General features: G+C 31.1%; 2 protein-coding genes, 1 long non-coding RNA gene and 1 pseudogene across 7 annotated transcripts; 1 reads left to right on the plus strand and 3 right to left on the minus strand.

The window, feature by feature from the left end:
• Positions 1–20,133: 20,133 nt before the first annotated feature.
• On the plus strand, positions 20,134–22,005 carry LOC131658253 (leucine aminopeptidase 1-like; annotated as a pseudogene).
• A 15,556-nt stretch (positions 22,006–37,561) lies between these two features.
• On the minus strand, positions 37,562–42,245 carry LOC131661764 (boron transporter 1-like). 2 transcript variants are annotated; one of them, XM_058931382.1, is made up of 12 exons: positions 41,065–42,245; positions 40,886–40,968; positions 40,615–40,807; positions 40,380–40,518; positions 40,088–40,259; positions 39,828–39,994; positions 39,550–39,723; positions 39,326–39,421; positions 39,108–39,245; positions 38,704–39,023; positions 38,211–38,481; positions 37,562–38,037 (listed from the first exon to the last, which is right to left on the minus strand). In XM_058931382.1, exons 1-12 carry the CDS (start codon positions 41,166–41,168, stop codon positions 37,771–37,773), a joined length of 2,124 nt encoding a protein of 707 aa, XP_058787365.1. In that variant the 5' UTR covers positions 41,169–42,245; the 3' UTR covers positions 37,562–37,770. The 2 variants fall into 2 exon arrangements, with proteins under 2 accessions (XP_058787365.1, XP_058787364.1); XM_058931381.1 differs by having other exon boundaries at positions 40,615–40,968.
• A 12,995-nt stretch (positions 42,246–55,240) lies between these two features.
• On the minus strand, positions 55,241–58,741 carry LOC131661765 (uncharacterized). Of its 4 annotated transcripts, none has more exons than XR_009301247.1 (5): positions 58,470–58,741; positions 57,957–58,355; positions 57,138–57,387; positions 56,359–56,522; positions 55,241–55,698 (listed from the first exon to the last, which is right to left on the minus strand). It is a non-coding gene; the product is annotated as an uncharacterized LOC131661765 (long non-coding RNA). The 4 variants fall into 4 exon arrangements; XR_009301246.1 differs by having other exon boundaries at positions 55,244–55,695; XR_009301248.1 differs by lacking the exon at positions 55,241–55,698 and adding an exon at positions 55,708–56,275.
• Positions 58,742–69,437: 10,696 nt separating this feature from the next.
• Positions 69,438–71,333, minus strand: LOC131658254 (transcription factor MYB98-like). The gene is made up of 3 exons (XM_058927567.1): positions 70,774–71,333; positions 70,565–70,691; positions 69,438–70,028 (listed from the first exon to the last, which is right to left on the minus strand). Exons 1-3 carry the CDS (start codon positions 71,331–71,333, stop codon positions 69,438–69,440), a joined length of 1,278 nt encoding a protein of 425 aa, XP_058783550.1.
• Positions 71,334–72,089: the final 756 nt, after the last annotated feature.

Here is a 72,089-nt window from a genome sequence, read left to right on the forward strand (position 1 = left end):
AATGCTAATAATCTATATACTTACCATATAAACTAATTTCAAAATCTTCATCAAAATTAACGTCTACTAAATGAATTTTGATTATTAACTGATTTATGCATTATTAGCAATATATATATATATATATATATATATATATATATATATATATATATATATATATATATATATATATATATATATATATATATATATATATATATATATATATAGGGAGCGTATCCGGTGAGAACTGATATCTATTGTAAGAAACGAGAACTAATGATATGAGCCATCAAATTTAATTAACGAATAGGATTTATTTGTTTTATATGGAGATCTCCTTATTGAATTTCCTTTCTACTATGTTTAAGATTACAAATTCTATAATAAAAAAATCTTACCATAAATATTTTTCATTTGTTATTCTAATACTTAATATGAATTAAAGCCTAAATTTTTTCTATTTATTTATTTGAAAAAAGTAAATAAAGGATTTACATTTTTAATTTTCCAACATCAACTAAGCGCCACAATTAGTAAAATATTGTTAAATAATATTCTAACTTGCAAATAAATAAATAAACCAAACTAAAATATAGATCATAATTTCATACTATCTAATATTTTTAATCAAATTAAAATATAGATAACAATTTCAAATTCTCTAATATTTTTATTCAAAATAAAATATAGGCAATAAATCAATAATATGATTTTATTTAAAATAGTCAAAATAGTAGAACTTTCAAAAGTAAAAAAAAAAAGTTAAAATATAGTTAATAATTTGTAATGCTTAGATATTTTTATTCAAATGAATATATTGGTGATAAATCAATAATGTGTTTTTATTTTAAAATAGTCACAATAGTAGAACATTCAAAAATAAAAAGTTGATTTTATTTTTCATATATTTATTTATACTATAAAATATAGATCAATATATTTGAACATTCAACTTATTTTCATCAAAATAAATTATAGATCAATATAGTTATAATCATGTAATAAATAAAATTATATGAATTATAAAGTATAAATTAAAGAACTATATTAATTTTAAAGTATAAAAAATATTATAAATAAAGTAAACTTTTTATTTTAAATATTTTACCATTGTGACCGTTTTAAATATAAACACATTATTGATTTATTACCAATATATTTTCATTTGGTTCAAAATATTAGAGAATGTGAAATTATTATATTTTAATTTGCTTGATTTATTTATCTGCAAGTTAGGAGATTTTTTATTTTTACAAGCTTTATTATTGTGACCATTTTAAATAAAAATAAATTAATTATTTATTACTTGTATTTTAATTTGATTAAAACATTCCATAATGTGAAATTATTATTATCTATATTTTAGTTTGATTTATTTATTTATTTGAAAGTTAGGATATTATTTATTTTTATAAATTTCTATATTTCGGAAAATTTTAAATAAATTCTACCATTTTAACAATATTATAATAGTTGAGGTGCATATGGGATGTTGGAAAATTAGAAATTCAAATCCTGTTATTGATTTAATTTTGTCAACAACAAAAAAAAATAGAAAAATAATAGTCTTTAATTTATTCTAAATATATTAGAATAACAAATAGAAAATTATTTATGGTAAGATTATATTATTATAGAATTTGTAAATCTTTAAGCATAGTAGAAAAGAATTCAATAAGGTGATCTATCTATAGAATAAATAAATCTTGAGCGTTAATTAAATCAGACGATTGATATCGTTAGTTCTCGTTTCTCACAATAGTTATCAGTTCTCACCGGATACGCTCCCTAAATATATATATATATATATATATATATATATATATATATATATATATATATATATATATATATATATATATATATATATATATATATATATATATATATATATATATATATATATAAGGAGGGTTATATTTACTCCAAGAGTAAGTGTTAAAGACTTACTCCAAATCTTAACCCTTGATTTTCATTAATCTAACGACTTTAATTGATTGATTACATAGAAAAATATTTCCAAAATAAGTAGATTAAATGATCAATTAAAACCGTTAGATTAATAAAAATCAAAGGTTAAGATTTGGAGTAAGTCTTTAACACTTACTCTTGGAGTAAATATATCCCTCCTCATATATATATATATATATATATATATATATATATATATATATATATATATATATATATATATATATATATATATATATATATATATATATATATATATATATATATATATATATATATATATATATATATATATATATATCATATGAGAATGTCTTTTTTTATATGAAAATGTGAGAATGAATCTGAACCATTGGATTTTAAAATAAATGGTGGAGATTATGTGTGAATATTTTTTTTATCTCTCCTCCCTCATTAAAATAAAAGATTGAAGAGAGATAAAAAAATATTCACACATAATCTCCACCATTTATTTTAAAATTCAATGGTTCAGATTCATTCTCACATTCTCATATAAAAAAAACATTCTCATATGATATGCCATATATATATATATATATATATATATATATATATATATATATATATATATATATATATATATATATATATATATATATATATATATATATATATATATATTTTCGATAACACTATATTACAACGCTCATTTACTTAACCGTAGTAATATCTCATTTTTGACGCGCATGATTATTTTTATTAAAAAACTTTGCATCACAATTCCTAAAAACAATCGAGGTCATAGAATTTGGGTAATAAGTTTCAAATCTCAACCATCAATATTTTTTATTTTTTCAATAAAAATAAGCGTATGTCTCTTAACATTTATTGTTATTTAAAAATTGAAAGTATAATAACTATAGTTGTTACATTCAACCGTAATTATATGTTCCCTATTTCACTATGGTTGTTGATTGCAACCGTTGTGAAATTTTTTTCTACAAAATTAAAACATAACAGGTTCTTTATTTCATTCATAACACATAAGGGTGCCATAGCGAACGAGACAACAACGATAGCAAAATCTCCATCATCTTCATTCATTTATGGGAACAAATATTATTTCTTGGTCTCTTCATCCTCTTCGAAGTACGGTATATTACCTTTTTGTGTTTGTTGCTCATTATTGATTGTTCATTTCTTAGTCTCTCTTACGCGTTTTGGTGTGATTTTCCTTTATATGGTGATTTTATTCTGATTTTTTGTTAGGTTTTATTCAAATTTTATGATGTTTACTTTGTTAGAAAGCTACGTGTTATTGTCACGTGTCATGTTATGACTCTGTGATGTTTTTAAAATTAGAAAGCTAAGTTTGTTTTTTCTTGTTTTGGTGTTATATCTCTATTGTAAATGAAGAAATAAGTGTGGTTATGAATATGCTTTAGGTTTTGGTATTATTTTGTTGTGATGGATATGCATATGCATATACATAACCATATTAGTATGTTGTGTGTGTAGCATTAGTGTGTCATTCACATTAGTCTTTTGATATAAACTTCAGAATTTGTTATGGATCGTAGTTGGATTAAAGTTGATAGATTAGGCCCGGTGTATGAAAAATGAGTTATTGAATTCTTTGAATTTGCCGAACAAAATCTTCCCGACAATAATGGTGTCTTTTGTTGTCTCTATGTTAATTGCGGGAATATAAAAAAAATGGTCAAAGGAAGAAATATTACATCACCTATGTTGTGATGGAATGTGTTAAAATTTTACAACATGGACGTAGCATGGAGAAGTGGATAAAAATTGAAATGTGACGTCACAGATGGATGAAGTTGATGAAAGATATGGATGATCGACTAAAATATAGAGAATCGTCTGATATGAAAGCCCATATTTATGATACTTTATGTAGTGATAAAGATGCCCCTTTATATAAGAGGTGCACAAGTTTTACAAAATTATCTGTGTTGTTAAAATTGTTTAATCTGAAGGCAAAAAGTGGATGGTCGGATAAAAGTTTCACATAATTGCTTGATTCGTTGAAACAAATACTACTGTAGATAACAAGTTGGACAAGACAAAAGAGTGGTGGAATTTAGATGATGATGTATGGTCAAAACCTCTACAAATATTATCATTGGATGAAGATTAAGTGGGGCACGTTGGTATTATCTGTTCCACGTGATTGCAAAAAGGTGTCTGTTGACTCACATTGAGTATTGTGGTAGTACGAAGCTTTATAACATCAGCACTACAAAAAATGACAATTTCCATCATTCCAACTTTGGGATGAATCACTGACCAAGATATACCGCTACCCTTAGCGATAGTAGGAATGAAGCCAAACTGCATGCACTAACATTAGCACCTCAACTTAAAAGCTTTTGTTATCAGTGTGCCTCGTGACTCTTAAAAAGTGATTACTGACCACTGACCTTTGTGATCATTAGATCAAATCCAAACAGAGGAAGGTGGTAATGAGGGAAATGAGAAGACTGCATATTTTGAAGTATCAAATCTAGTTTTATTTCAAATGAGAAATTCGTTTTAACTAAAAAGCACATAAATTTTTAGGGCCACAAAATCAATACCTGTAAAACATAATATGTTAAATTTACACACGACCAAAAGATTGTATATAGTTGAGGTGCTAATGTAAGTGCATCCAGTTTGGCTTCATTTTCACTACCTCTAACGGTAACGCTATATATTGGTCAGTGATTCATCCCAACATGGGAAATTTTTTTAGGAAGGGACATGAGTACGAAAGACAATTTATTATTCAGTGGGTGGTGGAGTGATATTTTTAGGTGTCGTGTGTAAAATTAAGAGATTAAGTTTTACGGGTATTGACTTTGTGAGCCTTAAAAATTTAGGAATTTTCTAGTTAAAATGGAATCGATAATCATGCACTTTGATTGTCGACTCCTCAATCTGACTTTTAGCCCATTAACTTGATATTTTCACCAAATCGGCGACTGTTACGAGTTTTAAAACATCAATAAATAAAGAGAGAGAATTGAGAAATTGGGAACAAAGTTAATTGAGAATAATAATGAGAAAGAAAAAAGGCAACGGCACTTAAAAAGTTGTTAATTAAAAAAGTTAATGTGCTGAAACGAAAAATGGAGAGGTGACAATAATAATAGATAGGTTTCCAATAAGGTCTATCACAATGACCAAGGGGGTTGTTTATTAAAAACTTAATGTTATAAAATATTTTATAACATTATAAAAAATATTTTATGAATTTGTTTGGTGTCAGTTCCAATCAAGATGGTTGAAGTTTGAAAATAAACTAGATGCACCAAACCATATTAAAAAGCTGGAACCGTAGACAATTCCTAGTTATAAAACACGTCGATTTATAAAAAACTAGAATCATACACAATTTTGATTCATAAAACACAGATTAATTTGCATTTGTCGTACATGGAGAGAGATGTGAGTTGATTTATGTGATGTTACTATGTGAAAACAAGAAATAGAGGGAAAAAAAAGGCCATGTTACTATGTGAAAACAAGAAATAGAAAAAATAGGCGAGAGCTTTTATTTCTCTCAGTTATTAATAAACATGTTTACTTTTAAAAAAATTAACCAATCACAAGAAAGTGTGTTGAAATATGGTTTAAGATTTAGGGTTTAACAACATACCATGTTTTCTCTTGACTATAAGTAATTTGACGATGACTTTGGAGGATGGCCTGATCATGACCTGGAAGTTGTCGAAATTTGTAAGATGTTGAAGGAGAATATGTCGAATGAGTTAGACTTAGCAGTTATTTTGTTTTGAATATTTGCTGAGTCAGTTAGTTAGAGTTGGCTTGGTGAATAAGCAAACTCAGCTATAAATAGGGAGGTACCCTATTATTATAAATATAACGAGAAATTGAGAAATAGAAGGTAGAGAGTTACTCTGCAGATTTAACAATTTCTTCTTCTTCTTCCTTTATCCCTCTCCAAAACCCTAATTATCTCATTTTCTTTTATTTTATCATTATTTTGTGCAGCAAAAACATCTTGCAACTAAGGTGTGGTTAAATCACTTAAGTAAAGAGTGAAAAACCAGAGGCGTAATCAATCAGAAAGATTGATTCTTGTTCATCAAGATTGATTCTGATTATCTCTAAGAATCGGGGTTAATTCCAACATCTGGTATCTAGAGCACCGACTATGTGATTCTTGGGAAGCATAATGCGATGAATCATCTGAACATTCATTTTCCAACAAATCTCCCAATTCTGAAAGATAAGAATAATGAGAATTGGTGTAAGCACATGAATGTTGTCTTTTGATATTAAAATCTTTGGGATCTTGTGAAGAATGGAGTAACACCAATCATAGAGATGCTAGGGATGAACAAAAGGCTGCACACAAAGTTTGAGGAGGAAAGATTATAAAGCTCTGTTTATAATCCACCAATGCGTTAATCCAGACAACTTTGAGAAAGTTGTGTAAGTACGAAGAGTGCGCCTAAGAGGGGGTAAATTAGGACTTTGAAAAATTATCCGGTTTTTAGAATACTTGTTCTTATTCTTCTGGTTGGGTGCAAGAGTTTATACATATGTTTCTTTCTTTTCTGGTTTATGATTTGTGATGAAGCGGTAAATGCGGAAAAGTAAAGAACACAATGAAGTATATTGGTTCCCCTCACAATCCGAGAGTACTCCAGTCCCCTTTCAACATGGAAGAGATTTTACTATAGTTTGTGACTTACACAAGACAAACCAAACACCAAGAACAATCCTCTTGGATTTTCACTAAGTACACTAAGATAACAATCCTCTCTTAATGACTCACAACAAGATTTCAACCACCAAGAACAATCCTCTTGGATTTACTAACTTGATTATGAGAACAATCCTCTCACTAATCAACAACCCTTGCTTCCAACAATCCTGGATAGCAAGTCAATAATAACAAAATATATTTGAGTAGAAATGTTGATAAACATATATCCATCACTAGGATTAATCTTCTCTTTCAAGCAAGACAATTTTCTCAATGGTATACAAGTGTTCAATGAAGGATATGAAATTTATGATAATTTTTAATGAAAATTAAGTGTAAAAAGTTTCACTAAAAATTGATATGAAAACACTTGTAATTTTGAAAGATTAAATGAATTTAATTTGTCTTAATTGTAGATGAAAGAGGTGAATTGTAATTTGAAATTTAATGTATTTATAAGAGCATAACACCTTTATGAACTATGGTGAATTCATGAAAAAATGTCAATTTAAAATGAAAAGGTTTCATGAAGAGTGCATGAAAAGGTGTTAAAAAGTTGTTTTTTTTTTTTTAAAATTCGTACAACACTTTTTAAGTCGGTTCAACGGATACCTGACTTAAAAAGTTCGCATCAATTTTGAATTTCAAATAATTATTTAAATTTCAAACAACATCAGGTTTTGTTAAGTCAGTTAAACAGACCCGACTTAACAAGTGCTGACAACATTTTAAAAAAAAGTTTCATTTTATTTTATTTTTTATTTTATGCATTTAAACAAAGATTTTTATGCATGATAATTTGTCTAATTATTTGAACCAACCTAATGCAACATCTATTGATTTATCCTAGTCAATAAATTATGTTTAAAAGTTATTTAACATGGTTCAAACATGAAAAATAATATATTTGAAAGTGATTTAAAATGGTTCAAACATGAGAAATAAATTTTACAATACATGATAAAAAACATTTTATGCATTTGAGTCAAATATTGTTATGCATGATAATTTAAGAATTTTAACATAAATGACTTATGCATGCAAGTGAATTATGAAAAATATTGAGCACTAATTTATCATATGAATTACATGCTTATACCTCAATAAATCAAGATCAATGCTAGTCTTCAAAATATAATTATTGAATTCTTTGATGCTAGCTTTTACACATGATGAATCTTGAGTACTTGATTTGATTAAATGCACTTGAGGCTTTTTCCATACTTTTGCCATGAACATTTGATTATTACTTTGTCTTCATCAAAACAAAATAGATGGAGAGTCTTGACTTCACAAGTTGGTGATGTATACTCAACAAATAAATCATGAGACATCCTGGAAAAATCTTTTGGAGGTGTAGAGAAGGTGAAAGAGGTGGGGTTACAAACTTAAAAAAAGAACGTATGAATTGCTTCAAATGGAAAAAACTGAAAGCGTGGAGGATTTCTTCACTAGGTTCATGAAACTAGTGAATCAAATCAAGATGTATGGAGAAGTGTTGACATCAAGATCAGTTGTTGGAAAGATCTTGAGGTCATTGGCTCCAAAAATTTGATCATATGGTTGTAGCCATAGAAGAATCGAAAAATTTGTCCAGTGAGACAAAACAAGAGCTTCAAGGACACTTGAATCTCATGAGCAAAGGATGACGGAAAGATATATAATTAAGTAGAAAAGTGATGTAGCTATGCAGGCCCAATCAACAAAAGCAAATAAGAGATGTTGTTGATGGTCACAACAAGATATGAAGAAAGATTCAAGGACCAATGGTACTTGGACTCAGGATGCTCATCTCACATGAATGGAAGGAAATATTGGTTTGTCAACATGAGTCCCTCGAGGAATAATAGGGTGAAATTTGCAAATGTCAATACCCTAACACCTGAACATGTTAGTGATGTTCTAATTATGAGGGAAGATGGCAAAAGTTCAATTTATTTTCAATTTATTATACATACCAGGCATGAAAAGTAATTTGCTCAGCATATGTCAACTGATTGAGAAGAATTACAAAGTACTGATCAAAGATAAGATGATGAGAGTTATCGACTCTGGTGGTAGGTTAATCTTGAAGGAACATATGTCTCAGAATAAAACCTTTAAGATTGAACTAATACGATATAGCACAAGTTTCTGGCAACTACATCTATCAGGGATAAACGGATATGGCACTACAGACTTGGCCATCTTAACTTCAAAGACATCAGAGATATGAAGAGAATAAATATGGTTTCAGGATTACCAAAAATCGAAATTTTAAATGAAGTGTGGGAAGAATGTGTGCAGGCAAAGAAACATAAGAATAACTACAATAAAGATGCAAGAAGCAAGTTAAAGGTAATCCTTGAAGTGATATACTCTGATGTGTGTGGTCCTATCCAGGTGGATTCGATAGGAGGTAACAAATACTTTGCCACATTCATAGATGATTTCAGTCGAAAATTATGGACTTGCCTGATCAAGAAGAAAAGTGATGTGATCAAGGTATTCACAAAGTTTAAATCTATAGTGGAAAGACAAAGTGGTTGAAAACCCAAGACTTTGAGAATTAATGGTGGTGGAGAATATGTGTCGAAAGATTTCAATACATTATGTGAGAAAGAAGGGATTATGCGTGAGGTGGTTAGAAAAATATGAAAACAGTGACCTAAATGCGGTTTATGTGTTGTGGAAAAAATGTGCAAAATAGCGACCTAACTTTGGTCTGTGTGATATTTGAAACTTATATGGAAAATTAGGTACAAAAAATTACAAGTTCAAATAGGAAAAACAGCTATTATACGCTTAAAAGCAGAAAACATATTACATTGGGCAAAGTGGAAAACCGATGTAAAAACTATATATTACATCGGGCAAAGTGGAAAACCGATGTAAAAACTATTAATTACATCGAGCGGATATGAAAACCGATATAAAATATGGCGTATATATTTTTTTATAAAAAATTGCATTATTTTTCACATCAGACATTTGAATTCAACCGATGTGGTATGTTAATTTTTCACATCGGACCTTGACCCGATGTAAAATGTCTCTGACTTATTACATCGTCTAGCTTTACATATGTAAAAAATACTTTCTGCATTAGTGTGTATATATATAAATTATTTATTAAATATTAAAACTTTAATATATATATATATATATATATATATATATATATATATATATATATATATATATAATGTGCTATTAAGATTATCAATTTAAAACAATATTTATTTACGTATATCATATAACACTTGGTTAGTAAAAGAAATAAATGCCACAAATTGTAGTTTTTTATGTATGTACATTTAACGGTTGAAACTGTTAGCGATAAAAAATGAATTGCCATCCGTTTGTTCATTCACGTCACATAATGGCAAGAAATAAGTTACTGTGATATTAACCTGTTATTGAAATTGCTCATATACATGTATCAAATAAAAAACTGCTCATAAGCTTGTAAAAAGATAAATGAGTTAAAATAATGTGAGATTGGGAAGTTATGTTGTAAAGAATTTGTAACATTTTCTATCATCTTGTAATTTCTTGATGAAAGTTAATAACATCCAAAGCACATATACTTTATATCACTCATCACCTCTTTTCTCCTTTTGTAGAAGTGGATTATAAGAGTAAGTTACAAGAGATTGTTCAAAGATGTGGCTATGTAGTTCTAGCATACCAAACCATAAATGAAGGCATGCAACACGCTCTGAAGTTCAGGTCCGGTGCGACTGTGGGTGGGATAACTATCACTTCTCAAGGCACCTATGCACGGCGAAAAGACACAGAGCAAATAACTACTAGAATTAACTTTGAGTCTTTCACAGAGAAGATTAAAGGCATCAGGAAATATTTTTGTTTTTGAGGTATAAAGTTGTTAATATTCTCATTCAATAGGGTTTACTTATTTGCTAACTGTTGTTAACTAATTTGAGCATATTTTTGTTGATAATGCATTTTGAAAATTTTGATACTGAAGTCTTGCAAGATACACACACACACACACACACACACACACACACACACACACACACACACACACACACACACACACACACACACACACACACACACACACACACACACACACACACATATATATATATATATATATATATATATATATATATATATATATATATATATATATTGTTTTATGGTTACTTTACATCTGGTTGGTAAATAGTTTAGTAGGTATATATGTCCCCTCCCTTAGTTTTTATGAATCATCGAAACAGTATTGAATAAATTCAAATGTTTGGAATTTCTCTCATACAATTACAATTTTATCCAAAAGAATTTGCTCTGCCAGATGATTAATTCCAGAAAAAATGGGTGGTAGTTTCTTTAAGAAATTGATGGAATAACTTCTAATTTGTTTTGTGTATATGTGTGTGATGAGCAAAATAAATCGTGTATCATGTTGTCCTCAAGTAGTGGGTGTTTTAGTAGTAGTGTAGAAAATAGATAGATTTCTAATTCATTTGAAAATTTCAATATTTGTGTTGAATGGTTAAGTATTAAACTCTAATACATATAACATTGAATTTATTTTGTTCATTGTCTATTGATTCAATATCTAATTTATTGTTCATAGATTTGTTATTTTCTATATTGAATTGATGTTACTTGCAATTAATATCATTATACAGAAATGGACTCTTATACCCTCAAAGGGACCAATGAGACCATAAAGTGTAACAACACTAGCGACTCATTTCACTTCAAAATAAAAATCACAGTTCCTTTATGTTTTCCATATTGATGAACCAACTTCCCATCTCCTGGAGTATCTTTCAAAGCCTAGTATTTGTTTTACTTTCAGCTGGAGATCAAATTCTCATCAAGCATTCTAAAAACATGACCTCCCGTACCTGGGGTTTGGGAAGAAAATCATGTTAGGAACAAGCACAAGTGATACACAGATAGATATCATTGTTGTGTGAGCATTTTTTATTAGTTTCCTTTTTTTATTAGTTTTATATTTGATATGTAGAACTTAATTATTTTAGTTTGTGTTTTTTTAAGGTATTGCAAATGTTGGTTACCTCATAACCCGGATCACAATATGATGAAATGTGACGGGAGCTGCGACAAATGATAAAACTAAATCAAGTGTTCTATTATACAACTTTTGTAATTGCATCCGAATTACTCTTTTCCTTTAATTCATATTAATTTGTAATCACCCTTGTTGCAGTTACCATCCTTCTTGCTTAAAAATGACCGATGATGAAAAATCAAACATAATCCTTTTCTTTGCCTTAATTGTAGGAAATGCATATTATGACTTGTGGTCATTGAGTTAAATGAATATTCAACAATATAAATATTATGGTCATTTATCTCATTGACCATAAGTCATAGTATTCCTTTTCTACAATCAATTCAAAGAAAAGGATTCACTATGTTTAGTTCTTCATCAAACATTTTTAACCTAGAAGGATGGTACATGCAAGAAGGGTGATTTCAAATTAATATGAATTATAGGAAAAGAGTAATTCTGATGCAATTACAAAAGTTGTATAGTAAAACACTCAATTTAGTTTTACCATTTGTCACAGTTTCCATCATATTTCATCATATTGCGATCCGGGTTATGAGACAACCGACATTTGTAATACCTTCAAAAAAACATAAACCAAAATAATTAACTTCTACCGATTAAAAACAAAACTAATAAAAAAGGAAACTAATAAAGAAACTCACACATCAATGGTATCTGTTTGTGCTTTGATACTATCAGTAGCAGAAGCATATATCACCTATAGAAATTCGTAGGACGGACACTCTCAAGCTAACATTCGGTTTTAAAATTATGGACAAAACACTTGCTTATAATGGTTTCAGCACTATGTGTTTTTCTCTTTGTAGAGTATAAGAGCTCCTTCTTACCAATGAACTTATTGGCATAACTGATGTCTTTAGACCGGTAAAACCAGGCCACAGTTACTTGTGTATCACTTGTGCTTGTTCCCAACATGATTTTTTTCACAAACCCCACGTATGAGAGGTCATTTTTTAGAAGGCTTGATGAGAGCCTCATCTCTAGCTGAAAGTAAAATAAATACCAGGCTTCGAATTGATTCATCACCATGGAAAACATAAAGGAATTATAATTTTTATTTTGAATGTGAAACGAGCCGGAAGTGTTGTTACCTTTTATGGTTTCATTGGTCCCTCTGAGAGTATAAGAGATTTTTGTATGATGGTATAAATTGCAAGTAGCATCAATTCAATATACAAAATAACAAATCTAGAAACAATAAATTAGATGTTGAACCAATATACAATAAACAAAATCAATTCAATGTTATAAGTATTAGAATTCAATACTTAATAATTCAACACAATGATTGCAATTTGTAAATGAATAAGCAATATATCTATCTATTTTCTGTACTACTAGTAAAACAACCTTGGGTGAACAAGAATCTTGCATTGTGCCTATGTGACACTCTATATGAACTTCTCTCAGCAACGAAAGGAACACTCTTTGATCTATTGAATTCTGTGGCAACCTGCCTAAATATTAGAGCCGCCACCCTTTATTTAAAGGAAAAAGGGTAAAACTTTAAAATTAAAGAAAAATTAAGATTTTGGGTAAGTAGGTTAATTAGGCAAAGGGAAGGTGTTAGGCACCATTTGCCTCCCTTGTACTCAAGGGGACCCATTTAATCTTTAGGTTTAGGTTTTTATTATATATTATAAAAAAAATTATTAAATATTAGCCAAAAGGGCAAAACCTCAAAGGTTTTGATAAGGTCATTGTCAGATCGAGACAACAATGACCATGTCTAAGCCAAATACAACAAAGTCAAATACAGCTAAAATAAAACAAAAATATAGCAAACCTTAAAGGTTTTGCTAGGGCAATTGTCAGATCGAGACAACAATAGCCCAAATGCCAAAAGACATGTAAACGAAATTGTAATAAAAAATAAAGGCCTCAATGCATCATCATTGGCCAAAAAACAAAACTATTAAAAGGTAAAAACATTATAAAGAATTAAAATTCAGTAGAAAGTGCCTCAGATATTCATCATCGGCCAAAACAAATATTTTGTCTCATAGATTAATCATCGGCCAAAAAGGTTTGAATTTGAGATTGAGTTTGAAAAGGGATTTGCATTTGAAAGAGGGAAAGGGTTTGTCGGCCGTTGTCAGTTAATCGACAACGACATGTTAGGGTTGTTCAAGACAACCCTAAGGCAAACCCTCGGAGGGAGGAGAGTAAAAAATATAAAAAAAAGCGTCAAAAAAAATTTGTGTGTGTGAATTGTTGTAAATTGTACGTGTTTTGTGAAAGTGGGAAAAGGGGTCCCTTTTAGGGTTGCTAAGACCCCTTTTTATAGAGTTAGAAATTAGGTTAAAATCCATAAAAGGAAATAACCCATATCCAAAAGCCCAACAACCCATTTTGAAAATTAGTAAAAAAATAGGAGAAAAAGTGTGAAAATGTCACTTGTGGGATTCGAACACGTGACTTCTTACTTGCAAGCCTTATTTCTTGCCAATTGTGCTATGTTATTTATTTGAAATAAAAACCCAATTGAAAGCATATAAAAGACGAGCTAATATTTATTATTTAAAAATATATAATTAATTTAAAAATAAATTATTATATTTTTAAACAAATAAGTACAAAAATACAAAACATTGTAAATAAACCAATGAAGTTTATAAAACTCAAGTTTAAAAACAATTTTGAATTTTGAAATTAGGCCTCATATTTTATGAATAATAAGCCCAATTAAATACACACTTTTGTTTAATGTATACCCCTATCTTTTGAATTGGAAAATTTAGAGAATGGTTACTCTTTTAAAATGGGCATGCCAATCAAGATGTCAAGCCCACTAGTTTGATATACACCCCTTGTAGAATTTGTACTACGTCCCAGTTAATAAAACGTAATAGCAATAGGGCAAATTTTGGGGTATGACAAATTCTAAAACATTGTGAAGCAAAAAATCAAAATTAAAAGCAATGTGATGGTTATAAAATCATGATACATACATACAGTTATGATAATATCCTAAACGTTATAGTCTTCAACAAATAAGCATTATTATCTATTATCACATAATTTTTAATATACTGTTAAAAAATATAATTTAATCTTAATTAGAAGCAACTAGGGAATGTAATGCAGAGTTTTTAATCACTTATTCTATGTTGATGGCAACTCAAGAAAAGGAAATTAGGGAATATTACCAAAACACTTCGATCAAAGAATTAAACATTCAAAATCTGAAATTACCTTAATCAATGGAGTCTCGAAGGATACAAAGCACAACTTTCACACTGCAAAAAAAACATGCAAAAAATGGCATTTTTTGTGTGCATACTATAAAGGTTTAATTGCCATTTTTTACGTTAATGGTGTTCCTAAAAAATGTCGTAATTTCATGTGCCACTAGATTAAAATAGCGGTTCCTAAAAGACCGCCATACACACTGCCACAATATACATCATGGTGAAGTTCAAGGCTAGCTATACTGCTATAGTCGACAACAATATATAAAGCTATACTGCTATATACTTTGGTGCCATAGCAAAGTTAGGAGGAGGAAGATTGCAAGTAGTTAAGATAACAATTTTTTTTCAAGATTTGAATGATGTGTTTGAATCACTTGAGGGTTTAGGGTTCATCAACAACATTGTAAGAGAAATAAAGAATTTTGTAACACACACCAAGAGATTTCAAAGAAAGAAAATAGCTTGGTGAGAAAGAAAAATATCATTCAACCTCCGAATGATTACAACTGATGAACAACTATTTATAGTGATGTTATTAAAAACAAAAACAATTACTATTAATAGTAAGAAAATTATAGCAACAATATCTAAAAACAAAAAATTGAAAATAACATTTTCGACAATATCTAGTATTTTATTGTTATGGCACAAAGTAAGGGTGTTCATGCTTCACTAACTGAACTGAACCACAATAATATTTTGGTTCAATTCTTGAAAACCTCTTTAGTAAAAACCAGTTCATTTCTCGAGCTAGTTTCAGTTCAGTTCAAAACCTATTTAAAACCAATTTATACTTTCAAACTGATTTAGTTTAAGTTCATTGGTTTTGAACCAATTTTTAATTAAAAAGATTTATTTTTGAACTGGTTTTTAAACCGGTTTTCTGCACCTTTAAAAAAAAAAAATCAATTTTAGTATGTTTTTTGAAATGGATTAAAAACCAGTTTTTCAATGATTTTTTAAATGGGTTAATAATCATTGATAACAATTTTTGTCAAAAAAAATCATTGATAGCAACATTCATAGGAAAAAACAGAACCAAAATGCAAAAGAAAATACTCAAATAGAAGTATAACAGAAGCTAAAGGAATAGAATTTAAAATGCAATAATAAAGTTCAATCAGCATACTCAAATAGAATTCTATAATATCCTAGATTAGGAGACAAATTTAATAATTAATAAATCATAAACAAAAAAAATCACATTTTGGGTGATTAATAAAAGCATCTAACTTGTAAGATATCAAGAGATATTGATATCAACCGTGTGAGAATAATACCAAGGAGATTGTTATATATATATATATATATATATATATATATATATATATATATATATATATATATATATATATATATATATATATATATATATATATATATATATATATATATATATATATATATATATATATATAGAGAGAGAGAGAGAGAGAGAGAGAGAGAGATTTACAATTCATTACATGTTATAGTCGATGTGGGACTTATATACAAGTATAATTTAGCAAATAATTACATATTCTATCACACCCATGCAGTCGAAACAGGAGATTGACTGACGCTTAGACTGATCCATAAATCATCAAAGAGAACTTTAGGGAGATCGTTGGTGAAGATATCAGCAATTTGGTATCGGGAAGGAAAGTGAAGAACGTGGACTTGCCTGATAGGTAGATAGCACTAACATTGTCACAGTATACAAGAGTAGAATGGGAAATAGGAAAATAAAGCTCCAAGAGAAGGTTGAGGAGCGAATGTGATTCTGAAACTACATTATCAGCGTCTCAGTACTCAGCCTCTGCACTAGAACGAGAAAGCGTGAGTTGTCTCTTGGAAGACCATGAAATTAGGTTGTCACCAAGAAAAACACAATTACTTGAAGTAGATCAACGAGAGTCCAGACATCCATCCCGATCACCATCTCTGTAGGAAACAAGCTTCTCGATGGGAGAATGATATAGATGCAAACCATATTGTAAGGCGCCCTGAGCGTAACGCAAGATGCGTTTTAGTATAAGCACGTTCTCAGTGCAGGAGCATGCATGTGGAGACACATCTGCTGTACATTATATGAGATCTCATGACGGGTTAGTTTGAGATACTGCAAAACACAAGCAAGACTTAATATAATGTAAGATCATTATATCGAGTGCCGACAGAGGTACTAAGCTCTTACTTGGTGTCAACTGGAGTAGCAGAAGGTTTGCTTGAGGTCATGCATGTTAGCAAAGCAATAATGTTGTTGGTGTATGTACTCTGACTAATAAACAATCCCTCTACATGATTGGTAATTGTAATATCCAGAAAATAGCTCAGTAGTCCCAGATCCTTTATAGCAAACTCGAAAGCAAGGAGTGCCATGATAGATTTGTGTAGGTCATGAGAGGAGGTGATGAGAATGATGTCATCAACATAAAGTAAGATGTAAGCCATGTTGGAGCCACTACGGTAGATGAAGAGTGAGTGATCAGAGGTACCATGCACGAGGTGATTGCTTAAGACCATAAATTGATTTTCACAAGAGGCACACATAATATGGGTGATGAGGATCACGAAAACCCAATGGCTGATGCATATAGACTATCTCATAAAGATCACCATATAAAAATTCATTTAGGAGAACCGTGGCTAAGAAGATGATCAACTGAATCGACTGTAGTATATCTCTGTGTTTACTTCTAAGCGGTTCTCGATTATGAGATTCGAGGAGGTTGTGAGAAATGGAATTGGAAAGAGAACACAAATTTGTGGAAAGCGTAGAAATTGGAAGTTTATTTGTCTTGATTCGGTGACCTAAGGAGGTTACGAACTGGTAAATCTAAGGTTAGATTTGAAATCATGGAAATCGTATGAATTGAAAGTCGATTTCCACATACGATGCCACTATTCTGTCTGGGAAATAGAAATGGACGTAGTTGTTGAACGGTGGATCTGATCTCCTTTAGGGTGGTGCGGGATGGACCTGTATAATTAACACTCCAACGCCCAAGTCAATTCAAGATTTAAGATGAGTGTAGTGAAAAATAGAGATCAAAGATCGTACCTTGCTCTTAGCATGTGAATTGATTTTATACCTTGAGTCAAGTGGAGTGAATTTGAGATGGATTCGACCTTGGTCATTTGGGCCTTTGGCCAGTCCATAACAAGATACATTCAGGAAGTTCTTAAGATTCAATATCGTATTTGTTGGCAGCCTCCTTCTTTAAATTAGGGAAAGTTGAATAATGACGGTGCTAGTAAAAACATCGAGCGAGCTGGTTGTGGGAGTTTGATTCGCGATCACTATAGTAATCGATTATGTGCTTTTTATAAAGAGATCGATAGTTATAATATATTTTCTTCTGAGTTATGAGGAGTGTTGAAAGGGTTGCGACTAACACATATAGGGGGTTAAAGACTATAAAAATTTGTATCGACACATATAAGAGAAATAGATAATGTTTTTGTAATAAGTTTGTCTATTTGAAATAGAAGAAGAATTAACTAATGAACAACTTATTGGAAAATACCACCGTTTATATTGTTTGTGGTACCCGTCCTAATTAGAATTAAGTAATGATTTCATGACAAAAGTGGCTAATCTTAATCCCAAAATGGCTTATCATAAAAGTTCCGTACATGTGTGGGGTATGACAATTTTGGGTAAATATAGCTCATCACATAAAAAGTTTTTTTTTTATATGAAAAGAAAAAAGAGAAAGGCAAAAGAATTATTTTAAAATATCATACATCAAGTGAAATAAATATTAAAAAAGAATCATATCTTTTCAGTGCTATTACATCTTTGAATATATATTTTTATAGATATGATTTCAAATCCTTTGCTTTTTTAGTAGATCGAAGCTAACCTAAATAATAATATTATCTTCTATGCACTAACACCAAATTTTTCCTATAATTATTTGCTTTTCGACCGGTTTACGACAAAAGGTTTACTATATTCTTTCCCGCTGCATAGCAAGTTGGACTCTGATTTTTTTTTCTTCTTCTTTTTATGGTGTCTCAGTTTTTCTTTAATAAAGTTTTTTTTTTTTAACTGAGTTTAGACCTATGTTTAATATATAGATTTTTTCAAACCAACAGAAAATGTAGACTTTTTAAAATTGATATAAAGGTAAATCTTTAGTAATTTTCTTCACATATATGCATGCAATAAAAATAATAAATGAATAATAACACATTTTTTTGTTAATTTAACTATATTTAAATGAATAATAACACATTTTCTTCACATATATAGACTAAAAATAATAATTTATTATAATAAAAACAATATTAAATTATTATAAAATACCAATTAATTGATGAATACACCTTTCGGTGGCGGTACTAAAAGTAAAAACAATTAGTTAAAAAAATATTTCAAATTAAGCATAATACTTATTTGACTATATTTTAGTTTTTAAATTGACTTTTAAAATGAAAATTTTCAAATCATCTCGAACGAAATTCTAAATAATTATTCATATGTTTTTAAAATTTTTAAATTTTATATTTAATTTCTAATAATATATCCATACTAAAGTAATCTTTTAATTACTTGTTGGATTATAATTTTTTAAATAAATCTATTTTTAATAACTATTATATAAATGTATATTGTATTTAAATATCTTTTTAAAGAGAAATAAAACATAGAGGGGACACATGCCCCGTACCAACACACATAACATTTTTACTAATATATATATATATATATATATATATATATATATATATATATATATATATATATATATATATATATATATATATATATATATATATATATGCATATATAGACCGACTTATTTAACCTAGCTATTTTTAATATATATAAAAATAAAGGCCCACACATAGCATTTTTTACTAATATATATGTATATATAGACCGACTTATTTAACCTAGCTATCTATAATATAAGAAAAGTATATCTTTTTCAACAACTCCTCTGACTACGACACGTGGCTTCATGGTAGCAAGAAATTCTCTTCTTCAACTTTCAACCTGGTGCATCCATGTCACCACTCTTTTGGCTTCTCAAATGTTCATCCGTTTCTAACATGCAACAGTAGTTAATAATCCATCCCTCCAACTTCCACATGCAGCAGTTATGCAAATAAAAAGTTTCAACTGATCCACTCTCAATAATGCTACTTAGTGTGATATTTATAACATGTTTCACGTATTCCTCTTCATATCCCAACCCCCAAACTTCCCTGGTTGTGCCAACTGCTAGGAAATTATGGCCAGACCGGTGGCGAAACTCTGCGACATCAACGATACCAAAGAAGGTTTTTGTTCGAGTGCATCACAAATGGAAGGTTGTATCTAACAACATGTAGCATTTTAAGATGATCTTAGTCGACATAGCGGTAATTTACTTTGTTATTCGTATGCTGTGTTTCTGTTTATGGTTTGTTGGGCTGTGAAAATCGTTTTTGGTAATTTTGTGATTTTTTCATTATTTCATTTTGAATAAATTTTGTAAGCAGAAAACAACTTATTGAATAATCTGTCTGTTTCTGCAGGTTCCGCTAACAACATGCTCTCTACTCAACATGTTTTCCATGCTACAAATTTCGTTGATGATTTAACTGATTCTGTCGGGTAACTCCTTCTACTTCTATTTTCACATGTTTCTAATTTCATTTTTACATATTTGTTATACTCTACATGTCTGATAGAGTAGCACACTAGCATGCCTTACTGGTCAAGATTTTTAATAAATGTCTGATATCGCAATCTAAGACGCAATATTGTGATTTATGATGTAGCCTGACTGTAATGTGACAACAATTGAGGTTTCACAGTTGTGATTCTATGCAATATCGAGAAAACTTAGCAAAGAGTGTACTGGGATTATTTGAACATCAGGGGTACAGGTCAGAATCAAAGAAATCCGCACATAGATCCATTGACATTATTGGTCTTGGAACTGGACCTGAATTGGAGAAAAAGCTCAAGTATGCCGAGGATGTTTCTTCCGGAATAATTTTTGGAAGGGAGCTTGTAAATTCTCCTGCTAATGTTCTCACTCCAGGTTCATATGCCACATAAAATTGTATTTTACATGTATAAATACATGTTCGTATGGATATATGCTTCTCTAAAAATTGATATGTACTTGGTGATATTTTTTTTTCCAAGGGTGCTGGCAGAAGCAGCATCTCAGGTTGCTTCCACTACAACGATGTTTTACAAAATATTAGATGTTGAACAATGTAAGGAATTAAAAATGGGGTCCTATCTGGGTGTTGCTGCAGCCTCGATAAATCCTCCCCATTTTATCCATCCTTGTTACAAATCTCCAAGTGGTCCTGTTAATGTCAAGCTGGCTTTGGTCGGAAAAGGTTTGACTTTTGACAGCTAATTCACTAAACCATGTTTTTTTAAATCTACAAAAACTCAATAGCATAGTGATCTATCTAAAATGGGATTTTCCCCCTTGTATTATCCATGGTTACATGCATTGCTAATTTGCTAACTAATTTGCCACAATGGCATACTACTTAATTGTGTAAATACATATGTTGTTTTAACTCTTTTAAAAATTGAGAAGTGCATGAATTCCCCCCCTTCTCATTCGCTTTTATTGTTTGATAACAACTTATAATTTTTGTTCTCTTACTTTTTTAATGTTATCTGCTTGTTATTAATGGGGGCTACAACATCAAGACCGGACCTGGCTGTTTAGTTTGAACTCATGAAATTTGATATGGGTGGTTCAGCTGCAGTTTTTGGCTCAGCAAAAGCACTTGGTCCAATCAAACCTCTTGGAGTGGAGGTTAGTCACTGAAGTCCCAGTTCATGATTTCTCTTTTTGTCTATAGTATCTTTGGTCCTTTGATTTTTTTCAATTTTATCTCAAGACTTTGCATAGTGGATATATTATGTTATGTTTTGCGGTGTAATAAAAGTCTTGCATGTGCAGGTTCATTTTATAGTTGCAGCTTGTGAGAATATGATCAGTGGAACAGGTATGAGGCCCGGAGACATTCTTACGGCTTCAAATGGAAAGACTATTGAGGTGAGGGTTTACTAGGTATTTGTTTTTTAATTGTACAATAAGCTTAACTTATACTTGTATGTGTTATTGATGCATAGTATTTGATGGGTTTTTTGCTTTTGTTTCAACCATTATATTGCAATCTTTCGAACCTGTTAAATATGTATATTGGTCAGAAACATAGTCTTTGATAGAACATTATGGCGTAATTTGATCCATGTAGGTGATAACACTTAGTGGGATAAAGCTTGGTTGTTGTTGTAGTCGTTGTCGTATCATAAGGTCCAATGGATTTGTCATGCTTCTTCGTTTTCGAATATTTTATTTAAACAATTTAATGACAGAGTCATGATGGTAGAAGTGACAGTCAAATGCCGAAATTATGCCGCATTGCATGAAGAAAAGCCTATTGCATGACAGATGATACCTCATGAACTTGTGTCTTTACGTCGCAGCAACTCGACAAATTTTATTTTCTCCTATTACTTTTAATTTGTACTCCACGTTAGAGGTGCTGTGAGTTGATTTCCTAATAAATTATGCTCTATTTGCTGAATTGTTGATGCCTAATGACATATTTAGTTAGAGCATAACTTTAGAGTATTTAGATAGATATTTTGTAGGATTAGTTTGTTTTTCTAGGCGTAATATTATCTTTGCTGTCATTGGTATCTTTAATTTTTTTAAATATTTTATTTTTGATATAGAAATGAAATTATTTTGCTCTTTGAAGTGATTTAACAACTATGGTGGTTAAGCATATGCTATGCTAGACGTAGTTCATTAACATATACCTTTACATTTTAATATTAAAAGCTTTTGCATGGAACCATATTAAGTATTGCGCTGGCAAATTCCTTTTTACTGAATGAATTCATCTCAAAATACAATGTTGGCGGAAGCTTTTTGTCATGAATGCTTGCCAAATTTCACATTACTCTGAAATGCTTTTTACTCCTATGAGACAATCGATCATTGTTATTACATCTAAAGGATCGACTCTGCAGGTGATGTCGTTCTAAAAGGAACTGTAATTTGACTATTAAATGTGATCATGTATGTATCTGATTTTTTTTATTCAATGTATGTATATAGCGCACTCATCTGTCTTACAACTAAGTCATTGATTTTTATTACCAACTTGCAAGTGAGTGGTCATCTATATGATAGAAGATTTAAAAGTATCTGAGAAATACTAAAGATCTGGGACCACGTACTAGAAAACCATATTTCTGTTTTTTAAGATCATTTTCCGGAAAGATACAAAATTCCAATTCTATGGCTACTGCTACTATTCCATCTTCATACATAACTCCATATACAATTGATGCAATGTAAATAAATCCTGCAAGAATAATCATTATACACAATCGATAGCATACTGTTGTTTCATGATGCAGATTAGTATGTAGTTTATCATCACACCAATGCAACAATTACAACAAAAGAAAGTAACAATACTAATTATTGATTGAAATATTTGTATATATTAAAAGAATTATAGGCATCGATTTATTATATCTTTTAAATAAATCTCATTTTACTTTTATTATATTTTTGGAACAAATGAGCGTATCAATTTTCCTTCATATTTTCATATAAGTTTTTTGTTTTTGTTTCAACCATTACATTGCAATCTTTTGAACCTGTTAAATATGTAAATTGGATAGAAACATAGTCTTTGGTAAAACATTATGGCGTAATTTGATCCATGTAGGTGATTCCACTTAGTGGGATAAAGCTTGGTTGTTGTAGTCGTTGTCGTATCATAAGGTCCAATGGATTTGTCATGCTTCTTCATTTTCGAATATTTTATTTAAACAATTAAATGACAGAGTCATGATGGTAGAAGTGACAGTCGGATGCCGGAATTATGCCGCATTGCGTGAAGAAAAGCCTATTGCATGACAGATGATGCCTCATGAACTTGTGTCTTTACGTCGCAGCAACTCGACAAATTTTATTTTCTCCTATTACTTTTAATTTGTACTCCACGTTAGAGGTGTTGTGAGTTGATTTCCTAATAAATTATGCTCTATTTGCTGAATTGCTGATGCTTAATGACATATTTAGTTAGAGCATAACTTTAGAGTATTTAGATAGATATTTTGTAGGATTAGTTTGTTTTTCTAGGCGTAATATTATCTTTGCTGTCATTGGTATCTTTATTTTTTTTAAATATTTTATTTTTAATATGAAAATGAAATTATTTTGCTCTTTGAAGTGATTTAACAACTATGGTGGTTAAGCATATGCTATGCTAGACGTAGTTCATAAACACATACCTTTACATTTTAATATTAAAAGCTTTTGCATGGAACCATATTAAATATTACGCTGGCAAATTCCTTTTTACTGAATGAATGCATCTCAAAATACAATGTTGGCGGAAGCTTTTTGTCATGAATGCATGCAAAATTTCACATTACTATGAAATGCTCTTTACTCCTATGAGATAATCGATCATTGTTATTACATCTAAAGGATCGGCTCTGCAGGTGATGTCGTTCTCAAAGGAACTGTAATTTGACTATTAAATGTGATCATGTATCTATCTGATTGTTTTACTCAATGTATGTATATAACGCACTCATCTGTCTTACAACTAAGTCATTGATTTTTACTACCAACTTGCAAGTGAGTGATCATCTATATGGTAGAAGATTTAAAAGTATTTGATAAATACTAAAGATCTAGGACCACGTACTAGAAAACCATATTTCTGTTTTTTAAGATCATTTTCCGGAAAGATACAAAACTCCAATTCTATGGCTGTTGCTACTATTCCATCTTCATATATAACTTCATATACAATTGATGCAATGTAAATAAATCCTGCAAGAATAATCATTATACACAATCGATAGAATACTGTTGTTTCAGGATGCATATTAGTATGTAGTTTATCATCACACCTATGCAACAATTACAACAAATGAAAGTAACAATACTAATTATTGATTGAAATATTTTTATATATTAAAAGAATTATAGGCATCGATTTAGTATATCTTTTAAATAAATCTCATTTTACTTTTATTATATTTTTGGAACAAATGAGCGTATCAATTTTCCTTCATATTTTCATATAAGTTTTTTGTTTTTGTTTCAACCATTACATTGCAATCTTTCGAACCTGTTAAATATGTATATTGGATAGAAACATAGTCTTTGATAGAACATTATGGCGTAATTTGATCCATGTAGGTGATTCCACTTAGTGGGATAAAGCTTGGTTGTTGTTATAGTCGTTGTCGTATCATAAGGTCCTATGGATTTGTCATGCTTCTTCATTTTCGACAATTTTAGTTAAACAATTAAATGACAGAGTCATGATGGTAGAAGTGACTGTCGGATGCCGAAATTATGCCGCATTGCGTGGAGAAAAGCCTATTGCATGACAGATGATGCCTCATGAACTTGTGTTTTTACGTCGCAGCAACTCGACAAATTTTATTTTCTCCTATTACTTTTAATTTGTACTCCACGTTAGAGGTGCTTTGAGTTGATTTCCTAATAAATTATGCTCAATTTGCTGAATTGCTGATGCCTAATGACATATTTAGTTAGAGCATAACTTTAGAGTATTTAGATAGATATTTTGTAGGATTAGTTTGTTTTTCTAGGCGTAATATTATCTTTGCTGTCATTGGTATCTTTAATTTTTTTAAATATTTTATTTTTGATATGGAAATGAAATTATTTTGCTGATCTTTGAAGTGATTTAACAACTATGGTGGCTAAGCATATGCTATGCTAGACGTAGTTCATTAACACATACCTTTACATATTAATATTAAAAGCTTTTGCATGGAACCATATTAATTATTGCGCTGGCAAATTCCTTTTTACTGAATGAATTCATCTCAAAATACAATGTTGGTGGAAGCTTTTTGTCATGAATGCTTGCAAAATTTCACATTACTCTGAAATGCTCTTTACTCCTATGAGACAATCGATCATTGTTATTACATCTAAAGGATCGACTCTGCAGGTGATTTCGTTCTCAAAGGAACTGTAATTTGACTATTAAATGTGATCATGTATGTATCTGATTGTTTTATTCAATGTATGTATATAGCGCACTCATTTTCCTTACAACTAAGTCATTGATTTTTATTACCAACTTGCAAGTGAGTGGTCATCTATATGGTAGAAGATTTAAAAGTATCTGATAAATACTAAAGATCTGGGACCACGTATTAGAAAACCATATTTCTGTTTTTTAAGATCATTTTCCGGAAAGATACAAAATTCCAATTCTATGGCTACTACTACTATTCCATCTTCATACATAACTCCATATGCAATTGATGCAATGTAAATAAATCCTGCAAGAATAATCATTATACACAATCGATAGCATACTGTTGTTTCAGGATGCAGATTAGTATGTAGTTTATCATCACACCTATGCATCAATTGCAACAAATGTAAGTAACAATACTAATTATTGATTGAAATATTTTTATATATTAAAAGAATTACATTCACCGATTTATTATATCTTTTAAATAAATCTCATATTAATTTTATTATATTTTTGGAACAAATGAGCGTATCAATTTTCCTTCATATTTTCATATAAGTTTTTTGTTTTTGTTTCAACCATTACATTGTAATCTTTCGAACCTGTTAAATATGTATATTGGATAGAAACAAAGTCTTTGATAGAACATTATGGCGTAATTTGATCCATGTAGGTGATTCCACTTAGTGGGATAAAGCTTGGTTGTTGTTGTAGTTGTTGTCGTATCATCAGGGCCAATGGATTTGTCATGCTTCTTTGTTTTCGAATATTTTATTTAAATAATTGAATGACAGAGACATGATGGTAGAAGTGACAGTCGGATGCCGAAATTATGCAGCATTGCATGAAGAAAAGCCTATTGCATGATAAATGATACCTCATGAACTTGTGTTTTTACGTCGCAGCAACTCGACAAATTTTATTTTCTCCTATTACTTTTAATTTGTACTCCACGTTAGAGGTGTTGTGAGTTGATTTCTTAATAAATTATGCTCTATTTGCTGAATTGCTGATGCCTAATGACATATTTAGTTAGAGCATAACTTTAGAGTATTTAGATAGATATTTTGTAGGATTAGTTTGTTTTCTAGGCGTAACTTTATCTTTGCTGTCATTGGTATCTTTAATTTTTTTAAATATTTTATTTTTGATATGGAAATGAAATTATTTTGCTCTTTGAAGTGATTTAACAACTATGGTGGTTAAGCATATGCTATGTTAGACGTAGTTCATTAACACATACCTTTACAATTTAATATTAAAAGCTTTTGCATTCATATCAAAATACAATGTTGGCGGGAGCTTTTTGTCATGAATGCTTGCAAAATTTCACATTACTCTGAAATGCTTTTTACTCCTATGAGACAATCTATCATTGTTATTACATCTAAAGGATCGACTCTGCAGGTGATGTCGTTCTCAAAGGAACTGTAATTTGACTATTAAATGTGATCATGTATGTATCTGATTGTTTTTATTCAATGTATGTATATAGCGCACTCATCTGTCTTACAACTAAGTCATTGATTTTTATTACCAACTTGCAAGTGAGTGGTCATCTATATGGTAGAAGATTTAAAAGTATCTGATAAATACTAAAGATCTGGGACCACGTACTAGAAAACCATATTTCTATTTTTTAAGATCATTTTCCGGAAAGATACAAAATTCCAATTCTATGGCTACTGCTACTATTCCATCTTCATACATAACTCCATATACAATTGATGCAATGTAAATAAATCCTGCAAGAATAATCATTATACACAATCGATAGCATACTGTTGTTTCAGGATGTAGATTAGTATGTTGTTTATCATCACACCTATGCAACAATTGCAACAAATGAAAGTAACAATACTAAGTATTGATTGAAATATTTTTATATATTAAAAGAATTATAGGAACCGGTTTATTATATCTTTTAAATAAATCTCATTTTACTTTTATTATATTTTGGGAACAAATGAGCGTGTCAATTTTCCTTCATATTTTCATATAAATTTTATTTAATGATCCTATTTAATTTTCTTTCATATCTTCACACGGGTACGTGCGAATGCACGGGTATCCCGTTAATATTTAAAATATTGAATATTAACGGGAGTACTGAGTTATTGATTAAAATATTGAAATTAACGGGAGCACGAAGTTACTGATCAAAATTTTGAATATTTTCGAAAACATTAAGTTACTGATCCAAAATTTGAATATTAACAGAAATAACTTACTGATCAAAATAATAAATATTAAAGGGAATTTTGAATATTAACGGGAATAAATATTGAATATTAACGAAAACACGAAGTTTCTAATAAATTTTTTTGAATATTAACAGGAATAACTTACGGATCAAAATAATAAATATTAGCGGGAATAAATATTGAATATTAACGAAAACACAAAGTTACTGATATATTTTTTGAATATTAACAAAAACTTATTGATCAAAATAATAAATATTAACAGGAATACGGAGTTACTGATCATAATATTGAATATTAACGGGAGCACGAAGTTACTGATTAAAATTTTGAATATTATCAGAAACATTAAATTACTAATCCAAATTTTGAATATTAACGGGAACAAATATTTAATATTAACGGGAACACGAAGTTACTCATCAAAATACTACCTCCGTTCCTTTATATAAGAGACAATTCACTTTTTATGTTCATTCAATAATCAATGTATCTGGTAATTTATATTGACTAGATACATTAAATATTCAATGAACCTAAAAAGTGAATTGTCTCTTATTTAAAGGAACGGAGGTAGTAATAAATATTAACTGAAACACGAACTTATTGACAAAATATTGAATATTAAGTGAATTGTCTCTAATAATTGTTTTGAATATTAACAGAAACATTAAGTTACTGATAAAAAAATTCAATATTAACGGGAACAAATTTTGAATATTAACGGGAACACGAAGTTATTGATCAAAATAATGAATATTAACTGGAACACGGAGTTACTGGTCAAAATAATGAATACTAACGGGAACATGAAGCTACTGATAAAAATATTGAATATTAACGGGAACAAATTTGGAATATTAACGGGAATATAGAGTTACCGATCAAAATAATAAATATTAGCGGGAACATGAAGTTATTAATCAAAATATTGAATATTAACGGGAACATGATGTTACTGAATAAAATATTCAATATTAACGAGAACATTAATTACTAATCAAAATATTGAATATTAACGGAAATATGAAGTTATTGATCCAAATATTGAATATTAACGAGAAAATGATGTTTATTTATCAAAATATCCCAAACTTTGCCCCAACCTATTGAAAAGAAATTTCTATATTTTACACATCTGTTTTTAGGAATTTACCTCTACAATAATATCTATATTGAACAAAATAACACGGCTACAACGGGTACCCGTGCGGACGCACGGGTATCACGCTAGTTTTTAATATATATATATATATATATATATATATATATATATATATATAAAGACCGAATTATAAAGCTTCATAGTTTTTTTAATAACCTAAGTCTAAGTCTATCCTATTTAATTAAATAGACTTTTAAAAAAGTTTAACTCGGACATTTTTATTAAATAGACCTATCCTTTAATAAGTTAAGCTATAAACCCTTGTTGGTTGACCTAACCTATTCCTACTCCTACTTACAAACTAACACACTTATAAAAAAAAATCTAATTAATTAACTAATCTTACAAACTTATAACAAACTCTAACTAACCAACTAATCTAATTAACTAACTTTATATTCTATTACAAATTAGTGAAAGCTACAAATCGAACACAAAAATAATATAACTCTCATTAGAATAAACTTCCAACCAAAAAATACCATATCTTAAAATAAAATGAAGCATTAGTTAACCTTAACAACACGCATAATAGCAATATTTATATTTACTCTCCTAAAAATTAAAATTTTACACTAATCAACAATAACTAATATTATATTATGACATACATAACTCAACATCACCTAACTAAATATTTTGAGATAAATATTTATTGACAATTTCTTTATACATCCGTATACCTTTTATAGATTCGCGCTGAAAAATTCAAAATACCCGTATATTGCAGATGTGTATCTTCGAAGATATTTTTTCTTAAAAAAAAAGGTGATTTCGAATATAGATATCCGAAGACACCATTTTTTATAGAAAAAAAGGTGACTTCAAATATGCATATCCGAACTAACATTTTTTAGAAAAGGGGTGTTTTCGGAGATACATATTCGAAAATTTCAATTTTTTGTATTGGGATGTTTCAGATATATATATCCGAAATAAATCAATATTTATTAAAAAATTAAAATCAAAGTGAATTAATATAATTAATAGTATAATTAATTATATTAAATTTAAATATATTATTAAATATATTCCATTATAATCAAGATATAATAATAATATTAGCCTAATAAATATTTAAATTAATACATTATTTTTATATAAAATTAATTAAATAAAATTATTACAAAATTAAAAATTATAATTAATTAAAGAAAATTATTGAGAAAATAAATTATTTGGTTCTTCTAGATTTTAGATAATAATATATGCTATCTTTGTAAAATTAAATATAAAATATTGTATTTTTCAAAAAGAAATTTTTTCATTAAAAACAACAATTTTTAAATTTTTAAAAAGTTAAATAAATTTTTTTAAAATAATTTTTTATTTATTTATTTTCTCAATAAATGTCCTAAAGTAAATTATTAATTCCTCAACTTTTAAATAGAAACTATTTAATTAAAACGGACAAAGAAAATATTAAGACAACAATTTTAGATAATAATTAAAACGGACAAAATTAAAATTTATATAATTAATTAAAGAAAATATATAATTTAAGTAATAAATATTTAAAATAAAATTAAAATTTTTTTGAGATTTTGATTAATTCGGATACGTATATTCGAATTAATCAATATCCCAAATTTTTCATTTTTTTTTTTGGGATTTTTTTGGATATGCATATATGAAAAAACCTTGACAATTTTTTTTGGGTGTCTTCGGATATGCTTATCCGAATTAATTAAAATCCCAAATTTTTCTGAGTGTCTTTAAAGATGCATCTCCAAAGAATATTTTAGAGTTTTTCAGTGGAGGTTTTCACCCTATATGGTGTGTACAAAGAAATTGTCTATTTATTTTGATAGTGAGAATACTACTACTAGATTAGTAGAACTGTTAGTTTAACAAATCGAATTAAACTATAATAAAAATTCACTCGATTTGAACCTGAACTGTTTTAATTTTCTAAGAATTAAATGTTAGAACAAGAATTGTTCTGATTAATATTCTTAGTTTTGATGATAACATTATGTATGAATTTTGTATAAGACAATGTGGTACTCTAATCCTATGCATTTTCCATTTCAGGAAATATATAAAGAGTATGCACAATTCAGCGCAAGAAGCACTGACTCAGAAGGTTCAAGTATGCAACATCAGAACATGCTCCCGCAAGACATCAGAAGATGGTCAAGCAGAATCACAACATGGTCTATGAAGCATCAGAAAAACTTGAGTTCAGAAGCAGAAGCACTGAAGTTCTTATGGTATCACGCTAGAAGCACTTCAAAGTCAGAAGACAAGAAGATGCTCTGCACCAAGTTGAATGACTCTGATATTCAAACGTTATATTTACAAACATCATATCAGAAGCAAGTACAAGATGGCAGGCTAGGCTGACTGACAAAAAGAACGTTAGAAGCTATTAAAGGCAAAGTCAGTTAAAGCAGGAAAAGCAAGGCTCGAGGTAGTTGACAAAAGAGTGAAACATTAAATGCAAAGCTATACGGATCACGCAACGCATTAAATGCTCCCAACGGTCATCTTCTCATAACGCCTATAAATAGTGAAGTTCTGATCAAAAGCAAGGTTACAACACTTACGCGAACAACTCTGCACAAACAACCTTAAACGCTGCTGAATCAAAGTCTTACAAACTTCATCTTCAACCTCACTACATTTTGTCATATCTTAGTGAGATTTAAGTTTAGAACTTAAGAGAAATATCACAGTTGTGATTATAGCTTATTAAGAAGCATTTCTATACTCTTGTAAGAATTTGTTTTACATTAATTTGTAAAAGGTTCCTAGAGTGATCAAGTTGTGATCAGAATACTCTAGAAGACTTAGAGGGTATCTAAGTGGAAAACCATTGTAATCAAGGTTGATTAGTGGATTAAATCCTCAGGTGAGGTAAATCACTCTAAGGGGGTGGACTGGAGTAGTTTCGTTAACAACGAACCAGGATAAGAGTTTTAAAGTCACACTTATTCAAACCCCCCCTTTCTAAGTGTTTTTCTATCCTTCATTGAACTTGATCAAAATCATTGATTTGATACACAGTTTCGAAACTCCAAACCGTATCAAAGACAATTTTTTTTAAATTGAACTCTTTATTAAAGAATCGAACCTTTAAATTATTTTTCAATTTTTAAAAAATATTCAATATTATTTTTTATTTTTAGTTGCGGTTCTGTTTGGTTTCAATCTCGGTTCCGTTCAATTTCAATTTTAGTTTAGTTTTAGAATTGTTTGTGTATTATGATTTGATTTACTAATCAAACATAATAGTTCAATTATTTTAACTTTAATTCAGTTCGATTCAATAATTCGATTAAGTTGATAGTTTTTTTTGAACAACCCTCCTTTCCTTGTCTATTATAAGATTGCAAATATTTTCAAAGGAGAATCTCAAGGACAATAAAAATTTAGGAATTATTTTCTTATTAATAACATAACATTAGTCCTTGTACTTAAAGAAAAACCAAATAAGACTATCATAATATTAAAAAATAAATCTTGTCTGTCTCAAGTGTTAAAGAAAACTTGTAGATGTGGATGCCCAACTGCCTGTGTCTCTCCTTTTCATTCCCCATACGTTCAACGAATTAGTTAATCATGTCGGTTCCAAAAGAAACATATTTTAAAAATGTATTTAATATATAAATTGTAAGTTGCAGTATCTTTTTGACTAATGCTTACAACCTTAGAACATATATACAAACAATAACAACTCCACAATCAAATGATGCAATGAATTCACATATTTTGTGCAGAATTTGGCAATTTAGCTTTTGAAAAGATTATGTTATTGTTATTTATTTGTTGATAAAGTCACATCATTTTCAACCCAAAAAAAGACAGAAGCAATTGCATTTGCTTTCACGTACGTGTGCATGTTCACTAAAGTGAGACTTAGAGAGCATGCATCATGGATAAAACAATGATAAAAAAGGACAGGAAAAGGAAGCAGATTTAAAGTTTTATGTGGTGGTGTTGCTGCACATTGATCGCTTTACCACTAGGCACTTGAAGACAAACATAACTTATGCAATATTGCACTCTTAAATATGCTATTGTTCGGATTCATCCATATATGTCTCACTTATTTTGCATAATTGCTGTCTTGTTAAAATGTTTAAGAATGTTTTAGAATTTAGCTTGAAACTAAACAATCATGTAAAATTAGCTTGTAAGGTGGGTGATGTTTCTTAGCCTAGCACTCAACCCTAGAGAGTGAAGATCGTGGGACCACGAGCAGAAAAAGCTTCACACACAAGAATAATATAGTAAATTAAACATGTCTAAAAGACGAGCGACAATAAATAATCGAATGAGACAACATTTTTTGTTGGTTATAATTATATGTTTGGTAGTTTAATTTTCTCTATAAATATACGGCGACGGAGGGAAAGAGTTCATTCCCCAACATGAATAGTTAGAGAAAAAGAAAATCATCGTTGAGGTTTATTTGAGAAAAAAACTCACATTCCCTATTCTTCCATTTCCTCCATTAAAATCACTTCTCCTCCTCCCTCATTTGAACCAATATGATGCTTCGCCGGTTGCTCCGCATGAAAATACAAAATGTCATGTATTAGGTCTGTGGACAACTGTTGTGACAATTGTCGTTTCCAACGAGGCAAATCGGAGTGAAAAAGATAGTTTCTTGAACAAATAAAAGAAAATTGTTCAATTCACGATGAGAGAAAAGAGAAGACAAAGAAACATAGTTGGTTATAACCATTTTTTCATTCACTTTCTCAATTAGGTTTAAAAGATTACGAGTGAAGAATAACAATCAACCTCTCTTAACAACCTGAGAGAGCATCCTATTTATAGATAACTAGATATGTATGTTAGGGTTGATGATAACACACATACATACATGACATACATAACTACTGCATAATAAAATACACAAACTAACTTAGGCAATTGCATGCTAAAACAAGCTTCGACTACAGTATGAACATGTTCAACTAGTGAATGCTTAAACGGACTTCGACTACAACATACACGACTTAGTCGAACTGTGAAGCTACCCCTGTCAAGACTAGAATTCGATCCAAAATACTACAAATCTCCACCTTGGAACAAACTCTACAAGATCAAGGAAACAAACTAGCTATTATCATGAAACTTTATCAGCTGCATACAATGGAAGAACTTGTTGTTTGGCAATGACTTGGTAATCATATCAGCAGCATTGTAATCAATCAAAATCTTCATCGCTTTGACTTCTCCCCTTTTGATTCCCTCCTTGACAAAATGCAGCCTAACATTAATGTGTTTGGTTCTCTCATGATAGGCTGAATTCTTCGACAAATGTATGGCACTTTGACTATCACATCTTACAGTGATTGTTTGACCTTGAAGTTTTAATTCCTTAGCAAACCCTTCAAGCCACAATGCTTCTTCAACACCTTCTGTGAGGAACATATATTCAACTTCAGTGGTTAATAATGCTACAACATTCTGAAGCATTGATTTCCAAGCGATTGTTATGCCAAACATAGTGAAAACATATCTAGAAATCGATTTTCTGGTATCTATACATTTTACATAGTCACAGTCAACAAATCCTTCGATTTCAACTTTGTTATGATCGCCTTTGACTCCACCATAAACAACGAATCTGCTTAGAGATCACTTTATGTATCTTAGAATCCATTTCAAGGCTTTCCAATGTGCATTTCCAGGGTTGGCCATGTACCAACTTACAAGGCTCACTGCATATGTTATTGTATGGCTTGGTACAAACCATAACATACATCAAAGAACCTACTATGTTAGCATATTGTATGCTATTCATATAGGCTCTTTCAACTTCAGCACTAGTACTTTGAGTTATACGTAGTTTGAATTGCTGATTTGTTGGTGTTATAGCAGGTTTTAAGTTTGACGTGCCAAACCTGTCAAGAATCTTCCTTAGAAATGACTCTTGAGATAAGCATAATTTGATTGATTTTTATTTCTCTTGATGTTGATACCTAAAATCCTGGTTGCAACTCCAAGATCGTTCATTTTGAATTCTTGGTTAAGTTCAGCCTTCACCCTCGTTACTTCTTTGACGAAGTTGCTTGCTATGATGATTTCATCCACATAGAGCAATAAGGTAACAAGTGAATTTTCAAGTGAGAAGCTGAAATAAACACAATGATCTAAATTGCTCCTTGTGAAACTTATGTGTGTCATGAACTTGTCAAATCTTTTGTTCCGTTGTCTAGGAGATTGTTTTAGGCCATTAGTAGTTTCTCAGGATTCATGATGACATGGTTTTGATGATTACAATACTTGAAGTTAAGAAAATTGATGAAGGTATCTAAAATTGGTCAAAGATAAACATGATTTGACGATGACATGGTTGATCAAGCTATCCTCCCGAATCAAGATAAAGACATTTAAATGTCTAATCAATTAGGTGATGCCTAGTCGAGTCTCTAATGGATCATGATTGTCTCTTAAAGATTGATAACTACTTTATATCTAAACCTTCCATTTTGGGTAGCCATAATCAATTATTCCCTTTACTAATTGATTAAGTCATTTATTTGGCCCATGAATTATTTTCAATTTACACCATTGCTTTGTTTATAAATAGAGAGTTTCTCTATCGGTTCAAACACCCAGAAAATGTTAAAAACCTAATTTTAAATTTCTTTCATCACCTCTCTAAATCATTCTTATTTTTTCACTATTTAAACTATAGTGCTTTGAGAGTATTCTTGAGTCTCAGTGAGGATATTGTTTTGGGTGAGGGTATAATTTTAAATTTACCAAAAGTAAATTTTTTCCTCCAGTAAATTATTCTTCCTTAGGAAGTGATTATTTTGGTTGGGAGCTAAACCACCTAAAAAAACTTATTTGTATTTAGGATATTAGTCTTAGTCTCTGTTTGATTCGTGAGCTCCGTCATTGAAAAAACTATCTTTTGATTCCTGGAATCATCTAGTGAAAATCTCCACAACAGTTCTTGAACTAATCCTGGTTAAAATCTCTATTGCTTTGAGATCAGTCTGACAGTAAAATCCCTCTTATTTTCAGAGTTCAGTCCGATTTAAAAACACAACAGGTTCGAGATCATCCCGATATAAATCTCGATTCGGTTCGTGGTCGGTTCATGTAAAATCTCACTTTAGTCAGCGGATAGCCAACTCAAAACTCCGTCTTAGTTCAAGATTAGCATGTGTAAAATCTCTGATTGGTGTGAAGACTAACTGCTTCAATCCTGTTTATTTTTTTTGAGTTGGAGACTAACCGCTTCAAAGTCTGTTTATTTTTTTGGGCTAGAGACTAACCGCTTCAAAGCCTGTTATTTTTTTGGGTTTGAGACTTACCGCTTCAAAGTCTGTTCATTTTTTTGATTCGAAGTTATCCTGAAAACTTATTTTCCTTATATAAGGGGGATTTATGGGTTTAACCTTATAAAAACTCTCAAGCAATAATGAATATTCTCAAGATCGACTATTGAAAAGAACAGTATATCACTTCATTCATTTTTGAAAGTGTTCTCTTCTCCTCCGTTCCAAACTCCTAAACAAAATCATACAAAATTCTTGTCACAAACTACTTCTTTAACAAACGGGGTTCCCGCTGCCAGGTCAGCGGGCGGGGTGCGGGGTAGCGCCCCGTTCGAAAAATTCGTTTGAATAGTTGTACCCTTTTCCAACAGACATGACCGTTTTTTCCGAAAAGGTGTGTCTGTTCGTTTTCTATTATTGGTCTCCTATATAAGGAGTCATTTGGCCTCGATTTTGGTACACGAAATATACTTCCTCTCTACATTCTGATCTGTTCTCTATTGTCAGAAAACAGATTGCTTTTCGAGAATTATCCCCGCAAAGATTTCGTGAACCCGAACAAAAATAGGGTCGAAATACTTTGTTCGGAAAATGAACGAACACGATTCTTCGAAGATATCCAGAATTATCATGCCGAATTTCTAACATATATCACTTCATTCATTTACTTCATTCATTTTTGAAAGTGTTCTCTTCTCCCTTCCAAACTCCTAAACAAAATCATACAAAATTCTTGTCACAAACTACTTCTTTAATAACCCAAACATAAGTCATATCTTTTAGGTAACTGCTATACATTTAAAAATGAGTTTGTTTAGCATTATCTTATCCACATTCTTTATTCCATATATATTGATTTTCAATCTTGAAACAATTCAACTTTAAACAAACACACTTCAAAAGAAGTGTATCATGTCTCATAATCCCTTCATGTATATTTTTTTAAAAATCAGCTAAGCAACATAAAACTAAAATCCAAAAAGAAACATAACAAACATTCATCAATAGCATCAACTTGAAAATGTTCCTGCCCATTTTATATATTGTAAGGAATAGGATTAAAAGGAAACAAAGAAAGACATCAAGAAGATGTCGATGTTTTGTTGTTGTAAAAAAAAAAAAACCCTATAGAACATCACTTAGTACTACTATAATCACTTAGTACTAGTATAATCTGTTAAAGATACATTTTAGCTTTTAAGTTGTGTATCATTTGGATGTTTTTCAAGGAATTTGCTTTAACTTTAACTCCTTTCCGTTTGATCCTGCGCTGCTGCTTTCCCCTCTCAATGCGGTTACTCGAGGGCTAGGAATCGTTCGTGATATTTGCGGGCTATTAGCAGGCCTTATATCTCCTCCTATTGGTGTTGCAGATGAACTAGATGCTTTAGAGCTTTGAGTGCGACGTATCTCTCCGCGACTCCTCGTGATAATCTCATCAAGAATTTCTCCACCACTGACATTGGCCATATTTCCATGGTTACTTAGGTCCTGAAAGGTATATCGACATTAAAACCGTGAACAAGATATGTGATAAGATTAAAACATTTTTGTGTTAATCTGATAAGAGTTTAGTTTTGATACACCATCGACAAATCACAACCGATAACATACGTGATTAACTGTCATGATAAAGATCAAACTAAAATGATTCAAAACCTTACATCAAAGGACATGTTGAAAGCAATGGCCGGTGCTTCCTCGTATGATGCGGCGTCCAACTCTTGTAGATGGGCTCCTTTGAAAAAATGAGGAAGAAAATATTGCCGAACCGGGACAAGAAGCATGATTAACAACGGGAAGAGGACCCCGGCGATTGGTATCCAGGTTATGCCAAAGCAGAGAAGCAAGTAAGCTGTCTGGAACAGAGTAAACAGAGCAATTGCTTTCAAAGGCACAGTCTCAACAAAAGTGGCATGGTGTTCCTCCAGCAGTCTAGAAAGGAAAAGAGAAAAACATCAATCTCGGAAAATAGATCGCTAATAGTCACAAGCTTGCGATAACTTTATTAAGTTGTTTTCAGCTTATTTCCATAACCTCTTTGAGATAGTCGATGGAAACAGTTTATTGTTTATATATAGATAACCGTTTGATTAAGTTGTTTATCCAAAGAGAGCCTTAGAACGGTGACAAAATTGATTAGGAAAATAAACTTACTTGTATCTTCGACTTGGAGCAGTGAAAAGGTACAATATTCTCTCCCAAAACTGATTTCCCGGCAAGCTTTCAATAGCCATGAAGGCAAAGTAACCCCAAAGCACCGAAGTTGGTATCTTCTTCAAAAGAGGCATAGCAGCAACACAAGCCGCAACCATTGATGCCTGCAGTAAATTACTGAGTCGCTGCTCTTTAACTTCGACTGGCATAAGGTCATCAACATCCTTATTCACATCAAAGACGATTTCATCAACAGGAGCATCAATGTATCCATGACTTGAAGCAAGTGCAACGGTAGACTCCTTCAACTCTTTCAGCCCCTGATCGAAGAACAAAACCAAGGGTAACGCAAAAAAGATGATCGCAAATTTAAGATCAATTGGAAATCATAGGATCACGTTTACCAAGGTGGATGGCATTTGGGAAACCAATGGCGTCTGCATTACGTCATATGCTTCTTTCATACTTTCGTAAAACTGACTCAGGTTCATGTTTTTCCCCATGCTCGTTCGTGCAGTAGAGACAAGCTTATGCCGTAAAATCTATTCCGAACAAAGCAATTAGCAAGTTTCCATACATAGCGGAAAGTCCTATATTCAATGGTCAGTAAGAAATATGTTACCTGATGTTTTAGAGTAGCTAAGCTCTTGGTATGCATTGGAGATTGTGGAATCACACCGTTGGAAGGAGGGATTCCAATAAGCCCGCAGAATAAGGTCTGGAAAGTAAAATTGACAAGAATTTAAAATGCAAAAATATTGACTGAGATGGAGTAGAAAGTAGAAATAGGTTATCTGTTTTCATTAACTTCCATTACAATGGATTTCCAAGTATTTCAAAACATACCAAAAATCCGAGGAGTAGTAAGTCATAATGATAAGATGGAGGTTTTCTTAGATTGAACTCTTTTTGCTGCGCGAGTTGTGATGCAACGCTGTGATCGAAGTAGTAAAGCACGGCAATCATAGTTGCTGGTATAAATGCTCCAATAATGTACAATAGAGGCACATTCAACATTTCCTGCAAATTGTAACAAACAATTAGCAACAAAAATTATTATCAATAGTACCAAGTTCGACTTCTACTGATAAATTTTTTTATCCATAATGCATAATCAAATTCACCTTTACAACAGTCCAATTTGAGTATGCACCAGGAGACCATGGATTTGGACTGAAAAGTCGCCTCGGGATTCCCCTTGGGACCTTGTTGACAGGTATGTAAGATACAGCAGTCCATACGAGAATCATTAAGGGGACTCCGTAATCAGCTATAAATCCTCGTAGCCAACCTACAATATATAACAAATTGGTTAAAGAAAAATGAGAATGTCGATTAAACAAATAATTTACCTCAAACTTACAATCTAAAGCATAGTAAGTACCTGTCCCGTAACGCCAGGATCTAGCCTTGCGGCTTCCCAGACCGGTAAAAAGAAGGCCGAACGACAAAACTAAAGCAAACATTCCATTGCCAAACAGCCAAGAGGATTGAAGTGCAATCTGATTGGTACCTTCTGTCTGTGTCTTTGGTACACCAAACTCTTCCACAAGTCCCTTTAAAATGGAGATCATTAACCTTCTTATCAAATACTAGTTTCGTTTTAGGTAACTGTTAACAGAAGGTTCCTAATTCGAAACCGCATACAGAAGTTACAGATTACTAAAGAAAAATACCTTTATAGCCTGCTGCATAAAGAGCATTGCAATTAACAGACCAAATAGTTCACCGGTAAGGCGCGTGAACCGGTTGATTATGGAGCATGCACCGAGAATAGCCAGCAAGAACAGCAACAGTGCAGTCCAAACGCACACCCTAAAACATTATTCGTAAAAAAATATCAACAAAGTTACTTCAGCTCATTAGTAACTCCCTTATAAAAATAAACCGAGTAGGGATTTCCAAAGATACCATCCAGTCCAAGGCAAGAATAATTTGTGTCCTAAATCCTCACGATCCTTTGCGAAATTGTACATGAATGTATACATCAAAACGGTTGGCTCGGCTACACCTAGTATGAGGAGAGGTTGCCCTCCAATAACCGAGTGGACAATACCACATAGTGCAGTTGATGCAAGAGTCTGCACAGCAGTGAGAGTTCCATCTGTATAATATAACTTCTTAGCATATAATATGACATAAACAAACACCAAGAGACTGAACCTGAAAAATATTTGTGTACCAGTAGTTCTCTCGAGTTGCTCGCCAAATGATATAACAGGAATTGCAGAAGCAAAAAATATGTATGTAGTTGGTGCAAGGATCCTATATATAAAACAACAACAAAATTAAATCATTCACAAATTCTCTTTATAATGTTTGGACAATAAAAACAAGCAAGTACATAGTTATATCACAAACCTTGCACCTGCGCGGAATCCACTAGTCCAATCTTGTTTGTAGCACATAATTCTTGCTTTGAAATCATTCTTAATTCCGCGAAAAGGAACAAATGTTTCTTCCATGAAAGTCTTTGAATAGTGCCAATGAACTAGTATTGATTGATCTTATAAGGAAAGAAGATGAAAAATATGCAATTGGAAGATGCTGATTTTTCTGACTCAATTCAAGAGAGCTCTAGAGGTAAAAAAACAGTGCTTATTTAAAGCCGCATACACGAAAATAAAACATAACTCCGGGCAGGGAGACGAGAATTCTACATAACATCATCCTAAACAGAAAAGCTAGAAGCTGGAGTTATTTGTTGATTGTTGAGCACACCAGACTCATAGTGAAGTAAATGAATGAATGAAATCCAGAAAAAAGTATTTACATTTTCAAAGAATCTATGAACAACTTTTGCATATATTGTGTAATGAATGAGAAATGAACTAGTCAGTAATTGAACAAAAAGTACTTGGATTACATATCCAACAGAACAAACACTTCACAAGAAGAAACACTGAACCATAACAAAACCAAGATCCAAAACTACCCTTGTTCTAGATTACAATAAAAACCCTCCATATGCTATATCAAAAGGAACAAAATTTACACCTAGAAACAAGTTACATGTTACACTCTCTCACACACACTCAAATTCAAAGTGAAGTTAATCAAATAAAAGTTATGAATTTATAGCTATGGAGGGCAATAGAATAAAAATTAACGAAAACCCATAATCACAACCTGCATTTTCTATAGTATAAAAGCTCTAAGAAGAATATTCATAAACAGAAGAGAACATTCAAAGATGCAGCTAGATTAGCGAGATTCCATGACTGAGACCATGTTGGGATTCGTTTAAAACACTTTTGAGGATTCAGACATTAATTGAAAAGCAAAAGGGTAGTTTAATCTGAAATCAAAATTACATCTTTCTGCAAAGAGACTTCAAAAAGGAACAATAACAAGAACAAGTTGAAGCAGAACAAAGAAAATGAAGTTGCAGTTACATTAAAGTGAGGAACAGGAATAATGAAGATTCAATGATAAACAAGATTGAGACAAAGAAACAAAGCAAGAGTTTAAGGAGTAATGAAAACGAGAGAGGTATGAAGAAGAAAGAGTGTTTTTTGTGTGACAGTGGTTGAATGGAGTGAAGAAAGTAATTTATTTATATATAAAGAAAATGTTGGAATGAAGAATGATAGTGCGACACATAGACATAGAAAACGGCAAAAGAAATGTGATTAGAGAATAGACAGACATGAGCAAGTTGTTTAGGAGTTTAGGTAAAACTGTTGTCGATAATGATAGTTGATGTTTAATATTTGTAATTCTTATATTTTAACTATCATCTAAAGGCCAACAAAATAAATGAATTTTGTGTGTTGTTCATTTGCTCAACTCTAAAACAAACAAATTTGTCTATAAATAAATATCTAAAAGAAATATGGTATTTTATATGTCATCAATCTAAGATTAAATTAAATTTTTCAAGTTTGAAGTTCATAGGTCTATTTATAGTTTGAATGTTTAAAAGTGCTTTACAAATTGTTACTCAAATTTAAATAATTGGGATACGAGTTATTGGTGAATATGATTTTAAAAAAAATCATTTAAAGTAATTGGGATTCGGGTAAACTCGGACCTAACCCATGAAACGGACTCAACCCGACAATTGAAAAGACATTGAAAATTCTAAAATGAGAGTGAGTTGAAAAAAAGTCATAGTAAAAAGTGAAATATTGAAGTATGAAATCAGTCTCGTCTTCTTCCAAAAAAAATGCATTGTCTTCTTCAATTTCACTACTGAAAACATATACGACAGTACCATTGTAACTTAAACCTTTTTGTATCATCAATCACAAATGATCGGTATCTTTTCTTTGTTTGTTTTTTCGTTTTTTAAGATTCCTTTTGCTTTGGTTTTTATTCTTCTTCTTTGATCATTTTATCATGGTTAATATATTTTTGCGATGTTATCATTTTATCATGTTATTACTAAATGTTGAATAATTATAAATTGAACGATGTTTTAGTTGAATAAAGTTGCTAACTGATCTATAAGTTGGAAGTTGTAATTCTGTGGTTTTAATATTAAGAAGGTTGTTATGTTCCTATGAATAAATATGTTGTGAGTTGTTCAGCTGAATGCTATGTATCATATTTAAAGAAATACAGGTTGCTTTGTTGTTTTATGTTGAAATGTGACATCCTGTTTTATGTTTGAAAATTTTAGCACTCTGATTTTTAATATAAATGTCGGGTAGAAAATGGGGTGTTACAAGTGGTATCAGAGCAGGTCGGTCTGTCCGGCCAGAGTCGTCTAATGTTGTTTATTCCTGTGTATGCGACTAGTGTGTGAAACACTGTCGATACTTGTTTGTTTTCTAGTTGATTGTTGCAGGAGTTGGTTTGAAGCTAAGTGGGGGAGAAGTGGTGCTTCTCGGATATATTCACTTGTAGGATGTTGGTAGATCTTGGAAGCGAGAGAGAGAGCTGGAACTTATGTTCATCAATCTCAAATTCTGATTTATGTAATTATGGAGCAGCTGTTAGTAAAAGAGGCATAACTTTTTACTCGTGATTCTAATTGAAGCGATTCTGGACTTTTTGGAAAGCTTACGAAATTCCCTATAGTTTGCATATAAGATTTGTCTTCAGGAAGTTTACGAAGAGGAAGAAAAGTGCATTTTAATATTTGATTCTAATGCTGATTTTTGGAAAATTCTGCATACGAGAATTCAGGACCAGCCCCATCGCAAGGATGATAACTTTTTACTCGTAAATCGGATTTAAGCGATTCTTGAAGTTCTGGAATCTACACGAAATTCTCTTCACTTTGGAATATAATTTTGTGTTTGGGAGGTCTGTACTGAAAGAGATAAGTGTGTTTGAAGTTGGGTGATTCTTGCTGAAAATTTGGAAAAAGTTGTAGAAGTTGTTGAAGTTATTGGGAAGTTTTGAATTGTGAGTTAGGATCGGAAATGTGAGTCGGCGAGTACAATTTGGAAAAGAGCACTGTTGTAGTTAGTAACGGTGGTTTATGCTCCATCATGGTTGTCGGATATCTATTGGCAAATTGAGGACTTGATCACCCTTAATCTCTTGTTAATAGTAGACGAAATCGTGTTGGATGGTATAGACGTATCTTGCTATCTTGATGGTGAGTAAAGTGAAGGATGCTATAACAAAAATCTGTTGATAAGAGTATGTTGTGATGTTGTATAGTCGAGTATAAGCAAGTTGAGGATGGTTGTGTCAGATAGATTTTCGAGGACGAAAATATCCAAGTGGGGGAGAGTTGTAACGCCCCAAATTTAACTAATTATTTAAATTAAATTAATTAAGGATTTAATAATTGGAAATTGGTCGAAGTTGGGATTTATCGGAGAAATTTGATTATTATGTCGGTTTAAGTTGTTATGTGGTAATTATTATTATATTGGAGTTGTAGAAATAATATAATTATTATATTGGAGTTGTAGAAATAATATAATTATTATTATATTGGAGTTGTAGAAATAATATAATTATTATTATATTGGAATATGAGTTGTTGGTTAGGTTTATTTTATGGTGGTATGTAATAATAAGGAGGTGTAGAGAAGTTGAGCCCAATAGAGGAATATTATTATTATTATTATTATTATTATTATTATTATTATTATTATATATTGGATTAAATGGAATCAGAGGATTAAGTTTATTATAAGAAAGAAATAATAAGGGTTTGGAGCTCTAGAGAAGAAAAAGAGATTTATCGTAGAAAATTGCAAAGCTGCAAAGAAAGAGAAAGAGCGAGGTTGGAACTATGGCGGCAACGAAGTGCAACCGGAATAGAGAGCGACTCCAATCCAAGGTAAGAGTGAGGTTCTAGCTCTATAAACGGGATTATGATGAATGATATGTGGGGTTATGATTGTATGGATTGTCTCTGTTTTGTGTGGTTGTTTGTATCTTTGAGATTGAATTTTGTTGATGTTGAAATTGATTGATGTCTATGAATAAGGTTATAAAAGTTCAATCAATTGTTGTGGGAAATTAACCTAGGGTTTATAATTATTATTATTGAGGAATTAAGTGCAGAAAAACGGATTAATGTTGGTTGAGTATAACTATTATAGTGCTATGTCTCTGTGTTGGTCGAAATTGATTTGCAACTGAATCGAAGGAGGAAAATTGAGTTTTTGGGTTGAGTTATAGGGATTTGGTATGATGGGGTTTGAGATTTGGGATCAAAATCAATGTGTTAAAATTCATGTTTTATGATTCCAATTCACTACTATATGTTAGGTATGAATGAATATGTGTTTGTTTTATGAAAAATAATTGAATTGGTTAGATTTTAATGGAAAAATGCATAAAACCCGTAGCTGTTCCTGGGCAAAAATCTAGTTTTGGAGAAAACTTCAAAAATTCATATATTTTGATCCGTAAGTCCGTTTGAGTCCCCGTTTGAAGCGCTAGAAAGCTAATAATGTGTATTTTCTTATAAAAATAGTTACATGTTCTGGAAATAAAATTTAATTGGTGTGTAATGAAATTTTGTTGTTTCGGTGTATGATACCGGTGTTTGCGCTTTCCGGAAACTTAGAAAATTCATAACTTTTGACTCGGGTGTCCATTTGACGTGCCGTTTGGACCGTTGAAAAGCTAAAATTATGTTCTATCTTATAAAAATATTTTCAAACACAGTAGATGAATTTTGTTGAATCGATATACATTTTCGTGTGTAATGTTGTGTAATTGTCGAACCGGGTGTACGCTATTAATCGTGTGCATGTTATATGAACTTGTGTGATTGAATTGCATGTTGTATGAACTTGTATGATTGAATTGCATGTTGTTACTTCTGTTGTGTTGTTGTTATTGCTATAAGTTGTTGCTTCATACAATTTGTTGATATAAGTTGTTGTCGATATGTTGACTAAGTTGTAGGCCTATGGCCAGTGTTGAAGCGACGTTGAGTACCTCTAATGTTGGTACAGTGTTGAATTGTTGTCGTTGTTGCTTTGTTGTTGTTGTTGTTGTGACGTTGTGGTTGTTGTTGCATGCATACATTTGCATTGTTTAAGTTGGCCTTGATGGCACCACGTTGAAAAGTTGAAGGCTTATGCCTTGGCCTTAATGGCACCACGTTGAAGGCTTACGCCTTGTTGAAATGCCTCGATAACCTGGCATATGTTTAAGTTGGGAGTTTTACTCCAAATGGTACCACATGCATTTGCACAGTTGAGTCGCATTTGAAGTTGTTGTTGTTGTTTCGTTGTTGTTGTTATTACGTTGTTGTTGTTGATATAAGTTGTCGTTATTGTAAGTTGTTGTTATAAGTGGTTGTTGTTATTAAGTTATGATGATTTAAATTGTGAAATAATTATTATAACTATTGTTATAGTTGTTGTTGCTAATTGTTGTTACTAATTGTTGTTATACTTGTTACTGAATATTATTATCATAATTGTTGTTGGTAAATAATTATTATAACCGTTGTTGCTATTTGTTATTATAACTATTGTTTGAATAAGTATGAAGTGGTGATATTGTATGATCTAATCTTAATATATTATTTATCATACGCTTGCTTATATTGTTGGATATCTCACCCCTTCTGTAATGATGTTACCTATTATGGGTAATTGAGCAGGTACTCAAGAATAGCTGTGGAAGTGAAGTAACTTTATGAAGTCTTTAGTTACTGTTAGCTCGAGTCGGTCTTGCTCTGATACGTAGCACTCGGGGGGGTGTTTATGTGTTGTTTCTAAGTTGCTGTTATTACTAATTGTTGAATAATTATAAATTGAACGATGTTTTAGTTGAATAAAGTTGCTAACTGATCTATAAGTTGGAAGTTGTAATTCTGTGGTTTTAATATTAAAAAGGTTGTTATGTTCCTATGAATAAATATGTTGTGAGTTGTTCAGCCGGATGCTATGTATCATATTTAAAGAAATACAGGTTGCTTTGTTGTTTTATGTTGAAATGTGACATCCTGTTTTATGTTTGAAAATTTTAGCACTCTGATTTTTAATATAAATGTCGGGTAGAAAATGGGGTGTTACAATAGGGACTAAAATTCTAAAAATAAAAAGGAATAAATAGACTAAAATTTGGGATTTTAAAATAGGAGAACCAAAACCTAAAAAATTAATAATAGAAAGACCCAAATTATAATTAAGTCTTAAAAAAATTTCAATCAGCATACTATTTAGATATTTTTTATAGGTAAACCAAAAATTACCTATATAACATGAAAAAAAAAAAAATAGTATTAACCTTAGTTTTCTAGTTTTATGGTTTTTTTAAAATATGCATGAAGGGGTTGTGAGACACGATACACTTTCTTTGAAGTGTGTTTGTTCAAAAGTAATATATATGGAATAAAGAATGTGGATTAGATAAATGTTAATAAAACACATTTTTAAATGTATAGTATACTTACCTAAAAGATATATGACTTATGTTTGGGTTATATTAAAGTAGTGGGGTGACAAGAATTCTCTAAATGTATTTGTCATGAAAAATATCGATCATTACTTTTTGTTTCTACTTTTAATATGCACTTGGAAAAGGGATGATGAGGTGTTGGGATTCCTTGACTGTATTTTTGGGAAGAAACATGGGTGACTTTGATGTCTATGTACACATGCATTAGTGCACAAAATAATAGTACTATCATTTGCACATTTATTTGTAGAGTAGAGTGTATGTAAATTATTACAATATGATGATAACAAAAGCAAGAGGATATTGTAAAAACAAAACTAAAAATGAATTATTTATAGGCGAGATTTTTGATACTCTGAATAGAGGGTGAAAATAAGTTGTACTCCCTCTGGTCCCATTTATAAGAAAAGATTCTCTTTTTAGATACATTGAATAAATAATGTATCTGGACAACATACTGTCTAGATACATTATTTATTCAATGTATCTAAAAAGAGAATATTTTCTTATAAATGGGACCGGAGGTAGTACTAAATTAGGTTTTTGTCAAACTTAAACTAAATTTGATTTACTAAAATATTTAAAATTTAAGTCTCACACATATTTTGTTATAGGCTTATTTTTAGTTTTGAATTTGATTTTTTTTTAAATTCAATGAACTATTTATCTACTTAAAAGCATATTTTATTTGAACATATACAAACAAATAATTTAACTAATATTTAGATAAATTAAAAAGCTAAAGACCAATAAAACTAAATATTTATTTGCAATAACTTATTTGAATTTTATAAGTTAAGACTATTTATTTAAAAAACTTATGAAAACTTCATAAGGCGTTTTTAGTTTATTTTTATAAAATTTTCAAAATACTTAAACTTAATTCAGATGTAAAAAAAACAAAGTAAAAATAACGATATTATTGAGACTTAATTTATTAAAAAATCATTTATGATTGAACATTTTATAAAATAAACTTATAAAAAATTTAAACTTTTTCTATTTAATTTTTTTTTAATCTAATCTAAACATCTGAAGACTGGACTTAGGGGTGAGAATAGATCAGACTAACTAACAGGAGTATACGACCTAGCATATATAGGTCTAGGTTAGACTAGAGTTTTTTTCTAAATAGAAAAGACTTAAGCTTTTTTATAAGCCTATTTAACTAAAAATGTTAGGCCACATACCATAAAAAAATCTTTAACTATATCAGACAAACATATGGATAACTTTATCATTATTATATTGTGTTTTGTACTATGAATTAAGATAGGAACAATAAAACTTAATTATCTTGAAGGACTTGTGAAAGTCACTTTAAAAAAATCTTATGAACAATGTTATAAGTCGTAGTCAAAAGTTATTTTTATAAATTCTCTCAAATAAATAGTATCACAAAATTTGTGCTAACAGATAAACTCGAATGATTCAATGAAAACAAACATTAGTCACATTGATCTTTTAATTTGTTAGTGTATTTTACATTAGTTGAATTGTTTATTTACAAATGTTCAAATGAATCAGATTTTTAAGTAGGTTAGAAGGCCAATCAGACCTTTAAATAGGCTAGACTCAGACCTAAAAATAAGTCTATAATAGACTACATATCAGACTTAGTCTTAAAATTTTTTAGCCGATTAGACTCAGGCTTGACAAAGTCTAACTCGACTCAGCTTATTTTCACCGCTAGCTAGATTATAAGTCTCTCTTAACCGAGGTAGTTTATTCCACCCTTAAGTGCGATTAAGATTAGATGGTTGGATCACTCCCAACGGTGGACTCAAGAAGAGGTTGTGACATGATGTCTTAGGATACTAGCTAGGTGTATATTTTCTTGAAGAAGAGTGTATGATATGATGGGTTAGGTATATTTTCTTGATGAAGAGTGTATGATATGATGGGTTAGGTTGCTAGCTAGGTGTATATTTTTTCTTTATTACGAAACAAGAGTCTCCTCTAATAAGGGTTTTTGGGAACCTAATGGTCCCATATTTCATCTCATGGTTAACACTTTACCTAATATCATGAGCAGTTGAGCACTAACCAGTGTCCTATCAAACCTTTGCATCATCTCTTGCTTTTCAATAATGGCACAATGATAGTACATTGATACCTTTTTATCTACACAACTTGTCCTATCCGGTTCAAGATGCCTTAGTTGTTAGGTCATTCAATTTCAAAGTCAAGGTTTCAAGACTTTAATTAAAGACAATAACTAATTAATTAATCTATATGTCTTTGTTATGTACTAATTAGTATTGATCTACCATTGCAATATTTTAATCATGGAAAGTGTGAGAAGTGGAGAAAGTTAGTTTTCAACATATAATAACCATACATATTGTATATTTAAGTCTAAGTTTTCTCCTCTAATCAAGACATAATTTTAGATTATATGATCCAAATTGGTATAGATTTGAAAAGTAGGACGATATATGATTCAGAAATCTAGTTTGTCTACTATGTAAAAAAGAGCATGTTTACTTGAGATACTTTAAAAAGTTAATGGGGTGAGGATTCGTGTGATCAAGGAGGACCCATCTTGCTAGATAAGAAACATAACTTAGTGGAAAGCATACAATCTTTCCACTTGTCTCATACGTACTTAGAACTACCGTCCAAAACTATAACACCATACTAAACTTCGACACTCAATGTAGAAATGAAACCAAAAAAGTCCATGGATTACAAAGGCTTGTTGGAATATATGAGAATGTTAGCGGGTGAATTGGGGAAAAAAAGAAAATTTCTTTATCCACCTTCTTATAAGATGTATCTTCGAAGTATTTTTTTTTATAAAATTTTTCCAGATTTCGGAGGTGCACTTCCGAAAACACCAAATGGGGGGTGTTTTCGGAGATGCACTTTCAAAAACACATTTTTTCACATTTTGGGGGGTTTCAGAAATGCACTTCCGAATTATGCAGAAATTGTGTTTTTTTTTTAATGTTTTTCTTAACAATCTGATATTTTTAATTAAACGAATACGCCGAATAAAATAAACGACATATCAACATAAAATCCAAGTAATATATATACAAAACGAGTAATAGTGTGCGAAATAAAATCTGAGTACAAGAAAAAAAACTCAAACCCCTACTGGGTATGCCTAACCCTCACTCCCTAGGACCTCCTCTGCCTCCTATATGCCGCCGCACGACCCACGTCACCGACGATCCTCTCCACCACGGCGACTGCCTCTGGACCACCCTGATCAATGATACCTCGGTCCAACGCGTCCCGCCCAAGCATCTCTATCCACTGGCAGATCGGCAGGAGATCAATGGCATGGTCATCCTCGGCCTGCTGGTTCTCCAGGAGCTCCCCGTATGCTGACCGAGGAGCGCTGGGAGCGTCGGATGTCATCAGAAGATGTGACACCCGATAGAACCATGTGACATACCCCTCCACACTGTGCCAGTCCTGGGTGACCTGCATGCGACGATACTCCTCCGGGACCACATGGCGCTCCCAATCCGCAAATATGCCAGTGAGCTGCACTCGGGTAACTGTGTCGAGAGCAGCCTCAAAAGGTGACCTGGGTATCATCTGCACAAATCCAAACTGTCGCATGCACCGCTCAAGGAGATACGTCACCATGGTGTTGGTCCCGCATGCCAACCAGCCAGAATATAACGAGATGATGTCAAAGGCGACAACAACAGTGTAGTCGCTGAATGGCCTCCAAGTGATGTCATCGTGAGCTGTGCGGTCGAGGTACCCACGATATGGTCCCACTGTATTGTTCCCCCTTTGGAGAACGTATCGGGCGGCCCTGGGCATGGCGTCCTCGTACGCCGGATCAATAGCGAAGCCGTGGATGCGGGGGAAGTAGGAGATGATCCAGCCCTGAAACACAAACACGATAATGTATTAAAAATAAATACGAAACATAAATAAATGTGAATCAATTAAAATGAAACGTATCGTCAGGAGTGTGGCGGATCCGGTCAATTGTCTGGTCCTCCAGTTGGAGGCCTCATTCAGTTTTTGGTATAGGTATACCAGAATAGCTGACCTCCAGTTCCACTGGTGAACAGTAGTCAAGTCCATGAAGTAGCGGAGGTAGGTCACGTTGATGTATCTTGCACTCTTGTCCAAAAAGAGTGCAGTGCCTGCCAAAAATATAAACCAGCACCGGAGAGCGCAAGCACAGTGATACTCCATAAATAGGCCGTTCTCCGCATCCTCGGCTTCGACCGCCGCCACCAAGTGGTGCTCGTAATAAATGCTCAGTGTAGAGAATCGGATATGAGGCCCATTTGTCGTCCGGCACTCAAAATCAACCATATCTGGCTCCATACCCAGATAGATCGTCATCTAGTCGATCGTATCGACCCTCTGGATTCGGGAATGGTCCAGCAGCATCCCCCTAATCGACAAGTGGAGAAGACACTGCACATCGTGCAAGGTGATCGTCATCTCCCCTACCGGTAAGTGGAAAGAAGACGTCTCCCTGTGCCACCGCTCCACAAAGGCCCCCTGCATGTCGTGGCTGATGGTGGTGTACCCCGTCATGCACAGCCCACCTAGCCCTGAAGTTGTCACCGCGTCGTTAAACCACTGCGCATCTGGTTTAAAGAGAGCGAAAATCTTCCGGGCGTGGTTCACCATTATTAAAGTTTGTCTCTCCTGTTACAACAAAAACAAAACAAAAAACATTGTTAATTAGACCGTTAAGAAAATGTGGAATAAAAAGCTAAATAAAAAACGATTAAAATAATAAAGTCGGACAAATTATAAAAAATACCTCTCCCTCCCAGACACGTCGAGCGACGTGATCGTGGTAGGAAATCAGCACGGACGTGTCACTGGACCCTCCTGGGTAGTCCTCCTCCTCCTCCCCGTGCGGAGGGTCAACATCTGGTACCTCCTCCGCCTCTTGGTATCTAACTTCCTCCTCCTCCTCTCGTACCTCCTACTGACGGGAAGAAAAGACCCGAGCCAGACGACTCCTCGATCCAGATGAGGAAGTACCCTCGTCCATCTGCACGGGTACTCGGACACAACCTCGTCCACGCGTCGATGCCAGCTGCGCCGCCCGCTCGCGTCTAGCCGACGCTGTCTGAGTCTCTCTCCCCTGTCTGAGTCTCTCTCCCTTGTCTGATGCGTGCTGGGTTGCCTGCCATATTCCTGAAACAACTGAAATCCAAAAGAATGCAAAACAATTCAAAAAAATAAATAAAAAACCACTTCTGGACACATTTCGGAAGTTCATTTCTGAAACTGGTGAGGGAGGTGTTTTCAGAAATGAACTTCCGGAACACCTTTGCGAACCAACTTCTGCAACTTCCATGGCAGACCCCAACAGGGCCGGCCCAACATATTTTGAGGCCTAAGGCGAAATGTAAAATTAAATATTTTTAATATAGTTAAAAAATTTCTAAAATTTATATAATTTAGGTATTTTAAGATGTAAAATATTAAATTATTATAATCAATTTTATTTAGTAATAAAATTAGCTCATTTAGACACTCTTCTCGTAAAATAAATAAAATAATAATAATTAAAAAATAATGTCACAATTATAAAAAAATAATTTAGATATTAAGTCTCCTATAATATTAAAGAGTTAAAAAAATTTATTATCTATGCCAATGACTTTTAAAATAACAAATCAAACAATATATATTGTAGATGTTTGTTATTATTATATATTCTAAATAGATGTTATCATTTAATTATGTATAATATAATTTAAAATGTTATTTTTAAAAAAAAACCAATTAAATAAAATTATATAAATATGAACTAAAGATGTGAGGCCCTAGGCGGTAGCCTTGGTGGCCTACCCCTAGGGCCGGCCCTGGACCCCAAAATCCAATGCTCAAACATTTTATGATGCTTCTAAACAACCTAAATACTACTAACAACCTACCCCTATATCATTTTTGTAATTTCTAACAACTCTAACATGCATTTGAATTATGGATCTAAGGATTATGAAACTTGCAAATTGAAGTGATTGAGAAGATTTTGAATGTAGTAGAGCAAGTAGAAACAACCTTTGATGTAGCCTCGGAACTTGGTTTTGAAAAAAATCTCTTTGAGGAAGTGTTGATGGTGATTTAGGGTAAATGAATTGGGGGGAGGGGCTGTTTTGCTAAATCTGCAAAACGCGCAGTATTTCCAAAATGCACTTCCGAAATCCTATTTTCGGAAATGCACTTCTGAAATAAGACAAATTTTGAAGAAAAAAAAGGCGCTTTCGGAGATGCATCTCCGAAAACGCCTTTTTTGCATTTCGAAAATGCATTTTCGAAACAGGGGGCATTTTGGGGTTTTCATCAGGGGTCACCAAGAAAACAGGGGTGTTGATAAAGAAATTTCCAAAAAAAAAAGGTTAGAAGTTTTGTATTGATTAGTTTGCATAAATTGATTAGCTTTCAATGACACTAGTGGGAATCGTGTGTTCGCACGGATTCTGATGTATACCGCATATATGTTACTAGTTTGTCATGAGAATTAAACTAAATAAAAAATTATTAAAAAAAGAAAGAAAAAAATAGATTACAAGATAATTGTATAAATTTTTTAAATAAATTATTGTTCAAGAAAAATTATTAAACACAAAATTTGTAAAAAATCAATTGAGAAAATTAAAAAAAATAATATTTTTTTTAAGATTGACAGAATTGTAATAATAAAAGGATTTCTATTGTTTAATAAATGAGATAAATAAATATTCAAAATTAAGATTAGTTGAAAATCAATAGAAACATAATTTTACTTAAAAGTTCAAAAAGAGAATGATATAAAAGAACTAATTTTGATGTTGTATTTATTAAAATTTGGACTATGATTTAAAATATTAAAAAAATAAAAAATTAGTAGTATAACTCATAAGTTTTATTTTTACTTTTTTTATCCGTGCATTCACACGGTACATGTGTGTTATCTGTGTTCTTCGCACGGTACTGATGTGTTACTCGTGCGTGTGTACGGTACTAGTGTATCTTAAATAATATATATCTTAATTTTTCATATATTATATTAAATAATTTTATATCTTAAATTAAAAAATAATTTCAAAATAAAAATATAAGATACATAAATAATTAAAAAAAAACAAAATATTTATAGCGTGTTTGGATTAATACATTATTTTCACTTTTATTTTCTTTAATTGTACAAAAAAATATAATAACCTGTGCATTTGCACGAAATTTGATATGGTTATCCATGCGCTTACACGGTACTTGTGTGTTACCTGTGCGTTCGCACGGTATTGGTGTGTTACGCACGCTTTTGTTTTACTACAAGAGTTCATTATTCTTAAAAGAAAAACGTATTTCTAAAAGAAAAATAAAATTGTTTTATTAAAAATGTTTTACATCAATAATATATATTTCGATTTTTTATATATTAATTTAAAAAATATTTATCTTAAACTAAAATTAATTTCAAAATAAAAATATTAATAACATAAATAATTAAAAAAAACAAATCATTTTTCCTTGTGTTTAGATTCATACATGTTTGAATTCATGCAACTCATGGCTCACAAAATTTATTTTTCATCAATTTCATTCAATAGAGTTGGGCTTCCCTGCCTTTAAAAGATGAAGGTATTCATTATTCAGTTTTAGAGTATAGATATCAGACTAATGTCGTCAGTTTTTTAAATATACATATTTACACACTTTTTCGTTTTAAAGTTATAAAAAAGGACATATGAGAAGAAAATAGATATATGGCCTTAGTAAACAAAATTAACAATTGATAAATTATATTGATTTATGCCAACCATGATCACAATAGAATGCCAGAGAGAAAAAAATACATATAACAGAAGATGGTGAAAGTAATCAAGTACATATATGTATATGAAACCAAATTCACCAAAATAGGAGGATTCTAATAATCAACTTAAGACATAGTCACTTTTTTTCATCTGGCACAAAGACTTTATATGTATTGGACTTGAACTCTTTCTCTATTCTCTTCCCACCATTTCCTTGCATCTTCGTCTCCAAATCTCTGTCGGCTACAAAAATAACGTATGCATAAACACGTAACCTGAACCTAACACGATGAAGCTCCTTGTTCCCATCCGGTAACCGCTTGATAGTAATAAACACAACAGGCTATCTCTTGCAATTTGCTGAAAAATAGCTCATATTTAGAAGAGGCCCTTGATGCTTCCATGGAGGACCCTGCTGCATGCATTTCTTAGTTACTACTTCCTTGATATTTACATTTTATTATTTGGTTCAGAGACTTGCATGTCATTCATTGTAAAAGGGAGAATAAGGAAGAAGTAAAAATAAAAGCTATAATTTATTTTCTTTCAGCTGAGTTTGACATGAAAAATATATCATCTAACAGTTATACCAAATGTCCATCGTACATGACAAAATTTGAGTAACCAAAATTTAAAGGGCCCTGTGTTCATCCCTTAACAAGTGAACATAAACTTTCTATGTCTAAAGAATTAAGGGTGGTGAGTAATAATTGATACAGAAGGTATAGGCAACTTTTTGGCAATTAGCAGTATTAAGAAACACTTCATATTCCTAGGCCGTCCAGCGTAGGCGTAACTTTACTCTCACATAATAACTTCAATTTATGCACATTAAACCACATCAGGAGAAACAATTGTGCTTTATATAAGTTTCTTGCGAAAAATCATGAAGGAGTTATTATCGTAAGATATTGTGCAGGATCATCCATAGAAGTAGTGCCTAGGATTACTTCTCTTATTAGTTTTGTTGTCAGTTTGTGACAAACACGTAGCTGGAAATAACAAAATAATCTTAAGATGGGATTACAGTTGCGAAATCCCAGATATTGTTGCAGCAGTTCTTTATCTTATTTACCTCAGATCGAGTAGCCCCACCAATAATAAACACAAAGATTCTTTTTTCCATCTTCTTGAAGTCACCAGATACGTTCTTTAACACTGCAAGCTTAGCTTCTGAACCAAATTTGTATCCATATATACTTGGCAAAAGCTGACTTGTTGGAAACAAACTCCTAGTACCTATAAAATGCAGAAAATTTCATTCAGCCTAAGCATTCTTTCAGGATATCATTATCAATTACTGTCAGGTGCATTTTGTGCAGCTTGAGGTGGAATGCTAATCAATTAGGAATTCAATTTATTTAAGTTTCTATAATAAACTAAACATGATCATGTCTCTACTTTGTCCTACATGCATAGAAAATATGCATCGAAGACATTTGGACATCTCAAAAACAAAGCTGAACTATCTCCTCAACCAAAAGACAATAAGTCAACTATATTTCAAGAGCCAAACTAATATTTCCATAGCATATATTTCAGAAAGACTACAATATTTCAAAAGTATATTTCTTAAATTATCAATTGATATCCTCATATAAGGAAGAAGTAATGAAAATATCAAAACCATCAGAATGCAGTCAGTAATTAGCCTACCAACATCGGAAAATAAAGAATACAATGAGAGAACTCTAACTTTAAGAGAATTGTGCTAATAAACTTAGTTTACATTCATTGTTTCACTATAGTACAGTATGTTAGCCCAAGCTAGGGATTTTCATGACAGGTTAGGATCAAGGACTGTACTTTCCTTGACACCGTGAACAAATTAGTACTCAATTTGTAGAGTATTACCTTGACGCTGGATGGAGCTCAATATATATGGATGGAGAAATTATTCTCCTTGCCAGATTGTTCTAGTGTTGTGATCATTGTATGTATTGGCGGCCTTGAAGTCAAAGTTTTGCCGGCAATATCATCTTGCAACTCCACATTAGATTTCGACCCATTCGAAGTATAAACCATGTATAATAATTCAAACGTTATGACAAAAATTGACACGCAACAGATTCATTCCAGCTAATGTAACCTTCCGATTTAGCACCTGAAAAGTTTGGCATAATAGCCACAACAGTTTACTTTAGCAGCCGTTTGATCACGTTTAACATCTTGACATCGATATCATGCTGAAGCACGAATATGTACAACACTTGATCACAACAATAATATGACATCTAACGATATTTTGATAACGCCAATTACGTCTCACCCATGTCAACAAAACATATAAAATACCTAACATATAATATCAGAAGTAGGGTCATGCCAATACAAAGATCATACAGTATCTGTGCACATGTATTTCAACTTAAGTAATGATAACCACTAGAAAACAGTTAACATAATGCATACGAACTACTTATATTTTGTTGGCGATGATGATGCGATCCTTCATGAATCGTGTCCAACAAGGATTATTAACCGACACAGCAAACTCAGTTATCATGTTATAGAAAAATGTGAGCAAGATCTTCTACAAGTCTATCTTAGCTGGCCTTTTATAAATATTAGTGTACAGTAACAAATGGTTGATTGATTCATTTGCTGATGTTAAGATTCAGACAGTGATTTATCTTACTAAACATGAGTAAGATTCAGACAGTGATATCCCACCTCGTGAGGTTTCCCCGTCCATTTCTCTTCACCATAAAGCTTTTCATATTTATCTTCTAGAGTACCTGGTGAACATGTAATGTGATACTGAAAGTGAAAATAGGAAATCTCAATAAGCATAACTAATATTACAGAAGTAGTAAAAAGAATTTGGTTCGTCGTCAGAAATCTGTAACAAAACATAAATAGAAAATGTCCAACATAAATCATTTCAAATCGGACCACCACCACACTCGTCACGAAATTCCGTTTCCACCACCTACAAACTCATTGCTGCTAACCCATTTCAACCACCACCACCACACTCGTCGTCGCAGGCTCGTTTCCACCACCACCACTCTCATCACTGGTAACCCATAGTCGCCATTCATATTATTCTTCTTCACCGTTGAAACACACCTAAAACCAAAAATCGCACCCACAAAAATCAAATATCACAGATTTGAAACCGAAATTTTTTGGGATTAGGGTTTATCAATTTCATTTATACAAACTGAAAGGGAAAAATCATACCTAAAAGAAGGAAGACTACAGACTGCATGATACCAAAAGAAGAAGAAGAAGAAAGATAATATGTTTTAACTTAGATAAAGAGAAAGAGAATGGGGAGAAAGAGAAAGAGAAGGAATAGAAAGAAGGGGGAAGAGAAATGAATGAGAGATAAGAGGATGGTGGTGAGATAGAAAAAGATAAAGAAGAACATAGTGGCAGAGGAAGAAAGATTGAAGTGATAGAAAGACCCGTGAAAAAGGACAAGAGAGAGAGAGAGTGAAGATTCCAAAAAAATGAATTAAAGTAGGTTACATTATCAAAGGCAAAAAGCAGCAACTATGTATTTGGAATCATAGAATATAATAAAGCTACCAATCGTTAGTTGGTCCAGTGGTGATTGGCGCTGGACTTGGTAGGGAGAACCACGGTTCGATCCCCCGCAACTGCGATCGGGAGGGGGATGGAACCACTTGATGCCAGAACTCGCCCCCGAACCGGACTAAACCGGTGGTATAAAGCCAAAAAAAAAAAAAAGGCAACTTGGACACTTGTCAAACTCTCGGCTATTCTATTATATTGATATGTTACTAAAAAGGAAAGTTTAAATTAATAAAATTCTATTATATTTTTAAATTAATTAAACTTTATTTGAAGCACGTAAAATTTTGATTGCTTATACCTTTGGAAATATCAAACTTCGACTTCCTTTCTTCTTCAGTTAAAAAATAAACAATCCTTTACTCTTCCACCAGATTTCAAATAGAATATTTGGTCGCTTCAGATTCCAACCTTGGTTCCTCAACAAATCAGTTATTTCTCTTTTCCAATACTCTCTTCAATGTTTTCGGATGCATCTAATTCCTCTTTCTTTTCTTCCTCACACTCTCTTCTTCCTCTTACTTCCTAATTTCACTGTTCCCTCCCAAACCAAAGTGTATCTTTTTCACTAAGAGAGAAGAAGACGTGAATTTTTCATTGTTCCCTCCCAAATCGATTTTGAAGTGATTGTTTCACAAAGAAAAGAAAGTGTTCCAAATCTGATTCTTGATTGGCTAACTCTAACTCTTTCTGCCTCATTCCAAATCTAACCCTAAGGATTTCTGCTTCATCCCAAGTCTAACTCTGAGGATTAATTTGTTAGTTGGGTGGTGGCAGCAATGATAACAACAATAATGGTGAAAGCAATAGCAAGATTGTTGTTTCGAATGAAGGTCTGAGCAAGCCTAAAAGACAAATGAAGATGTCGTTTCAGCTTGAAACCCTTGAGAAAGCTTATGCATGTGAGTTCCTCTTTGTTTTTCAATTTCAGAAATTAGGTTTTGGTTTTTTTGTGTTTTAATTCTTGAATTTTGAAGATTTTGATATTTTAGTTTGGTTGATCAATTGCCACCAGATGCATTTGGAGCACCTATAGGTATAAATGATAATGCCTCTTATCTTCAATGATTGTGTTACTGAATATTGCAGTTTTTTTACTCCATTTGTTATTGAAGGAAATTGCTTGAAAGTTGCTTGAAAGTTGAAACAATAGTATAATGGTATAAGTTTGTGATCTGTGCATACTACACCATGTTTTGCTACTGACAATAGTAGAAAAGCCTCCCATGGAAATTTGATGCTCCAATTTAAATTACCCTTCTCTAATGAAGAACAAGAGGTGATAAGAATGTCTGACTGGTCAGATTTGGCTTCGAGTGTTACATCTGCGGCTAATATCCAGGTATTAAATTTGGCTTTAATTCACATGAATTCTTCATCACCTCCCCTCTCTCAAGATAATATCAATTTGACTTGGGCTATCAGTACAATTATTATATCATAATTTGACTTCCTGTTTACGTGGCTTTCTCTAGGTGTTGCTTGGATGATACATACATTAAAAGTATTTGACCTGCTGGTTTGACAATGCAAATCAATGATTTACCTAAAGAAGCTTCATGCTATTGACAATTCTATATTGAAATAGGAACAAGTTATTTTTCAGCAGTTATAATTTTTTTTTCTATTTCACTCATTCATTTGTGTTCAATGCATTAATCCCTTAATTGTTCAAAATATCATCAAACGATTTTTCAGGACTATCATTTCATACTACAAATGAACATTTCCAGATGTTGTTCTTGCCATCCGGAACACTCGCAGAAGGTACAAGTGTTTGAATATAACTATATTCCTCCGTGTAGGTTATGTAATATTGTTTTTCGAATTTTATTTCTGCTGATGTTGATTGTTTATTGTTAAATTACGATATACATAATTGTTTATTATTAGTATTAACTTTTTGTCATATTGATTTATTTGTTTTCATATGCTCTTTCTAGAATAAAGAAAGAACTAGAAGCAGGAATTTTGCCTGCCAGTGTTGTTGCGGTGATGGATCCTTAACTATATAAGTGCAATAAGCTTATAGTATTTTTTATGTTTGTAAGGTTCCAATTAAAGAATTGAATTTATAAGTATGTTTTTTTACTTAATTATATATAGCAGCCCAACTTTTGAACTTCATACTTAAAGGTGCATTAAATCCAGCCCATGATAATGTTACTTCTGAAAAGATTAAATCTACATCTATATCAAACAATGGGAGGAGGCAACTAACTCATTGTTACCTCCTTATTTTGTTTTCTATAATGACGAAAATAAGCTAATACCATCATAATTAAAAATTAGTTTAAGCATGTGATTTATATATTTTACAGAATTTGGTGCAGAATGATGTCAGGGACTATATTACAGACATGTTCTTTTGGTAAAGGTTTACAGAAGGAACTTGAACAAAGAGGTAAGATATTAATAAGTATATTTATTTTTGTTCAAAAATTCTATTCTACTTATTTTTTAAACATGCACACTATAATTCTATTGTAATAATTGCAGATTTCCCTTGCCGAAAATATGATAAGTAATTGGGGTTGGGGCCAACAAGTAAGTGAAACAAACATATTGAAAACATAGAACATAAATGAAAAGCAAATGTGATCTTCATCAGGTATTGATTCGAAGAAAATGTAGAAGAGCAAAAGAGCGAAGTTTGTATTGCATCACTGATGTCTGTAAGAGTAAAATCATATTGCATGCAATAGTTAGAAGAAAAACTAAACTCCATGTCTAGAGAGACTGCAGGTACTGGTATATTCTGGTATGTTCTGCAGATTGAATTGAAGTTGCGATGTGCTATTTTCATAGTTGATGTGAATATATGGGGATTGAATTGAAGCTGCACTGTGCTATTTTCACAAGTGATTGAATATATGTGTCATTTTGTCACAATCGTCTTTCAAACTGTAAATTGGAAAGATCTATTGTACCCTATGTATTATTACTAATGGAACCTTAGTCTTTAAATACCAAGCTAAACCAAACGACAGATATGTGAATTATGATGAAGATATTAGGAAATACTTTCAAGTTAATAAGATATAACATATATGTGTATAGATTTTGTAAAGTGTGTTTCGACGCTTGAAGGCTTTAAATTATGCATCAAATTCTAGAGATACGCTTGGAGTTATGTAGATTTAGCTGACTGTTATATATTTCTAGGTATTATCTCCTGACATGAGCTTAGCTACTGTGCAATGAGACGATTGAAGCAATCAAGTCATTCTGTCATCCCTACCCTTTTGAACCTCAGGAATATCTTCACAACATCTTGGTTGAATTGTATAAGGTATAAGGATTCTCTTTTTGTTTGTTATTGTTTTTTCTAGCCATAGTTGTTTGCTTTTCGATTAGCACTGAGCCGATTCAGAAGCATTGAGATCAATTATATGAACCATGGTTTCATCACTTTTATGAAACTTTGGTGTAAACGTGTTGCTGTTCAAGGCGGAATATCCGCGCTAAGCGTGGCTGCGCCACTCACCCAAGAAGCATTGCAGAAAGGGTATAAATTTGAGTTGCAAACAGAGTGTGCCTTCAGTGCTTTTATGTGTAGTCCATAGAGAGTTTGTTTGCAGATTGATAGATAGTCGTGGAGTTTAGCTTCATTATATATACTTTTCATATAACTTTTGCTTCTCATTTCTCAGGGCATTTCTGATTGCACATGCCATTGGCGACATAATTACTGGTGATATAGTAGAATCTGAAGTGACATATCTTTGTTTTAGTTCTTTCAATCTAATCATGAAATTTATTATTTTTTTGCTGGCAGCATGTCGATCCCTGTGTTTACATGTTGATGATGGAAACTTTTCCGAGAGGGAGTTTGTTGATCTTCTTCCTCTCAGTTGGGACTCATGTTTTAAGTTGTTTCAGGAAGTTCAAGAATTTGATTCAAATGTAAAATTTACTGGTTTGCAACTTACTTTCTTGATGGAAAGGTAAATTCATTTAGACTGATTGGGAAATATGTAATGCCGAGGATGAGAAGGGAATTATCCTCCGCCGTTAGGTGATTAAGATTCACGCAAAAGAAATGAGGGATTGTGGCTGGAAACTATAACTGTTCAAACTTTAGTTTGTAGTAAGAAAATTAAGATATGTGCTCCTAACTATATTTCTCCGGTAGGAGAAACTTTTCACACCTCCTGAATTAACTTTGGATGTAGTACACATTTAAAATAAACACAACTATTACAGTATTCATATGTACACTTCATGTCGTATCCAAAAGAACACTTGCCAGCTATGTGAAGTAGTTCTTTTAAATATGTGGTGGTGGGAAAATATCTATCTAGAGCCATTAAAGGTTTTGATTCAATATTATTCAATATTATTGTTACAAAAGATTGCGGAGTATCACAAGGAACAACGCTGTTAACATTATATATGTTATACTAATTTATGTTTCATGTTTGTTTAAAAGAGTTTAATCTTGGAATATTTTTAATAATATCTCAAAAGTAAATTTATTTGAATATACTAAATAACATAAATTTAATTATTTGATTAAATATATTTTTGACTTACTAGAGTTTTAATCTCCCTCTTTAACTTTATTTAGGAAATTAATTTTTTTTAATGAAAATAGTTTTGACCCCATCTCACATTTTGGTATTAAAATTTGTTGAATTTATTATTTTTTAATGACATATAACATATATATATATATATATATATATATATATATATATATATATATATATATATATATATATATATATATATATATATATATATATATATTTTATCTTTAAAATTTTTTTAAATTTTTTTGATCTTATCACATATATGTTTTAGCTGTAAGTATTTATAAAATATATTTTTTAATATACGTATTTTTAAACCCGTGCCTCGCACGGGTATATACACTAGTAGAATTATATGACATCATTAGTTCCAAAAAGTAATTTTTGAATCAAAATTGCCCCCATTTTGGGGAGGTGGCAAAATTAGAAGGAAGGGCAATTGTGAGTTTTCCAGAGGTATTAACTTTCTTATATGGTAGATATAAAGAATGCAACGAAGTTTTTGACGTGTTTCTAAACTTTCTCTTCTCGCTCATATATTCGATGAAGCTTTTGAGACGCCCCAAAGAAGAAATATGATATTGAGGAAATTGGCGTTAAAAAATATGTTGTGAGCCATTATCTAAAATATCAAATGATTGATTACAGGTTGATTAAGTTCTTTCTCATGAAATCAAAAATATTTCTTACGAGATCATCACTTAAAGTGTGACTTTAAATAGGTAGTTTCAAGTAATTTTTATTACAAACAAATTCCCCTCCTAGCATGGATGGAATTTAAACACCTTCTAAGGCACAAGTCTAGTGAATTTTCACTAGAAATTCTGATAACCTGCTAGCACATTCAAGAAGAGGCTCGCAAGCAAGATAAAAATACGACATGTTAGTTATTGCAAACAACAAACACAAAAGAAATTTATAGGTGTCCCTCTTAAACTAATTAACAAAGCTCTCAAGAAGCAAAATTGCGATAAAAATAAGAGCTCCAACTGTAACAAGAATGAGTACCCCAAGTGTCGAGATATGAATCACCAATGATCGCTGATAAATTTTACTGGGTCGCAAATTGATACAATTGTGGGAAACCATGTCATAGGGCACCCAAGTTTAGAAATAAGTCAAAATTTGTTTGTAAGCAAACCTAATTGATGAACATTTTCTTGCTCTGATTATTAAAATCAACTTTATCGGTGAATCAAATGGACGGTAGATTGACATTTGCACTTTCTTCCATATCTCTTATGATCGTGTTATGTTTAAAACCAATTCAAAACCAAATTATTAAGAAGATTAAGATATTTGTAGTGATATACGTACATTGATGAAGATCATAACACTTTCAGATGATTCCAAAGCAACCATTGAATACATATTTAACATTGCAGGAGGAGTTATCTCTTGGAAATATAAGAAGTATATAATATTGGCTCAGTTCACTAAGGAGTGTGTGATGATAGCAATAACTACTAGTTAAGAAGTAAGTTGATTGAAATACTTGCTAGTAGAAACTCTTTTATGGGAAAAATAGACACCAATTAAGTTGATCCATTGCTATATTACTATGACGATCACAAAATTTTGGAATAAGTATTGCAAAGTTAAGTAGCGACACATACGTCATAAGCACAATATTGGAAAAAAATTACTCTCAAACAAAGTTGTTAGAGTGGGTCATGTATGCAATGATGAAAATTTAAACGATATTTTAATGAAAGGAATAACTAGAGAGAAAGTCTAGAAAAAATAGTATAAAATGGACTATTGCCAAACTTGGATAATTCTCTAGTGTCATCTCTCTAACTCTTATCTTTTAAATTAATTTTATCTCTCCGAGAATGTTTTCTTTGATCTTGAAAATACTAATACAATTGGCCTTTTAAGTAATAAAACCTTTAAATTAATTGTACATTTTTAATACCACAAATGACCTTATCTTGTGCTTGGAGTCACTTGTCCAACAATGAAGTGATTTGAGATAAACATTCTATTCAAGAAGATTAATTTATGAAGCGATGAGAGGATGAGATAGTAGAAAGTATTCATAAGATCTAAATTTCATAAGGAATTAGGTACCTAGATGTATGAGTATTCTTGATATACTATTGTTTCACTAAATGGTGTGCAAGTATACACGGTCAACTCAATGGAAAATTATAAGAAAGATATTGATCCCATGAAGGTTGTGTTCTAAACATTTCATTAATCATCTTGATCCATAAATAAATTTTGAGTTAAAAAGATAATAAAATAGATGACGGTGTCATTAGTCTGTGTGTAATAAAAAGTAATGGTAATGAGATATGAGTTTGAGTTAAGTTTTACAAGATTGTTGAACAATGATCCATTTAATAATTTCACCTAATGTTTGAGATATTTTGTGGTGCCATGTCATTTGTGGCCAAGGCTAAACCTTGTGGTTTTTGTAAACAATGTGATAATATGCAATACTTCATTAAGACTACCTTATGTTTAAGTCGTCATTAACCCCATCATACATCAAGTAAAACTTATTGTGGTTACTAGTACAATCCTAATCTTTTATGTCTAAAGATATTAAGTAAGAAATATATGTCTACTACTCTAACCATATTAGTTATGGAAACCTATTTATAAAACACTACAACAACATAAAAAACTATTATCTAACTCTAAGTTGATCAAACATGTGATTAAACACATATCATAAATATACATGAACTAGATATGACATGAACCTTAATTCATCACATTCAAAAGATTACTTGTTCATAGAATTTCACATTATCCAACAAAAATAGAATTAGTTCATAATAACCGTAGCTACAACTATGAACTTACTTATCACACCCCCAAACTTGAATCATTACATGTGCTCAAGTAATGACAAAAAGGTTGAAAAGATTTTGTTAATCTACTATACTATTTATAATGGCATCAACATATTTAAAACAAATTTTTTAAATTCAGGTTGCATTAAGAAATTGGCATAACTTGCATAAAACATATTTCGATCTTCTTGTATGTATATCTATAACTTATGATACCCAATATCACTTCACCAGACTTCATTAAACATATGTTGCAGGGTTTCTAATCTATTTTGAACTTACTATAGTCCAAGGTTTGTAATTAAGTTTTAGTAAGTGGAGATAACTATTTCTTTTAGAATTTAGGATTCAATACAAGTATTTCACCTGCGTTATTATTTTTTTTTGTAAGTGTTGTACCTTTGCACCTGAGAAGATCTCACCTGTAATAAGTATAACTTATTACTCCAAGTAGACCTACTTGTTCCTACAATTTTGAGCAAAGGGACCTATTTACATATCTTTTATACATATACATATAATATCCCCCTTTATTCATTATGATAACCTGTTAATACGAGATCCTTCCCCAAACTTAGTTTAACACATTCCTTTTCCTAGTAATAACACATTAACCTAGCCTACCGACTATGTACTTCTCATACTTCTAGTGATGTAACATAGGGCATCACTCATTTACATAATGTACAATTTATACATTAATCAATTATCATGGTTTCACAAAGATTCTAATTTCTGCACTCAAAAGGATTAATTTCTAAGCAAAAAAATACTTGAAACCATGATAAAATAGTATAAACAAAGTGTTAAACCTAAACCGTTCTTCCCCAAAATTAAAAAATAAAGGCAATGTCCTCAATATCAGGATATGGAAGATGGTTACTTCAGACACAACACTCATAAACATCAAAACAAAATAAAATAACACTACCTATTCGGTTATATAATTGGAGAGGGTTACCTTATCATGACTTAGGCCCGAAGTTTTTTCTTACCCCTTCCTGGTGGGACCTTTTATCTTTTCACTCATGCTTATTTGACCCAAGTCATATCTCCCTCTTTAATGAGAGACACAAAATCATCTCAGATGGTTCATTAGTAATATCCTCTGATACTTCCTTAGCCGTCTCCCGTTATTCTACATCTTTGCCTTCTTAGTCCTTTTATTCTATCGTGTCCTTTACAAGAATGAAATTTCCAGTCTCTTTTTATGCAAGCAGATCTTGCTCTGCCTCCTTATTCAACATATCTTCTTCCTTGATGCATTCATCTTTTTTCCTTCATCCTATTTTTATTTCTCCTCCTCTTTTATATCTTCCTCTTCTCTTTCATTCGCTTCTTCTTCCATTATATCATTATTTTAGTTCTAATCTTCTTCATTTTCTAGGATGACTTCACTAGTTTACACTAAAGTCTTTTTTTTCTGAAATTTCACTTGTGATAGGCCTTTCTTAACTTTTATTAGAGTCCTCTTGAATGTGTTTCACTTTGCATTGATCGTATGTGTTTTGTCATCATATGTCAACACTAACTTATTAGTCCTCTTAATTAAACACTTATTAAATAATATCTATGTTCCTTATTATATACACATTTTGATAATAAAATATAAATAAATTATTTCAAACTCATCCAAAAATCAAACATAATGTCATTTTTCTTTTTCTGTTATGGAAATGCAGTTCACAAGTACTTATAATATATAGAAACTAGTAGAAGATTCGTGCGTCCGCACGGGTAAATTCATTCATAGTTTAGATCATTCGATAAGACTTGATTGTTATTAATATATAAGTGTTATTATAAAATTATTAATAACTGCAAATATTAAAAAATAAATATATAGCAAATCACCAAGATGATAAATCCAATATGTTTAATCACTATAAATATTTACAAATATTTTGTTGATTAAAACAAAAAATGAACTGTGGTAATACTGACCCGAAAAATAATATTATTTTGATTATTAAAAATAAAACATAAAATAAACCGATAAAAAATTTAATTAAGGGTTATTCCAAGTCCATGTCAATATGAAATTAATATTAAGTGCAGATATATGTTAATTAATTTGATTCCTGATTGAGAGGTGTTTTCATAGAGAAACTTTTAAAATATGATTATTAACAATATTGAAAATTTAGAGTACCGATAACTGTAAATATTTAAAAATAAATATGTAGCAAATCACCAACATGATAAATCCATTATGTTTAATATCTATAAATATTTATAAATGTCACAAAAAACTATAAACATTCCCAAATATTTTGTTGATTAAAATGAAAAAGATATTGCGTGATAGTGTCCCGTGAAATAATGATAGAATTTGTTACACATCTAAATTTAAAATTTAAAATGAATGAATTTATTTTAAAATAAATGACAATTATATAAATTCAAAAGTATGTATAATATTATATAAATGATACAATAAAATAAAAAAAGGTATTGCATGATAGTGTTCCGTGAAATAATGATAGATTTTGTTACACATCTAAATTTAAAATTCAAAATGAATGAATTTATTTTAAAATAAATGACAATTATATAAATTCAAAAGTATGTATAATATTATATAAATGATAGAGTAAAATAAAAAAGGTATTGCATGATAATGTCCCGTGAAATAATGATAGATTTTGTTACACATCTAAATTTATAATCTAAAATGAATGAATTTATTTTAAAATAAATGACAATTATATAAATTCTAAAGTATGTATAATATTATATAAATGATAGAGTAAAATAAAAAAAAAGGTATTGCGTGATAGTGACTCGTGAAGTAATGATAGATTTTGTTATACATATAAAATTAAAAGTTAAAATGAATTAATTCATTTTAAAATAAATCACAATTATATAAATTCTAAAGTATGTATTTATATAAATGATAGAGAGAAAGAGAAGTGTTTAGGTGAGAGAAAATTGTGGTGTTTGAGAGGGAAACAAAAAAGTTGTGAATTCACGAAGATTTGAAAAATAGATGTGTCAAAAGAAAAATATAATTGAGTAGTACAAATTTATTTAATCAATTATGTAAAAGGGTATTATGTAGTGTAAAATTTATTTTGCTTAAAGATAATATAGGGTGTTTAATAACATAGGTAGATAGTTGATGTATTTCTCCCTCCTCAAACAAAAATTACAAAGCAATTCCAATTCATATTTAAAACATATATGTATAATATTAATAATATAGTAATACTAGTGTGCATAATATACTATATATTGATGCCAAAAACATAAATTACTTAACAATTTCATTGACATGAAAAAACCATATCAATCAAATCCATCTCCTTCTTAACTTCAGCTCCAAACATAGATTCCATAATCTCTTTCTCAACATCACAATGTTTTTTTCCTTCCATAATTTTCACATCATCCAGAAGAGAATCAATACTACACCCATCTTGAAACAAACTCTCATCAAAACAAAAATCTGGAACATCATCAAAACCACAACTCGGAACCAAACACTCATCACTTGGACAAAATTGTTCAGCTTTCTGAGACTGAGATTGAGACTGAGCTGATATTGCTATTGTTGTGTCTTTGTTGGTATTGTTTTTCATGACACTAACATTAGTTGATGATTTTTTTCTATAATCTTTTGGAGGGTTTTTGTCTAAGTTCAAGCTCTTGATATAATCTTGTAGAAGATTTCCTCTAGGGTATTTCGAGCGACACTTTCTTTTAGAATATTGTCTTCTCTTGGTTGCATTCCAATGGTTTTTTATTGAGTTTTCAGTTCTTCCTGGTAACTTTTTAGCTATCTCTGCCCATTTGTTTCCTATCTCTCCATGAGCTTTGATCAATATTCTGTCTTCTTCCTCACTCCATATGTCCTTCTGCAACAACAAACATTTTTTCAGGATTTCGAAAACTTGTTTATTTTAACGTTACATAAGCAACTCTAAACAAAGACATGTCTGATGTCCAATCCATGTCAGGAGGATATGACATAGACACAAGACCAACACATTTGATTATTATCTAATGTAAGATCGGCCCAATCAATTCAGTAGCTCTGTTTTAATTTTAAAATTAGGCTTAAATTTTAAAAATATATAATTTTAATTATTAAAAATAACATATCAAAAATACAATTGTATATTAATCAAACGAAACACTAAAAAATCCAAAATATTATTTAAATTATAAATGATTTTATATAAATTTTATGTTTTAATTTTGATATAATTTTTTAATTATAAAAAAAGTGGACCATCCTAAAATTTGAGGTCTGGTTCGTAGTACTCCCTACACTTGTGCAGGGCTGGACCTGGCCAAATGTCTTAGGTCGTATTCAATGTCCATTTTTGTGTCTGCGTGTCTGAGTTGATGTTTAATAGATTTGAACTTAATAATAAAAATATTTATGTACCTTAATATCAGGCCTTAGATGATTATGCCATCGCTCTCGGCATTGTTTTCCAATTCTACCCGGCAACATCTGAGCAATACGAGACCATTTTCTCAAACCATTTTGTTCAACCAGCTGAATCAACAACCTGTTTTTGCATGCACGTAAAAATTAATAACTAGTAATATACAATGAAGAGAAAAAAAAGTTTCATAATTTTATGTACGTACCCATCTTCTTCTACAGTCCATTGTCCTTTCACAACGTTGGAATTCTTACGAATTTTTTCTATCTTTCTTGTGAGAGGATATGCTTTGCTGTTTCTATTCATGCCAAATCTTTTGTAATATCTCATTGAAGGCATGCATGAAACTTCATCTGGTGCAACAAAACTCAAAGGTTTGGTTTCTTGAGGAATATTAATATTAAAGGGAAAATAATTACTTTGGTTTGTAACCATCGTTTCGACTTGATTATTCCTCTGAGAAAGATTGTTCAACTCATAACCTCCATGAAGAAAATTGTCCATTACAAAAGCATGACCATTACCATTACCACTATTCTCCACAAATGGCTTGAAATCATTATCAGCAAAAGAAAATTTATCACTAGGACCAAAGTTTTGGACCCCGGAAACATGATTGAAAAAAGTACCATTCGGATTAAACTTATCAATGTGATTAAAATCTTGTAAGAATCCTTGAGATGAAGGAACAATGAAAGGATTCTCTTGATTTTTCATGTTGGGTTTGAAGTAGAAATTTTCTGTAAGCTTTGTCTCAAGATCCATTGACATAAAGTTTTATGTAACAGAAAATAATGTTTTTGTCACACTTATGTTACGAGTTACCTAGTTTGGTTCCCTAAATAGGAGATGAATGTTAGAAGCATTTAATTACTAAAGGATTGATTCACATCTTAACTTAACCATAAGGTTAATATTACCATAGTAATCTAACATTATGTTTTATTTTAATGCTTAAGTTGGTAACTGTCATGAATTAATAAATACAATTATAATTTTGGGTGTTATGATATTTACATACATAATTATTATGGTCAATTGCTTGGTGAAGTAGAATTAAAGCTTAAATTCAGTTTTGACTTAAGTTTTTTAATGTTTCTTTTATGTTCTAATTTTTTTTCTTTAGGTGATTTTAGTCTACAGATATATATTTTGATTGTATTTTGTTGATGTGTCAAAACACGTATATAAAAAAGGGTGTGCATTGAATTGGATCGAATTTGAGTTGACTCTTCAACTAATAATTTTAAAAGTAAAACCAATATCACAATCTCTAAATTTGGATGCAATTCATGGATAAAAAAAGATTTTGAAATTATAAATATAAAAATAATTCAATTAAGAGGGTTTATTACATAAACATTCAAAATATAGTAAAATTATAGTCTTAAAATTAAATAAAACTCATTATTCAATATTTTAAATCAAATAAAAATTTAATGATGCTAAGTGGAGTAAGTCACTCTATGGAGGGTTAAAATGCAATATTGATGCATCTTTTTCTAATAAGAATGGAATAGG

The sequence above is a fragment of the Vicia villosa genome, linkage group LG3 (assembly GCF_029867415.1).
Source record: "Vicia villosa cultivar HV-30 ecotype Madison, WI linkage group LG3, Vvil1.0, whole genome shotgun sequence".
NCBI classification, from domain to species: domain Eukaryota; kingdom Viridiplantae; phylum Streptophyta; class Magnoliopsida; order Fabales; family Fabaceae; genus Vicia; species Vicia villosa.

What these genes read in the sequence shown, in the direction of transcription:
- LOC131661764 (XM_058931381.1), bottom strand. Translation starts at nt 41,168, where the DNA reads ATGGAAGAAACATTTGTTCCTTTTCGCGGAATTAAGAATGATTTCAAA. An exon ending in CCCAAATGCCATCCACCTTG is followed by an intron (nt 39,024 to 39,107) that starts GTAAACGTGATC and finishes TTCTTCGATCAG; the next exon opens with GGGCTGAAAGAGTTGAAGGA. An exon ending in GCTCCAAGTCGAAGATACAA is followed by an intron (nt 38,482 to 38,703) that starts GTAAGTTTATTT and finishes TTTCCTTTCTAG; the next exon opens with ACTGCTGGAGGAACACCATG.
- LOC131658254 (XM_058927567.1), bottom strand. Translation starts at nt 71,333, where the DNA reads ATGGATCTTGAGACAAAGCTTACAGAAAATTTCTACTTCAAACCCAAC. An exon ending in TGGACTGTAGAAGAAGATGG is followed by an intron (nt 70,692 to 70,773) that starts GTACGTACATAA and finishes ATGCAAAAACAG; the next exon opens with GTTGTTGATTCAGCTGGTTG. An exon ending in ATCTAAGGCCTGATATTAAG is followed by an intron (nt 70,029 to 70,564) that starts GTACATAAATAT and finishes TTGTTGTTGCAG; the next exon opens with AAGGACATATGGAGTGAGGA.